The 60,948-nt window shown below is 44.7% G+C and overlaps 2 protein-coding genes across 2 annotated transcripts; both read left to right on the top strand.

Moving 5' to 3' along the window:
* Positions 1-3,212: 3,212 nt before the first annotated feature.
* CDSN (corneodesmosin) lies at positions 3,213-7,427 on the top strand. The gene is made up of 2 exons (XM_045826112.1): positions 3,213-3,343; positions 5,200-7,427. The coding sequence occupies exons 1-2, from the start codon at positions 3,247-3,249 to the stop codon at positions 6,720-6,722; spliced, it is 1,620 nt and encodes a 539-aa protein (XP_045682068.1). The 5' UTR covers positions 3,213-3,246; the 3' UTR covers positions 6,723-7,427.
* Positions 7,428-10,171: 2,744 nt separating this feature from the next.
* Positions 10,172-12,772, top strand: CUNH6orf15 (chromosome unknown C6orf15 homolog). The gene is given in 5 exon segments (XM_045825912.1): positions 10,172-10,235; positions 10,462-10,929; positions 10,932-11,138; positions 11,205-11,402; positions 12,759-12,772. Coding segments are annotated over 5 exon segments (951 nt in total).
* The last annotated feature ends 48,176 nt before the right edge of the window (positions 12,773-60,948 follow it).

Raw genomic sequence — 60,948 nt, 5'->3', positions numbered from 1 at the left:
GACATCTGGCCCACAGTTGAAATCAGGACATGGTGGTTCTCTCCTTCCACCTCTCTCTGACCATGCCGCCCCTGCTCAGAGAGCCTCAGCTCCCCTGCAGCCTGGTGTCACAGACCACCTACAGTGCTGGGCACAGCCTTTCCACCCTCCACCCACTGCTCCTCTGCACAAGCTTCCCACGTCAACCCAAACCAGCGCTCCTTCCAGGTATGCCTTCAGCACCGTCAGATCAAGTCTCAGCTGCCTGCTCCCCACCCTTCTCTTCACTCCTCAATGCCCCAGGAAAGTCCTGCCCCCTCTGAAGCCAGGTACCTGTCTCCTCTCTCCATGCCGAGTTGAGAGGGGCTAATGGTGAGCACTAGGGACACAGCAGAGTGCAGCACCCAGGGCAGGTGGCTGATGGGGTGGAAAGAGGTGGGCAGAGTACACGGAAGGACAGCGTGGGAGGAGGAATGTGGCTGCACACCAGGTTGTGTGGGTGACTGGAGATCTGGCGAGAGGCCCACAGAGACTGCCTCCTCCAGCACTGGCTGTCCTGGCCAAGGTCTGACCATGCTGGGAGGAATGGGAGAAGAAAACAAGGCAAACGCCGACACCTGTTTGTGCTAGAAAGGAACACCTTGTAGGCCCCACTGTTCCTACCTGTCTCCCCATCCACAAGGCTTCTTCCCTGTCTCTTCTCTTGGGTACTCCCCTCCCTACTCCCATGCCCCACCCTTCTCTGCCTGGAGACACCCAATGGGGCCTGACACCCATATGTGGCCAGGAGGGACACAGTGCAGCTGACTAGAAGGAGCAATGTCATTTTCAACAGCACCCAGTGTGCAGTGTAGGGAACAGAGGAGACTGGGCTGGCTCAGCTGGACAGAGACTGTGGACAGAGCCTAGGGCTGAGGGGTGAGCTTCCCCACAGTGAAGGATGCAGATTGGATACAGCGACTCCATTGCTGAATGTCTGCGCCCCTTGTTCCATTTAATCTTTCTGACACTTTTCCTTTTGATATTCACAAAACCCTGAAAGGCAGGAATGATCTAAAATATTTTCATTTGACGGATTAGGACATTGACAGTTAGAAAAGTTTGGTGAGTTGCCCATAGCTGAGACTCCTTTTTTCAAAAATTATTTCATTGTTATTCAAGTACAGTTGTCTGCATTTTCCCCTCACCACTCCCCCCGCCCCAGCCAATCCCACTTCTCTCCCTTGCTTCCACCCTCCCCCTTGGTTTTGTCCATGTGTCCTTTATAGTTGTGCCTGAAAACCCTTCCTTGAATTGTACCCTCCCTCCTCCCCTCTAGTTACTGTTAGATTGTTCTTAATTTCAATGTCTCTGGCTATATTTTGTTTGCTTTTTTCTTTTGTTGATTATGCTCCAGTTAAAGGTGAGATCATATGGTATTTGTCCCTCGCTGCCTGGCTTATTTCACTTAGCATAATGCTCTCCAGTTCCATCCATGCTGTCACAAAGGGCAGGAGCTCCTTTTTTCTTTCTGCTGCATAGAATTCCATTGTGTAAATGTACCATAGTTTTGTGATCCACTCATTTACTGATGGGCACTTAGGTTGCTTCCAGCACTTGGCTATTGTAGAAAATGCTGCTATGAACATCCATAGCTGAGACCTGAGCCAGGTCATTTGATTATAAAGCCAGTGCCCCCCACCCCAAGTCAATCCTCTTTAGAGGAGGCTGTCCTATCACCCCTCTGGTGTAGTCCCCTTGGGGCTTCCCTCCCACTCCCATTTCCCGGTACTAGCCGAAAATCAGGGACTAGACTAGATGGAAGCCGCTAGCTGCATGTGTCTCTTTACAGTCTAATTAATGTAAATTAGGTAAAATTAAAAGTTCAGTTCCTTTGGTTGGTTATACTAAGTCCATTCCAAGTGCTCAGTAGCCACAGGAGGCTAGTGGCTTCTAGCCAGACAGAGCATTTCCATCATCGCAGAAGGTCCTATGGACAGCGTGGGACTGTAGGGAGAGTCAGGCAGGAGACCGAGGATGGGAGACCAGGAGGGCTCCAGGGAGCCTTGTAAGGAGACTGGGGAGTATGGAACCAGGGTCTGGGTGAGGGCAGCAGGGAGAGGTCCGGTGGGCGTGGGGGAGCAGCAGAGAGCTGCTGCACCTGAATCTCAGGTACCTCCCTTCGATACTGATACTCTTGCAATACCAGTGAGCAATTAAGTAGCTGGGGTGTGGCCAAGGCCAAAGCAGGAGGGAGGGGATGCTGTGGGGGAGGAACCACCCCTTTCAGCAGATCCCTGGAGGTACGTCAGTCCTGCCTTTCTACTCTAGATTCACAGGCCTCTGTCAGCTGTCCATCACCCTCTGAAGACTCAAGCTGGCAGCTTCCTGTTTGCTCACCCAGGCCCAGGAGCCAGCTAATGGGAGTCAGCACCACCACCTTCCCAATTAGCCTTATTAGGCTCTGGCTCACCCACTGGCAGTCATGGTCACCAGCTGTGGGGGAGGGGCTGTGAGTGGTTTGTGAGTGATTGAGGCCCAGCTATGACAGGGGTACCCAGCCTCAGCCTCTCCCCAGGATGAGGCCCTGATACCCAACATCCCTCATGCTGTCCCTGGAGGCCCCAGAAGGAAGAGGTCAAGGAGATGGGGTTTGGAAGGCAGATTCCTAGTTTCTAAGAGGGAAAGGCTCACTCACTGATGGAACACTTGATAAGTGTGTGGCAGGCAGATTCCCTGGGCAGTAAGGACAGGTAGCACAGGGGTGGGGTTCAGACCCTTACACTTGGAGGAGAGTAGTGGATTCCCAGGGGCTGTGGATGGGAACCTGGTTAACCAGGCAGTTGTGGAGGGTGGAGTGGGTGCAGAACAGAGACCCAGTGAGGAGGGGAAGTTGAAATACTGGTCTGGAGGATGTGGAGTTGGATAGGCCAACATAGGGAAGGCAGGCAGCAGACTGAGGGAGCCAGGTGACTGGACCCGTGTTGAGAGCAGCCTCCCCAGAGTGGGCAGCCACTGTCGGGGCAGAGCGCCAGGTTCTGGGTTAGGCAATGAGGATCCAAGGCAGACCTATCAAGGCCGTGGCCACCAGTACCTCACACTGCAGCCACTTCTGCTGCTGAGTAGGCAGATACCCCAACTGATTACTTCAGCTCCTCCTGCCACACCAACTTCCCCTGGGCACTGCCCTCCTGTCTCCTCCCCTCCTCACAGTGACTCCTGCCCAGAGAATGTCCAGCCTTCCCATAAAGGCCCAGGTGTCCACCAGCTGCTGGCAGTCTGAAGGCCATGAAGTCCAGGATGGGCTCCTCGCAGGCACCCTGGACAGGGTGTGTGGGAGGGCAAGGGGTGATGGCCCTGCTGCTGGTTGGCCTCCTCCTGCCAGGTAGGAAGCAGGGAGGGTGGCCTGGGATTGAGGATGGATGGGAAGGAGGGTGTGGACCCCAGGTGAGGGAAGGCTGGGGGGATTGCGCTGGGGAAGACCTGGGGCACACCATACCTAGGGGGAGGGTGTGCTGCACGGTCTGACACTGGGACCTGGGGGCTGCTTCTAACTGCCCTGCCACCCAGGAAAGTGACTTAAAGTCTCTGAGCTTCAGTTTCTGAAACTCTACGATGCAGTTAATGATAACACCTAGCTTCAGTCTCTCTGTGAGTCTCAAATAAGGTATGTGACAGTGCTTTGGAAATTCTAGAGGGTTATATAAAAATTTTGTTGCTGAGTTCTAGAAGGTGAAGACTGGATATTGAATAGTCATAATAACTACCATTTGTAGGTATGAGCCCTTTTATTTGCCAGATACTGTTTTCTAGCACTTTCAACCTTTAGAGGAACCAAATGAGATTTGTTATTCCCAGTTTGCATGTGAAGACACTGAGGCTTGAGCACAAATACTAAGTAAAGCCATATGCAAACCCCAGGCAGGGGTGTTAGCTGGACACTTGTGGTGACCTTGTATGGCTCCTGGATGGGAACAGGCTACATAGCATTGTGGGGAGCAGAGGAGGACAGCCAACTATGGCCACTGGAAGAGCTGGGGTTTGGTGTGGAGGGGTGTGGAGAACTTCTTATTGAAGAGGGAATAAAGTCATCACAGATTGTGAGACCTGGCTGTTGGTAGCAGGCTTGAATATCAATGGCAGTAACACATCACAATGTGTCATGCTTTATGTTTTCAAGCCCCTTCCACATCTGTGGTCACATTTGGTGCTCACAGTGACGTCATGAGGGAGGGCAGACCTGGCTTCTCCAAATGTACAAACAGAACCTCAGTGAGGGCTGGTGATTTGCAGTGTGTGGCTCTGTGCATACCACTTGGGACTAGAAGGGGTTGAGGGGCAGTGGAGGAGGGTGGAAGTAGGTGCATCAGAAAGAGTTGGTTCTGCATCAGGAGGGAGCCAAGACAGGAGCAGCCTGAGTGGAGGTAGTTGCTCCTGTGATGGCTGGGTAGTGGGGGGTGGGGGCTGGTGGATGGGGAGCAGGTCTGGGAGAGAGAAGCTGATGCCAGTCAGGATTCTCCCAGGAGGTTCCATCCAGTGTCCCTGTGCTGGACCAGGAGAGCAGGGTTGCTCAGGGTGAGGTGTTCCATTGGGCTGTACCAACAGGTTCTGAACAGTGGGTGCCCCCACATCCTGACCCCCATGCAGCTTTTCTGCAGGGTAGCACTGGCTTGGAGCAGAATTTCCATCCTTCATCTAAGCCTGGCCTCTCACAAAGAAGCTGCTGACCATAGTCCTAAGTGCCCTGCCCTCTACTTAAGCCCCTCGACGACTGGCCTTCCCTTTTCTCAGTGTCTCTTTTGCTGTTTGTTCTTCCTCTCTTGGCCCTCTATTGTTTTGCCTGTGTCTTCCTGGCCCATCTGGTCCCAGCATCTTGCATGGGGTTCCTTCCTGGGGATCTATGCCCACCTTGGGTCTCAGTCTCCCCACCCTGCTGTCTCTGGGGCTGGTCCTGTAGGCTATTAGTCTTACTGTACCCTCCCTTTGTGCTTCCCCCTTTGCAGTCTCCTTTTCTTTTCTGTCAGCTATTTGGAATAGCTGCCCCCTCCTAGAATAATGGAAATGTCCTTATTCTATCTCCTCACTTTCATTTAGAGACAACAGCCTCTCCCTCCCTTTTCTGGGGCAGAAAAAGAGAAATCTAAGGACAAATCAAAGTGGCAGGTGACAGAGATGGGTTTGAAATGTGAGGGAGAAAGCCAAGTCTCCCAGGCCCTTACTAACCATGACTTTCCTCACCAGGGACCTTGGCTAAGAGCATCGGGACCTTCTCAGACCCCTGTAAGGACCCCATGCGTATCACCTCCCCCAATGACCCCTGTCTTGTTGGGAAGGGTGGCTCCAGCAACTTTGTTTCCAGTTCTGGTGGCTCCAGTGGCTCCAGTGGCTCCAGTGGCTCCAGTGGTGGTTTCAGTGGTAGCTCCAGCGGCTCCAGCAGTGGCTCCAGTGGTGGCTCCAGTGGTTCCAGTGTCTCCAGTGGCTCAAGTGGCTTCAGCAGTGACTCCAGCAGTGGCTCCAGTGGATCCAGTGTTGCCCAGAGTGGTCCTTCAGGATCTGCGTTATTTAAGCCAGGGACAGGGTATTCCCAGGGCAGCTATGCCTCTGGATCTGGCTCTAGTCTACACAGTGCCTCCAGCTCCTTCCAGTCAGGCAGCAGCTTCCAGTCGGGGACTGGACCAGCTCTACCAACCAATGGTGGTACTTCTCACTTCGTGATAAACTCTTCCCAGTCTAGAGGAGGCTCAGGCTCCTCTGTTTCTCAAACTTCCTGGATATCCAACAGTGGTGGCCAAAGGGTCAACTCTAATTTACGCCCATGTAGTTCAGATGTCCCCGACTCTCCCTGCAGTGGGGGGCCTATCGTCTCACACACCAACTCCTACATCTCCAGCTCTCACTCTGTGTCAGGGGGTCAAAGGCCGGTGGTGGTGGTGGTGGAGCAGCATGGCTCTGGTGGCCCTGGAGTGGTTCAGGGTGTCCCCTGTAGCAATGGTGGCCTTTCAGGCAAGCCCTGTCCCCCCATCACCTCTGTAGGTGATTCCTATGGCAGCTATGAAGTGGTGGGTGGCTCCTCTAATAGTTATCTGGCCCCAGGCATGACTTACAGTGGGGGCAAAATCTACCCGGTGGGATACTTCACCAAAGATAACCCTGTCAGAGGCTCCCCAGGAGTGCCCTCCTTTGCAGCTGGGTCCCCCATCTCTGAGGGCAAATACTTCTCTAGCAACCCCATCATCCCCAGTCATAGCTCCTCCAGTGCCAACATTGCTTCCTCAGCCATCGTGTTCCAGCCAGTGGGCTCGGGTGGGGTCCAGCCCTGTGCAGTTGGTTCCTCAGGCTCAAGGGGGCCCTGTTCCCTCTCCAGTTCTGTAGTCCACAGCAGCCCCAGCGTCTCTGGCAGTTCTGGGTCACGTTCCCATCCCTGTGGCAGTGTTTCCCAGGGATCCTGTTCCCCACCTGGCACAGGCTCGCTCAGCCACAGCTCCACCTCCCAATCCAGCAGCAAAATCATTCTTCAGCCCTGTGGCAGCAAGTCCAGCTCTGCTGGTCACCCTTGCATTTCTGTCTCCTCCTCGGCATTGAGTGGGGGTCAAAATAGCTCTCCCCAATCTGATCCCTCAGTTGTTACCCAGCCCTGCGGCAGCTCTGGGAAGATGCCTTGCCGTTCCATCCGGGACATCCTGGCCCGGGTGAATCCCCTGGGACCCCAGCTAGCTGACCCTAAAGTCTTCCTGCCCCAAGGACAGTTACCTGGCAGTTCGTAAGTCACTTTTGCAGCATGCATGTGTGGCACACACACACGCACATACCCAGGGAGATGCTCCCCAGAGAGCTGCTCTGCTTCCTCTACTGCCCAGTGTGGCACATTCCCCCTTATCTCATCTTCTTTCTTCACCTCCCCAGACTGTGGGTGCCAAATCCCTTCCCTTGTCCTCTCCAACTGTGTAGAATCACAGCTTCCTTCAACACCCTCCCTGTCCCATATCCACTCCCTAAAATTTTCTGACATTTTTTTGACATGTGACAGTTCATTGGCTAATCCTGCCCATTCAGATTGTTGACTGGGAAACCCTGAAATGTCCCAGAGTAAATCCAATGCCCGAGCAAGTCATCTTCTCTCCCTTTGATGGATAAAGCACCATCCAAACCATCTGAAAATAATTACTGCTTTTCACTGCCCTCTCTTTGCCATCTGGTCAACCAATGAGATCTGCTCTGGGTTCTCACCCCCACCCCCATTCCACTCCTGACCTCCATTTTCAAGCTCCCCACACCCTCTGTGAATTCCAACACTCCCCCTTGCCTCTCAAGGTCTCCATCCCTGGGAGTCTCAATCCCTGTCCTGGCTACCACTTCCCTCATTTTCAGATGTTGTTTGGTGTCAGGGAGGTGCTAAGGGTCTATGAGGAGACTCAAGCAGATGCCTTGCTCTCTAGGTCCTGGACAGATGTCTCAATAAACTGTGTGAACTAGAAGTTGACTTTTTGCTTTCTTGGAGTCCTGGGTTCTCTTAGGACCTGGGTGGTGCTCTCCTATGCCTCTAGACGTCCCATGTGCCCCATTTTCATTCATAAGTTGTCCCACTATTTCTCTTATACCTCTTATAGGTCCTTTCACAAAGAAGGACAATAATGAATATTTGTTGTACTGAAAGCAGAGGTTGCCTGGTCTCCCAGATCCTCTTCCCACATCTCTCTTCTGTCATTGCTCCAGGAAGTCCATTCTCTCCTCATTCCCCACTCACCTGGTTCCTCCCATTCCCCTTCCCACCCAAGCTCCTTCTCCTCTGCCATTAGTTTACCTTCCCTTCTAGATACCATCCCCTCTAGGAGCCCCAACCAAGGATTTCCTGGGTTTCTGGGACAGCTGCAACCTTGGGAAGGTTAGGACATAAAGACAGACCAGATTCCTGGTGACTAAGTAGGAGACTAAGCAGGTGTTGTTCTGGGAGTTGGGGGTGAGGGAATAAAATACAGCAAGGATGACAGCATGACAGGTGCAGCCAAGCATGGTGACTCACTGGCCTGCAGGACAGTGTCCCAGCCAGTGGGAAAGCACAGCCAACAGTGTCCCTCACCTCTACATTCTTGCTGCCTCTGCTGTGTGGTTCTAGAGTGAGAGCTGTGGGAGGGGAGAGAACAGAGCACTGTAGTGGAGGAGGGAGGTTGCCTCCCTGGAAGGGGAGAGAAAGTGGACAGGGTGGTTGGGGTCATGTGACCATGTCCTGGAGACAGGCCAGGAAATAAGGAAGTCCAGGAAGCTCTTATATCACAAGGAAGGGAGAGGGAGCATGCTTGTGGGCATAGGAACAGCCTCACCTCAAGGCACACACTACCTCTTACAATCTCTGCTTGGTTGCAAAGGAATTTACCCTACCCTAAAATATAACCATTCCATCCTATTGGAATGGTGTCAGCTGGTCCCAAATTTAGGACTATTGTTGAAATTCCCAGTCCCAAACCAGCAGAAATATGTTGCATTGATCAGAAATGATCTGGGGCACCCGAGCCCACCTGTGGGGTTGAGTGAACATGGGGGAGACTCCAGAACAGTACTGTTTCTGTTGTCACTGTTGACTTGCCCTTGGCATCTGGTCCCTGGACTGCAGTCAGTGACAGGAATTGAGGCCCTCCAAGGCTGTGGATGGCAATTTCAGGAGGGATACAGACTCTGATGCAGGGATTCCTCTAGTCTCTGATTTGGTCCAGGTCAAAAGCATTTGCAAAACTGGTGGATATCACCCTGAAAGGCTGCTGCCCCTCCACCCACTGGCCAATTCTAGAGAGAAGTTCTTTACTCTTTTGGTAACTGGCCAGCAGGAGCTGAGATGAGGACAGAATGATAAAATTTAGCAGTAAAATTTAGACTTCATGCAACCAGGAAAGTCTACTCTAGGTGTGTCATGGCAGCCACAGAAAAAATAAAGGCATTTAAATTTTTTGTTGTAAAAATTTCAAATGTATTTAAGAATAGGCAAAATAGTTAAACAATCCCTATGCTCCCATCACCCAGCCTTAACAATGGCCAAATTGTGGTCATTTGAAATAACATTATATCACCCTCCTCTACTGTTAGTTGAAAATAACTGCTCTCTCTCTCAGTGTCTCTCATATTCTGTGGACACATTTGACCATATCTGTGGCAGGCAGAAGGATGCCCCTCACCCCCAACATTGTCCACATCCTAATCCCTGGAACCTGTGAATATATTAGATATCATAGCAAAGGAAATTAAGATTGAAGATGGATTTAAAGTTTTTAGTTCAGCTAACCTTCAAATAGACAGATTACCCTGGATGATTTGGATGGGCCCAATGTCATCATAGGGTCATCGAATGTGGAAAAGGGAAGAGGAAGAAGAGATGAGAGTGATGCAATATGAGAAGATCCTGCTGCTTCTGTCACTGAACATGGAGGAAGGGACTGTGAGCCCAAGATTGCAGGTGGCTTTTATTGATAGAAGCTGGAGAATACATCAAATAGATTCTCTCCTGTAGTCTCCAGAAAGGAACTGGCCCTGTCAACACCTTGGTTTTAACCCCATGAGACCTGTGTCAAACTTCTGATCTTCAAAATTGTAAGATACTAAATTTGGGTTGTTGTAAGTCATTATATTTGTTGTTATTTGTTATAGCAGCAATAGGAAATTATTACACCATTATTTCTTAAGGATGGGAATGATACTTGTTTCCTTAGACACAGGGTCTCATCTAGGACAGCCCCTCAAATGGGGCCACTTCTGAACCTCAGAACCTCCTGCAGTCTGGGATTAAGGCAAAGGAGCTATGTTATGTGGATGCATAAGAAAGGGGTGCTGGGAGAGAATGATCCTAAAGAGAAAGAGAAGGGAACCAAGTGCCTCTATTGTGAGATGGCAATGAAGAGGCTGAGACCCCAAGAGGAAGGTCCTGGTGTGCTTGGTGCATGCAGCCAGGGAAGAGTAGAGCTGGCAACCAGTGATGAGCTGTGAGTCAGGACAACTGGGTCAGAAAGGGGCAGGGATCTGGAGAAAAGGAACCAGGTGGGAACACCCAGCTTCCCTGGGACATTCAAGTGGTACCTGTTGACACAGACCACATTAGGAATGAGGATGGGGTGTGGATATTTATTTTCTCCACAACCAGAGGCCCAGCCTGTTTCTGCTGCCCCTGCCCCACTACTAAGATAAAGGGCTGGCTGTTTTGGGGCCTAAGCAGATGCTACAGTGGAGCACGATGCAGGCTTGTGGTGGGTACCGGGCTCTGCTGGGCCTGCTCCTGATCTACTTTCACCTTTCAGGTATGTAGGCTGGGCCCAGCACTCAAGGAGGAGGGCATTGGGTGCCTGGGTGCCTAGAATTAAGGGCATGGTCAGGGCAACACGGTGGACACTTGGGTGACTTGGGTCCCTGTGGGAGAGTAAGGGTTGGCTTTGGTGAATTGAACACATTCAAAGTCAAGGGAACCAAGGAGTCAGTGGAGGAGGGCTTTGGGTCACCATCTGTCTCCTCTTCCTTTTCCCCAAGGTCCTTCTGCCCAGAGCATCGATGTAGTGGGGGAGAAATTTCCCTAAGACTTGGGGACCAACTTGCCTCTGCTTGGACAACATTCCTTGACCAGGCCCTCCAACCCCAAACATCATCAGACCAAACCAGATCCTGGGGCTAATGATCTAGCAAGGGTTCTTCTGAAGCCCAATACTACTCCATCAGATGACTCCCAACCAGGAGGTCCTGGGGTTCAGAGGTGGCCCCCATCTGGGTGGCTGCCCGGCATGGGTTCCTGACCCTTCGAGGATCCTTATCAGATCATGGCTGCTGCCGAGGACCAGCTGGGGAAAGTGCTGCCCAAAGAACCCTCTTTCCCTTCCAGTGCAGCTGCCCTCCCTCTGGGGGACAGTCCTTTGCCTGTGGGGTCCTTGGCATGCTCTGCAGGACCCTCACCTGTGGCTTCAGTCCTCCACCAGGACTCTGATTCTAGATGGCCACCCCGTTCTAAGTGCTGGGAGCCCAGGGAGAAATCCTTACCCAACACCCACCCTGGTCTCTCATCAACAGGATTCAACAGCCACTTCTGTCAGGTCACCCCTGGGGGATGCTGACTCCCACCATTTCCTGGGGAGGTGCAGGTCCTAGAACTGGATGGGGAACCAAGCCCATGCCACTCCCTGTGGGAATCTGGGGTCTCAGTAATCAATACCCAAGTACCAACTGGGGAAATACTGATTGGTATCCAGGTACTAGCTGGGGGGATATTAATCAGTATCTAGGTACCAGCTGGGGGAATAGTAATCGGTATCCTGGCACCAGCTGGGGGAATATTCATCTACACCCAGACATTAATAATCAGTTTTCTCCTGGAGTTCACCATCCTTCTGGCTCTTTTGGGAAAATCAAGGCTGGCTTCCCCAATTCTCAAAACCTTGGGTTGCTGTCGGGTGAGGAGAATGGCAGCGGCAAGCCCCAAGGTGGAAGTCAGAGAAGGGGCCCTGCTCCCTCACCTTTGTAGTGTGGTCTGAGTCAACATTCAGTCAGTGAGTGTCCACAGCTCCTCCACTTTTCTCTGCCCCTGCACCCCCATGTGGGTCACCAACAAAACACAAGTAGCTGTTGAATCTGCTCCTTAGCAGTGTCTTTGCTTCTGGGTGCAAACTGAAGTGAGTTTTGTCCATCCCCATTTTCCAGCCATCACCAAGTCTCTCTAGGGACTTCCAGATGCTCTGTTGCTATTCCCATCCTTTGCAAAGGATCAAAGCCCAGGTATTTGGGGGTCGACCCTCATGGTCTCACCTGGCCAGGTGAGAGCTGGTTCCAGAATTGTCCTGGAATCTGACAAGGGGAGGAGGGGCAGCAGGAGTGATTGACATGGCACTTGTGGCAGGAGGGAAGGTGAGGTCCAGGAAGTTGGTACCAGGGCCAAGTGAGGTTGAGCACCCTTTGAAACAGAGTCAGAGTATGTCATTTTGTCTATGCTTGTTTTTTTCTTCCCCAGGAAGTCAAGCTTTTTGGGAGCCAAGGGTGCCTTGATCTCCTCCCTTACGTGCATCCCTTGGCACATTGTGCCCAGAGAACCACAGACTTCGAACACTTGCTGAATTAGCAGCAGACCTCAGTGCAGGAAGAAGGAAAGGGAGAGGAAAGCCTTTGAGCTGACAGTCCTACCTGCGGTACACGTGATGCTTTTATTCCCAAGTGATGGTACTCTCTTCTTTTTGTCACACTGCTGTCTCTGTCCTCCCTTTGGTTTTCCCAGGAGCTCATCATTATTGCACAGGTGTTGGAGTAAAGTGGGGAGGGCCACTCTGAGAAAGCTCAGAGGGAGGTTAGCAGGAGCCATTGGGGGCGACCGGTTTCCAGAATGCCATGTGTCTGGTGCCTGTCTTTCTGGTGCCGTGCATGTGCTTCACTGAAGTGGTCCAGGTGTATGCACACCTGGCAATTGCTACAGGTTCTGAGAATAGGGCAGGTCATGGGGAAGGAAGTAGAAAGAAGATAAACATTACAATTGGAGGGCGGGGAGCTGCCCGTCTGAGTATGAGGTGGGTGTTCTCAAGGAAAAATCTCCTGTCCCAGTGTCTGCCATTGGGACACCTTCCCATCAGCCACCATTCCTGCTCCACTATCACCTCAAGCTCCTCCCCCAATCCTTTCCCACCTTGGTTCATTTCTCTCTGTCTTGGTTCTGTGGTTTGTTTTCAGCACCTGTCTCTTCCATAAGCCCAAGTTCATTGTCTGGGGTTTGTGGTTCCATTTTTTTCTGTCTGTCTTTCTGGTTGTTTCTCCCTACTCCGTGCCCCCCCCTCCCCGCACCCCCCCTCCCCCAGTACCACAAGGATAGTTGACTGGCTTTGTTCACTGCTGCACCCGCAGCACCACAGATGATATCTGGACCAACATCTGATCTCTCTCTCTTTCTATCTCCCTCTCTCTCCCCTACTCTTCCTCCATCCCTCATTCCCTCCCTCTTTTTCTGTGCCTCCTTTGCACTCTCTCTTCTTCCCCCTCCTCTTCTCTCTCTTATTTCTGAGCCACAGGGCTGCACGCAGACTCTGCACTTCTGTGTGGCCCTCCCACACCTTCACTGACATTTCTTTACACATAGGCTGAAGCCCTTCTCAGCTCATCAAATGCTGTGTGCAGTCCAACATTGAACCCCCATTACTATTTGTGAGGAAGGTGTTATAAGGTGAAGAAATGGAGCCCCAAATGAATGAAGCAACTTACACAAAGTTACATGCCAACAAGTGAAGTCAGTGACTCAAACCTAATTTTTCTCATTATCTGTCCAGAGAATGTTACAGTACAACATGCAATAAAAAAAAACCCATGTAATGTCTACTGCATACTAACAATGAGCCAGACCCCAGACAAGGTGCTGCCACACACATCCTCCCAGCTAACCTCCACAACAATCCCATTAGGTAGACACTGCTGGGCCCATTGCACATGTGGAGACACTGAGGCCCACAGAGGAAAGCCAAGGCTTACAGAGAGGTGACCCTGAGCTGAGGGAGTCTGGCACTCAGTGCTCATGGAGGGCCCTGGAGTAGCTGTGGTCAGCCCATCATAGTGGTGTTTGCTTTAAGATTGATTGTTACAAAAAAAAAAAAAAGATTTCTGATGGGACAGTAATCTGTGATGTAACAGAGGTCCTGAGATTTGTGGTGGGAGTACTGCTGGTGCTCTGAGTTTTCTGTACTGTTAGTGGTCAACTGGTGGACTACTTCACAGGGGTCATGGCCCCTCGCCTCGAGGGACAAGAGACAGTGCTGAGCAGAGGGAGAACTTGTCTGGAGCCAGAGGACACAGATTCCCCTTCTGTGGGCTTATGCAGCCTTCTCTGCCCAGTCTATTTAGCTGAGTTGTTTTCTCCTATGGACTTTAGCTTCCTAATCTGTCAATGGAATGAAGGCAGAGGTCCAATCTCTCTCATAGGGTGCTTAGGAAGTTTGATTAAGGTAATGATAAAGTGCATCAGAGACTGGAAAACTCTGAGCAATTGTAGTGATTAATTATAATGCAGTGCGTTGTCCCAGTAAGGCTGTGCTGGTTGGGACCACACAGGAGGAGGGTTATCAGTCCCAGTGGTGGGAGTTGATGGTTCTGGTCGAGGTCAGCGTGATGCTCCCCACTGGGAATCACACTTCAGAGAATTATTGCAGATCAAGAAGGGACAGTTGGCTTCTCATTGAAGTATTTCCTTCCTCAAAAAAACTGTGTTCACTCAGATGCTTTTTACTTACACACACATACACTTGGGTGCAAACAATAGCTTCCTTTATCATATATTTACTGTAAAAGAAATGTGTTATAGGGTTATTTAAATTCTCATAACAATTCTAGGATGTACTTACTCTTAGTATTTCCATTTTATAGGCAAAGAAACTGAGGCTGAGTAAGCTTAGGTAACTTGCTCAAAGCCACAAGCCAGTGAGAGGTGGAACTTGGCTCTGGCACCATTTAAAAACTGCAGGCCTTGGGTGCAATCTGAGCAGGGCAGAGGAAGGAGAGATTCTCCAGCTCCGACCTCTTAATGGCTGCATGGAGTTCCTCCCCCAACACATCCATTTGCACCCACCTTATCCTGTCTCCTGAAGACCACAGTCAGGGTTTGGTTTTGTCTTTCTCTCCAGACCAAACACCTACCTCTTGTGTTCCTCTTATTATTCAGTTGGAAAGATGTCCTCTGTTGTCTTCTTCCTTTCTGTTTCTAGGTCAGCATTCTTTTGTCACTGTCAGGAAGCTGGTAAGACACCTGGGATACAGTCACCTTTTATAACCCACCTTGTCAAATATGAACATGAGCACATGAGACCTCAGGAACAGCAGTCACATACCAGGGTTTCCAGTTCTGTCCGCTTATGTGATGTCCTGGTCCTGGATAGTCCAGAGTGGAGGCAATGGGAGGAGACTCGATCATGGCCTGGCTAGAGACAGCTGTTTTCAGTGTCAGTAGCAGTGGTGTTCTGGGGGCCGCTGTGGGATCCAGAGGTCACTGGGTGGATGTGGTTTACCCATGCTGGTGGCAACGCTGGTGTGGTAGCTGTTGTTTGTCCTAAACTAGTGGCCAGGCTGATGTGAAATGACTTTTTGTGTCAGGTGGTCTTCAGCTAGGCAAGCCCACAGTGGAAAGGTGGTAGAAACAAGTTATGAAATAGTTTTGAGACCATTCAGTCCTTCTTGGCCTCAGGCAGTCATGGCAGTCATGACTGACAGAGTGGAAGCTGTTTTCTTTAGCACCTTCCTTTCTGTCCCTTGGTCTCCTTTCTCTACATCTATTTTCTGTGTTCCAACTGCTCCCTGGCTACCCAGGATCACCCATCTATGTTCCCTCTAGCTGCATTTCACCTCCCTCTCACGTGCTGGACTTTTCCTCTGGCCTCACTCCACCAAAACCTGCCTCTCCTGCACCTCATTGCTTGGGGCTCTCTGTTCACTGTGCCATTGTAATGGGATGGTTTTAGAAGAACTAACTATTAGGAATGAACAGGGGCAAGGATGATGAGCCTAGAAAGTTAACACCAATCCACTCTGTTAGTGGACCTGCAACTATCTGCTTCAGCCTGCAAAGTTCGGTTCTCTTTTCCTGGGACACATTACCATGTCTTTAAGAACTTTAAGACATGCCTGTTTAGTGTGTAACTTGACACTGAGATGAATTTATAAAACAATTAACATTTAAGCATTAGACTTCGAACCAAGATGGAGGCATAGCTAGATAAACTTTGCCTCCTTGCACAACCAAAAGAAGGACAACAACTAATTTAAAAACAAAAAATAACCAGAATTGCCACAAAATTGAACCGTATGGAAGTCTGACAACCAAGAAGTTAAAGAAGAAATGTTTATCCAGATTGGGAGAAAGAGCAGAGATGGGCATTGGGGTGGAGAGGATGCATGGCAAGGGGGCAGCTGGTGGACCAGGTGGTCCCACATTTGTGTGTGGGTAAACCAGGAGGAACAACTAGAGAGCAACTGCACAACCCAGGGTTCCAGCATGGCAAAATAAAGCCTCAAAACCTTTGGCTATAAAAACCTGTGGGGGTTGCAGCAGCAGGAGAAACTCCCAGACTCACAGGAGTGTTCATTGGAGAGGTCCACAAGGTCCTAGAATGTATACAAACCCACCCACCCAGGAATCAGCCCCAGAAGGGCCCAATTTGCTTGTGGGTAGTGGGGGAAGTTACTGAAAGCTGGGTGAGAGCCAAGCAAGTGGCATTGTTCACTCTTGGACCACTCTCCCACATACAGCACCACATTGCAGTGATGTGAATTGCCCTGCCCTGGTGAATGCCTCAGGATCCACCCCTTTACAACATAATAGGTGCACAGAGACAAAGAAATATGGCTCAAATAAAAGAACAGATCAAAACTCTTGAAATAGAACTAAGCAATCAGGAGATAGCCAACCTATCAGATGCAGAGTTCAAAACACTGGTAAGCAGGATGCTCACAGAAGTGGTTGAGTATGGTCACAAATTAGAGGAAAAAGTGAAGGCTATGAAAAGTGAAATAAAGGAAAATGTATAGAGAATCAACAGTGAAGGGAAGGAAACCAGGACTCAAATCAATGGTTTGGAGCAGAAGGAAGAAAGCTGTTCTGGTTGAAACATTCAGCCAGAGCAGAACAAAGACACAAGAATTCAGAAAAATGAAGAGAGGCTTAGGAACCTCTGGGACAACTTTAAATGTTCCAACATCTGAGTCATAGGGGGTGTCAGAAGGAGAAGAGAAAGAGCAAGAAATGGAAAACTTATTTGAAAACATAATGAAGGAGAACTTGCCTAATCTGGCAAAGGAAATAGACTTTCAGGAAGCTCAGAGAGTCCCAAAGAGGTTGGACCCAAGGAAGCACACACCAAGGCACATCATAATTACATTACCCAAGATTGAAGATAAAGAGAGAATTTTAAAAGCAGCAAGAGAAAAGGAGACAGTTACCCACAAAGGAGTTCCCATAAGACTGTCAGCTGATTTCTCAAAAGAAATCTTACAGGCAAGAAGGGGCTGGAAAGAAGAATTTGGAGTCATGAAAGGCAAAGACCTACATCCAAGATTACTCTATCCAGCAAAGTTATCATGTAGAATGTAAGGACAAATAAAGTGTTTCTCAGATAAGGTCAAGTTAAAGGAATTAATCATCACCAAGCCCTTATTATATGAAATGTTAAAGGGACTTATCTAAGAAAAAGAGGATGATCAAAACTACGAACAGCAAAATGACAACAAACTCACAGCTATCAAAACTAAACCTAAAAAACAAAAACAAAAACAAACTAAGCAAACAACTAGAACAGGAACAGAGTCACAGAAATGGAGATCACATGGAGGGTTATCAGCAGGGAGTGGGTGGGAGGAGGATGGGGGAAAAGGTACAGAGAATAAGTAGCATAGATGGTAGGTACGAAATAGACAGGGGGAGGTTAAGAATAATATAGGAAATGGAGAAGTCAAAGAACTTATATGTATGACCCATGGACATGAACTAAGTGGGAAGAATGTTGGTGGGAGAGGGTCTGCAGGGTAGAGGGGAATAAAAGGGAGAAAATGGGACAAATAGCATAATCAATAAAATATATTTTAAAAATTTAAGCATTAAACAACATACCCAGCTACTGCATGAGAATTTATGGATTTAATAAACTAAATTTGTTCAAAGATTAAATATTGTTTCACACTGAAACAAATTTAAACATTTAACTAAAATCTCAAATCTGATATGTAAGATTCTCTTAAATGACTTAAACCTCTAAGAAGCAAACAAATGAAAGAGGTATTATAATTATTAAAAAACTGATCACTTTACCACCATTAAAAATCAGTTACAAAAGGCTAATACCATGGATTTAAACTTATTGCTTCATTGTCCTTTTCTTTCCTCTTCTATTCTTGGGTTACCTTTCCAGGATGTCAGTATTTTTTATTTTTATTCTATACTAAGGTTTCAGTAATCTTAGGAACTGCATTTTGACCACTTCAGTCTTGATTGGAAATGAGCCCAGTTGCACAATTCATGATTCACATCTGTGCTGCTATCACCAACATGAACTGCTCCTCCTCTCCTCCCATTCCTCCCCTTTCCTCTCCTCTGCTTTCCCCTCCTTTCTCCTTCCCCTTCTCTCCTCCCTCTCCTCTCCCTCTTTCTCCTCCCCTTCTCCCTCTTTGGCCTCCCCCTTTCCCCTTGACCAGTATTGCATAGTACATTTTTCCTGTCATTATTGTATACTGACTTGATCCATTAGCACCATTAAATCTTATGCTTGTTTGTACTTTATTATAATTAGTAGGGCAATCTAGATAGTCTTCTAGGAAATGAGGAATTGGTTGACTTTGTTAGCTCTCCTTCTTGATGTTTTGGTTAATGTATTACCTTGGTACCTACTATTAAAACCACCTTTTTTCTCATTATTGCCCCTGACATCACCCCTTGCCAGACATTCTCATTCCTGCTGAAGTTCATATTTACAGTGGGGCTACTTGGCTTTCTCCCAATGTTTTCCTTTTCTGCTACCATAGATGAAAGTATGCAGATAAAAGGAACCCATCTCTGCTTTATAAGCAGAGACATAATTGATAGAAGAAACCATAGGGAACATGTCCGCGTGGCAATAGCGAATGTAGCTCAGCCCTGGTTTGGAAAACTGACAGGTGCAAGGTGGAACACAGGGGCCAGGCCCACAGATCAGCTTTCCCATGGGAAACCAGGCCTACATTATACCTAGGCTGCTTTGAGGCTTGCTTTTACTAAGACTCCCTCACCCTGAGTTAAGGCAGCAAATGTTTAATGTATATCTTTGAAGTAACTTCCTAAAGTCTGTGCTAAACTGTCCCAAGGACAGAGTGTAACCAGATTAATCACTTTTATCATTCCCTTGCATTTGCAGCATTCTTTTTTTTTTGTTATTTGTAAGAAGTAATTGGCAACATCCTTTTCTTTGTTGTCTGTAAAAAGCAATCACCTAAAGCAAACCTGTGCATAGTAAATGAGGACCTTCCTTGATGTAATGCTCCAAGAAAGCAATAAAAACCTGTCCAGGCAAGGGTCAGGGCACTCTCCCACTCAGAGAGTGGCCATGCCATCCTTTTTCTCCACAGGACTTCTGTAGTCCGTGTGAATTTATTCTTCGCATCCACAACACCATGGACACTGCTGGCCAGAGTCTGCATCAAGAAACAAAATGAACAATTCCCTTGTTATTAAAATCAATTTTTAAAATTCAATTTTTTATTACAGCCATTTTTGTGTACTTTCACTTTTAAATATGTAATGTCCTCATGGCCTCTGCAGCCTCAACTTACTCCATGAACTGTAATTATCATTCCCCCACCCTTTCTTCTCATGCTCAGTTGTCTCAGGTTGGATAATGGAACACCTTTAGGTTGGCTTCTTTATCCTTTCAGGCACTTCCCTTAACATTGTAAGGCATCCTTGCTCTCTGGAAAAAACAGAACATTCAAGTCCTATCTGATTCTTTCCTGAGACCTGGAAGCAGCTACCATCTACCTTGCATAGTATGGATAGTATCTGGAACCCAACTGAGGGGCTGGGGGTCCATGTGAGAGTTGGTGGTAACAATGATACAACCTCTGTTGGCCACTTTTAAGATACATTTACATTGAGGTCACTAATTTAACAAGATATGTTCATTATATCGTACTTAAAAAAAAAAACCCTCATTTGAGGATATGTTTACTGATTTTTAGAAGTGATAGGGAGAGAGAGAGACATGGATTGGTTGCCTCCCATATGTGCCCCAACCAGGGATTGAACTCATAACACAACCTTCTGGTATATGGGACAGTGCTTCAACCAACTGAGCAACCTGGCCAGGGCCACTGTATTGTACTTTTATTAGAGTAGGTGTGTCATTAACCTTGAAGACTTTCCATATCACCAAGACACTGAAGGAGGGGAACAAACCCAGACCAGGCTGTATGTGAGAATGAAGTGAAGGCACATGTAGAGGCTACTGGAGGTGGTGAAGTTTGGAGTTAAGTAACATTCAGGTAAGGAGAGGATAGGCTTGGGACCAGTTTACTCTAGAGATTTTGAAGTCATCGGATTGGGATAAGATGAAGTGCTCAGTGATATTTCTACCTGTCACACTCACCTGGCTAGGGCCTGTTTGAGCTACAGTCATTCAGGATATCACCATATTCAACCCTGTTATGAGATGAATTTTGTCCCCCATTAGGGTGGTCCCTAACCCAATAGGACTGGTGTCCTTATAAAGAGGGGAAATTTGGACATAGACATATACAGAGGGAAGATGATGTAAAGACACAAGGACAACCTCATCTACAAGCCAAGGAGCACCTGGGACCAGCAGAAGGGAGGGGCGAGAGGCATGGGGACAGGTCCTCACTCATGGGCCTCAGATGGAACCAACTCCACCTACACCTTGAGTTCATACATCTAGTTTCAGAATGGTGAGACAACACATTCCTGTTGTTTAAGCACCCAGTTTGTGGTACTTTTTTATGGCAGCCAGAGCAAACTCATACAAATGCTTCACATATACCCGCTTAATCTGCCACCTCTCCAGCTTTCTCTCCAGGATCACCTGACTTGTTACTTTTCACCTGTGACTAAGTGCAATAGACTGTAAGATTCTTTCTTGAGGGCAGGTTGCATTATTTACTCAGTTAGCTGTTAAGACTCCCATACTTACTATGTGGCTGCAGTAGGGAACATGGCTCACACTGTCCCCTCCTCCTGCCTCCTGGAACACACAGGCTAATTCCAGAGAGAGACACAATCACAAGTTTATGCAAAGAATACTGAATTTAAAACGTGATGTGCTAGGGAGGAGGGCAGCCCTGTGTGAATGTGTGTGTGAGGAGCTGGGGGTGGTGGGCAGGCACCTTCCAGGCAGAAGGAGCAGCCCTGTGTGTGAAACCCTGAGGGGTTGAGACTGAGGGCCACAGACAGGGACTTAGGAAGCTAATTTGGTGGGACTGTAACAGGGTGCAGCCAAGAAGGGGGCCCCAAATAGGAATTTGTAATGGGGTCAAGAACTCAAGGTGTCCAGGAAATATTAGAAAAATATATATATAGTATGTCCTTACCCCGCCCCACCCAAGTCTGAGCGGGGGGATGGGACACATGGAGCAGGGCCATTGGGAACTGTGTTGTATAGCAACAGTTTTGCAGCTAACCTCTGGCATGGTCATTTAACATATCTGTAACCTTTAACTGGTTTCATAGATATGTTAAACAGCTGTGGCCATGCTTTGAGCCAGGGGGAGGGAAGTGACTTCCACCCAAGATGAACTGGGAGGCAACTCCCCTGGACACATAGCCTGCGTGAGACCTTGGAGATGATTGGCTCCATGCCATAGGACCATGCCTGCCCAGACTTATGATGGCAGCCCAGAAAAGCTGGAAGAATACAGGAATGCTGGCAGGTGTAACTGATTGTAGGAGGAGTCAGAAATGGGGCTGCAGAGGAAGACTAACTTGGGGATTTAAACCCAGGTGTGGCAGCCATACCTGGGAGAACTATGTGGCTTTGGCAGAGTGGGGACCCCGTGGCTTTGGTGTGCTCCCTTTTGCCACGCGGCCTAGGAAGCAGGAGAGACTTTTCCTGGAAGAAAAGGGGTGAAAGGACTCTTGCTGGTGGGCCATGAGAGGGTGTCACATGGTTTTGGATTAACTGGAGATTATAGCGGTGACACAGCTGATGGTACTGGGAGCCTGAATCACAGACTTCTACTTCTCTTCCTGAGATACGGGACCCCAGATTAGGGCAGAGGGAGAAGGAAGGACTGTGTGCATCTGTGGGTATCCTAAAGGATTTTAATATTTTAATGAAGACATTAGGTCACTACTCTAAGTCTGTATAGCTTTTAAATAAATAATTCCTTTCCTTTTCACCAATCTCTGGCATTGAGAGACGTCTTTCTTCTGGCGGCAGGCATAGTGAACCTAGTGGGGGGGACCCCCAGAGGAAAAGGGGGAGTCCTTTTGATAATAATATATTGTACACCCCCCTTGGGTCTGTTCTGTAACAGGACCTTGTAGGCTTTCTTAAGATTGTGGGTTTTATCCAAATGGGAAGAACCATGAGAATTCTGAGTTTGAGAGAGGGGAGTAAAATCCCTTCTGGATGGAGAAGGGATTGAAGGGCAGTGAGTATGGATGAGCTAAGGGGTAGAATTTGATTATCTGAAAGCTTTAAAAACTTGAGAATTGGGTTCAGAAATGGGCTAAGTGCATGAACAGCCAGTGAAGTGCTTGGCGTCTGTGGGGGGCTGGCCCCAGATCAGGGGGAAGAGGAAACCACTCCTCAGAGGGTCCCTTGAGATGTGGCCCAGTGCACCTTTCATGCACAGGGAGGCACTTTTGTTTACATTTGCTTCCTGTTTATGCCCTTCTTTCTCACGTGGGGATCCTCCTGGCTTCCTGCCTCTGTGGTTTCAGCAATCTCTTAATTGGCCCTATACCCACAGGCTCTGTCTCCTCCAGCCCATCCTAAAGCCAGGTTGAGCTGGGCCGGGGACAGGGGAGGTACAGAATTTCAGACTTACAAGGTGAAAAGAAGGCTGGTGACAGATGGTGGGGGCTACACAACAGTGTGAATGGATTAATGTTATTAAACTGTATACTTAAAAATGGTTAAGATGGTAAATTTTGTTATGGGAATGGTAACACAAATAAAAAAATAGGCAGCTGCAATCAGACCATTCGCCTGCTTACATGTTGGCGAGTTGCAGAGCCTGGAGCTTGCACCAAAGGTCTTTCACATGTGGCCAAGCGTGCCGCCCCGCCCTGCGCCCCTCCCCCCCGCCCCAGCTGATTTTGGTTTGTTCTGTTCCTTACCCTCACCCCTGGGTGCTGTTTGGTGCAACTCAGAGAATGTCTGCAGAACTAGTGAATGAGTGTAGGCACGTACTAGGCCTTTCACCCGGTCCAGCCACCCTGTGCCCAGCCCTTGAACATTGGGCCATGCTGCAGCCTTTCCTGTCATCCACCCACCTCCCCTCTTCCTGCCTGTTAAATGGTCCATTCCACTACTGGAGATTGCAGTTCCAGAAGGCTTTAACAAAACCTGAGGAATCCTGGGAGGTAGGGGAAATAGGAGGAGGAAAAAGTGGAAGTATGTTTGGTTTAGGGAAAAGAATAAAGATACTGAATAATCTTTGATGTTAAATAAGAATATAACTTTAAATAGCTTTGTTAAAAATTTAAGGGTAATCACAAATTCCACTAGAACTTGAAAGTCCATGTTTAAATTATTGGAAGGGCTGAAACAACACAGAAAACAATCTTTTCAGTGAAAATCAGGAAAAAAGAACTGAAGATACCTACAAAGGATAAAATAATATAGACACAGCTTGATCTGTATATTCATGGAGAAAGTTACATAAGGATGTTGCTCAGTGGTTACATCCTTGGGGTGGATGCTTTTCAACTTTTTACCTTGTAACTGTGGGCACTGTTTGAACTTATTTAAGGAGCATATGTATGCACAGTATTGGTTTACAATGAAAAAAGAAACACAATGAACAAACAAGCCTATCTATCTGCAAATGACTCCTTGTTCCAGAAGTCTTTCCTGACCTCTCACTGAACTCCCATGCTAGTGCCTTTTTCATGACATTGAATGATTACAGTTGTAACTACTATAACTAATGGGCTAGGCACTAAGCCCTCTAAGTCCCAGTTTCCCCATCTGTAAAATTGGGACAGTCAGTATTGTGATAGAGTTGTTGAGATGACACAATCAGATAATTACATGTTAAATGCTCGGTATAGTGTCTAGCACAATGAGAACTCAATGAATGTTTACTGCTGTTGTTATTACTATGATTTATTCTAAACAACACTCCAAAGTAGGCATTATTGTAACAAAAAACACAAGTTTGGCTGCCTGTTCTATGAAAGCCCAACAGTGAGACGTGTGCTGGTGGAAAAGGAAAGAGGTGTATAGGTGTCAATCTGGGAGAGTGGTGGACTCTTGTATCAAAGACCATCCCCCCTTCCTGCTCAAGCCCCTTGTTCTTATAGGGATAGGGAAGAGAGGGCTTTAAAAAAATTAATGCAATTATTTTTCTAGCTTTTGGTGTGCCTGGGCCCTGTCCATTCATCTTTCTAACTTTTGGCACCTCAGTGTAAGAACCTTCTCCTGTGCTATCTTGGCCAATGGGGGAGACTCCTCACGTTTCCTGACCATCTAAGGTATGAGGGTCAGTGGTTTGCGGGGGTGGGGGAGGGCTGCAGGATCCTCTTTCCTGAAGTCTGAAGATGCCACAGCGCTCAGCTGGCCTCTGAATGCTGGACATGGTGCTGGGCCACAGTGTATCCACACCCCAAGGAAGCTGGTTGGAGCCAGTGGGACAACCCTGGATTCCAGGTTGCCCATCATCTGCACACCCCGCACAGACCACCCCTCTGAAGTGGCCAGCTGGGCTTGCTCAGCCTACTACAGGCTGCTGGTGCTCTGACTGTCAATGGTAACATTATCAACATTGTAAATAATGAAAATAAAGGTCAGAGAGATTTAGCAACTTGCCTAAAGTCACACAACTAGTAAAGGGATTTCTGGGAATTTAGATGGAAGTTAATCACCTATGAATGCAAGTTGTGGTAAATTTGCACACAGTGAATGAGAAGGAAGGAAATTGAAGATGTTACTAAAAAATATTTGGGAATAATCAAGTCTAATCATAGGGTAACCTTGGAAGCATGCCTGGACACTATAATTAAGGAAGAAAATATCGAATCCATGGTACTGAAGCCTGTCTGAAGAGAGAATATGGCTGCAGAAGGGGGTGGCTTTCATGGGATCTAGGAAAGGAGGACCCAGAGGATAAAAATTGTGAGCTGTTTAGTCACAGCGCCCTGTGGGGAGACTGGCCTGTTCTGGCCATACATATTCTTCCTTATAACCTGCTTTTAAACAGGTTTAATATTGAACTCACAGTCATGTTCTACATATCAAAAGATGCGTAGAGAGAGGAATTTATGTCAGTTTGATGGAAGAATATGATTTTGATGATTACACTGGAATCTGTCCCTGGATTAAGTCAGACCAGCAGTATGGGCACATGGATTGCATTGCTCTGGATGATTCTCCTGAACACAGTGCCACCAGCTGTCTCAGGGACACTGGGCAAAATGAATGAATCCTATGAAACTCATATTTATGTCCAGGATATGGTTGACATATTTTTCACTTTATCATACCACTTCTAATCCATGGGGACCAAAGAATTGCCCTGTGGTCTCAGGAAAGGGAGGAGTTGTACTTCTCCTGAACACTGTATTTCTTTCTTTGAACTGGCTGCTAGAGAACTCAGTCCCAAAGTTGTGGACCTTCTCCTGGCATGGTGATTATATTAACCTCACTCTTGGTTTTATTTGATTTTTCTAATTCTTTATTTTCCCCTCATAACTTTTTATTGTGTTTAAGTTATTTTAGATTACATCTAAAACAAGACTGGTATAAATGAATACATTCTATCACAGGGTTAGGTTTTACTGTGACCTGCATGAAATGTTCCCAAAATACCCACCTCTCCTGACTTTGATTCCTTGGTCATCAAGCGATGTTCCGATAGGCAGCTAGCCTTCCCTTTCAGGAATCTTGCTGCTAGCAGGTGGGCACCCTGGATAATGGACAAGAGTACTCCACCTCAAGAGCTAAATTGTCCCTGAAATAGATCCAGCAATATCTTGTCTGTCCCAGTTTCCTTCCTGGGGATTGTTCTAGAGCTCAGAAGGGAGCTTCCCGAGTGGGACAGTGCACCCTACTCCTTTGCCTCTTTTTATGCAAGGTAAAGTGATTTGTAATGTTTTCCAAGGGGAAATAATAGGAAAGAAATATCACTAAGGAGAGACTGAGATGACTAGGTCATTTATCATATGAACACATTTAATGTGGCAGTAGTAGATGTTGGAGGGGGTGGGGGGAGCAGGTTGAAGAAGCTAAAGCTTAGTTTCTTTATTTGCAAGTGGAAATAATAATATTGCCTCCTGCTTGCATGGATTTAATTAGATGATTCATATAAACCATTTATCATAGCTACTACAACTGTCACCACTTCTATTACTGTCAAGACTATAACCATTAACTATCTTCAATTCTAGGAGGTGGGTAGGATGACACATTTTAAAGAGAGGAAGTGGGGGAAACCTGCTCCTGCCACACTGTAGTCCTCCACTAGGCGGCAGGCTGAGGCAGGACTTGCCAGAAACCCAGCCCTTTCAGGAGCTTTGAGAACAGGAAAAGGAGGCAATAGTGATTGAATATGTGAGTGTCAGAACCTTAACAGCACCAGTTGGGGATCCATCTTCTCTTCTCCTCTCTCTGCTCCTGAAGTTGAAATCAGAAAAGTTGGCGTTTGTGCTGCCTGTCACTGCTAGAACCAACAAGTAGAGACAAGGATTGAATTTTTATGGACACTTTATTTACATACTAGTGATCTGAGAAGACTGCATGTTATGTACCCTAAAAGCTCTCTTAACATCTCATCTCAAGCTGACCAAATTTTAATAAGAGGAAATTGGTAGGCATGGGGTTTGGAATTCAGAAAAAAAGTAGGTAAGGGGTTTGGAAGTTGGGAAAAAAGGTTAATCAGATAAAAGTCACTGTCTGGCAATTTTCCTAGCATCGCCTCATCTGCTGACCAATGATTCTTCATCTGAGTTTTGATTGGTGGCCAATATTCTTTCTCTGGAGCACAATGGCTCAGGTACCATCTTGACTGCTTGCAGTCCTCCTGAGGCACAAAGGTCAAAATGTGTGCAGGTCTCCTGGAGTCAGGGTAGGTCCAGTCATGTATTCCAGTTTCTGGAACAACAGCTTTCTATATGCATTAATCACTAAGCCTAGTAACTATAACTAAAGCTAAACATCTTTAACTCTTGAGTTCCCCCATCAAAGTTATTGTCCAGATCCAGGTCTCTTGTGGTCTTAGCTTCCTACCCTATTCAGCTCATAGTGACTTGGAAATCTTCCCCCTAGCACCCTTCTCCTGGTGCTCAGGGACTTAGAACTGGCTCTCCTTCACCTTCAGTTTCCTTCTCCTGGGGTGAAAAAACAAGAGGCAACCAAATGAGACTCCTGGCAGCTGAGATCCCTCCTGACATTGACCTTCATGATGCTGACTCTGGCAATGACCCCTGCATGCACCACCATCCCACCCCCAGCAGATGCTCATTTCCATGGAGGTAACGATGATGGGACCTATGCAGCAGGGCAGGGGCATGAGAAGGCTCAAACCCAACACACTGATTCCAGTAATAAATTAGCATAGGGAACACGGTTGAGCCTACTAGCACCAAGCAGTGTGGCCTCCCTGTCTCCCCTGTTCAGACCCCCTGTGTCCCACCTGCCTCCCAGACTTCTTCCCAAAGTGACCCCTTCTCCAAAGCCCAAGTTAGAAAGGCAGCAGTGCTTCTATGGGGGTGGGGGATGGATGGATACAGGGACTCTCTGCCTCCCCCAGTGAGTGAAGGACCTTGGCCCTGAAACTGCCCTAGGAGAGGTCCAGGGGCAGCACTCTGGTTGCACAGATGTTGCTCCTTTCCTTTTGACTTGTCAGGTATCTTTCCCACTTGGCCTCCTTGCTACTGTGCCCCTGGCCATTCTGTAGCCACTTTCCTCTCTTTCCTCCCTGCTGCTTTCCCCCCTTTCTTTCTTCCACTTTCATCCTCAACACTGGGGTGTTTTAGTTGTGCTGGTCCAGGGGCTGGGGGCTTTTCTTCTGTGGTAGCTTCTGCAGGTGAGGCTATGGTATGGATGGCAGGGCTTACTCTCAGTGGGCTGCCTGGGGCCTTCCACACACAGGCCCACACAGCAGAGCCCACCTGGGGAGAAGTTCATGAGTTTCAACACATACAGTTGAGTTCCAGTGCTCTGTGCCTATGACTTCTTAAAAGAGAACACTGTATGCGTCTTTTGACAAGGTACTTCATCCATGAAGAATAAGTTGGTTACTTTAAGGGCCTAGAAAATACTGATGTTTCCTCTATTTTAATAATATCCCTACCACTTAAATATGATTGCATCAGGAGAGCCATTTAACTGAGAAACACCTCATTAGAAACAATCCATTTAACTTCTCCAGTAACCACCCGCGCTGGCCTTTCAGGCCCTCCTTGCTGAGGGTGCCTGTCCCTGTACTACCCTTTAATATCTACCAGTTCACTCTCTGCAGTGAGTCTGGAGGGACCTTTTGTCACTCTTTGCTTCTCCAATGATTCTTAGCACTTCACAATTAAACTAGATAAGAAAATTGCAGACTTTTGCACCACAAAAATTGGCTGAGATTGGATTCAAAGCACTTCCTCTTTGAAGTCAGCCCTTTGAAAACTATGAACTTATTTCGTTAGTCATGTTAGATGGAAAGAGGTTTCTGGGTTCTCAAGTACCAAATCTACCTCCTACAGCTCATTTCACTTAGAAAAAAATGCACTGTTTTTTTGTTTTGTTTTGTTTTTGGTTTTTGGTAACGGGCTATGGAGTGGTCCCCAACCTTTTGGGCACCAGAGACTGGTTTCATGGAAGACATTTTTTTTTTCCATGGACTGAGGTGGGAGGGGATGGTTTCAGGATGATTCAAGTGCATTAAATTCAAGCTCGCCTCCTGCTGTGCAACCCGGTTCCTAACAGGCCCAACTGACACTCGTCTGTAGCCTGGAGGTTGGGACTACAGTCACTACAGTCCATAAGATGATGCCATTGGGGTAAGCTTGGTGAACGGTGCAGGTGAGATCTCTGTGCTGATTTTGCAATTTTTTGGTAAGTCTATAATTACTTCAAAACAAAAAGAGGATGGGGGAGATGAGAGGAAGAGAAAAAGAAATGGGAGGGACATTAGAAATGTGTCTTGGGAAATAAATTTAATAAATAATAGAAAATACGCCCTAATAAAAAATTGAAGACATTCCAGGAAAAGTGATCCTGTTTCTGAAGTCTGGCCCAATGTTATAGTGGCTTCCTTCCTCAGTGAACTGGATTAGCAAACATGTGTGATCACAATGACCCTTTTTCTAGACAAGAGGCAGGCATGTGTAAGTAGCATGCCTCAGCCTGCCCTGTCACATGTCCCATGAGCCCTTCACTTTGGGCAAAATATCTTTCACCAGCAGGAGGAGTCTCTGAGTAATTCTCATGGCACCAGCCTTAAAGAGGGACTTTGTCTGGAGTGTCTGCCACACTTCTCCCTCAGGACCCCAGCAGGGCCACTGCAGCTGGTAGGTGGCTGAAGGAGAATCTTAGGGCTTAGGATCTTAGTTATGTCATCTTTGAAGACTTACCAATATCTGGCAAGGTCTGGAAGATGAAACAGAGGCAGGGATATGCTCAGAGCCTTGGGAAGTGGAGAGCTGAGTCACTGGAGAGGCTGAAACCTCACGAGCAGCTGCCTTCTCTTGGACATGAGCCAAGACTGAGGGAGATTGAAAATATACTAGGTTTCCTTTGTCCCCAGGAGCATAGGCTTATTTGTGATTACAGCAGCCTCCTTGGCATGAGACTAAGGAAGCCTTGGGTTTCTGCAGGGGTGTGCAGAGGGGAGACCAGCACACAGAACGGTGGGTAATGTAGAGTCCTGAAATGTGCCTGAGTGTCCAGTGGAATATGAGGTTCCACGTTTACGAAAAGTCAGTACCCCAATCTCAGGATGCCAGAATAAAGAGCATCTCCAAACACTGAGAGGCTTATAAAATTATGATAGGTGTCTCTGTTATACATCTGTAAATTTTCCAGGATGTAGGAATGTTTCAGATGCCATTTTTAAAGAAACAGTCTGCATAGAGGTTGGTGCTTTAAAAAAGAACAGTATATGTCTTAGTACTTCATTGTATTTTATCTCCTTAATGAGTTTTTGCTTATTTGACCATTTGAAATTTTTCAAACTTATACATGGCTGTAATTTTAAGAGGCAAAAAATTGTACAAGACTTACAACAAAAAGCTGGGGTCTCTTGTACCATCTCTCCCAATCCAAATTCTCTCTTCCTATGTGCAAACATTTCAGTGGTCACTTGGTTTTTATCTTCTTATTTTTTAAAAAATATGTTATTTAATTATTTTTAGAGATAGAGAAAAGGAGGAAGAAAGAGATGGAAAGGAAACATTGATGTGAGAGAGAAACATCAACCAGTTGCATCTTGTACGTGACTCAACCTGGGACTGAACCGGCAACCCAGGTATGTGCCCTGACTGGGAATCAAAGCACTGACTTTTCACTTTGCGGAATGATGCCCAACCAACTGAACCACTCTGGTCTGGGCTATCTTCCTTTTTTTCAATAACAAGTATTTTAAAGTATATTTTATTGATTATGCTATTACAGTTGTCCTTTTTTTTTTCCTGCCCTTTGCACCCCTTTGCCTCACACCCCTCCCCCTCCAGTATCCCTCTCCCCCTTAGTTCCTGCCCATGGGTTGTACTTACATGTTCTTTGACTTCTCCATTCCTTGTACTATTCTTAACCTCCCCCTCTTTATTTTCTACCTACCAATTATGCTTCTTAATCCCTGTAACTTACCCCCTTCTCTCCCTTTCCCCCCTCCACTGAAAACCCTCCATGTGATGTCTATTTCTCTGATTCTGTTCCTGTTCTAGTTGTTTGCCTAGTTCTTGTTTTCATTGTTTTTCTTTTTATTAGGTTCATTTGTTGATAGTTGTGAGTTTGTTGTCATTTTACTGTTCATATTTTATCTTCTTTTTCTTAGATAAGTCCCTTTAACATTTCATACCATAAGGGCTTGGTGACTATGAACTCCTTTAACTTGACCTTATCTGGGAAGCACATTATCTGCCTTCCATTCTAAATGGAAGCTTTGCTGGATAGAGTAATCTTGGATGTAGGTCCTTGACTTTCGTGACTTCAAATATTTCTTTCCAGCCCCTTCTTGCCTGCAAAGTTTCTTTTGAGAAATCAGCTGATAGTCTTATGGGAACTCTTTTGTAGACAACTTTCTCCTTTTCTCTTGCTGCTTTTAAGATTCTCTCATGTCTCTGTGGTCAATTAATGTTCAACAAAGAGGGAAGAAGCATAGAACGGATTAAAAATAGCCTCTTCAACAAATGGTGTTGGGAGATCGGAACAGCTACATGCAAAAAGAAAGAAACTCAACCACCAACTTACACCACATACAAAAATAAATTCAAGGTGGATAAAAGATTTAAATATAAGTTGTGACACCATAAAAGTCCTGAAGGAGAACATAGGCAGGAAAATCTCAGATATACCACATAGCAATATTTTCACTGATATATCCCCTAGAGCAAGAGTCATAAAGGAAAGAATAAAAAAATGGGACCTCATCAAAATAAAAAGCTTCTGCACTGCTAAAGAACACAGTAAAATGAAAAGGGAACAAACTGTATGGGAAAATATATTTGCCAATGGAACCTCAGACAAGGGTTCGATCTTCAAGATATGTAAAGAACTCACACGACTCCACTCCAGGAAGACAAACAACCCCAACAAAGTAATGGGCAAAGGACCTGAACAGACACTTCTCCAAGGAGGACATACAGAGAGCCCAGAAACATATGAAGGGATGCTTATCATCACCAGCCATCAGAGAGATGCAAGTTAAAACCACAATGAGATACCACTTCACACTGGGCAGAATTGCTAACATAAATAAATCAACAAGCAACAAGTGCTGGAGAGTTTGTGGAGAAAAGGGCACCCTAGTGCACTGTTGGTGGGAATGCAGGCTGGTGCAGCCACTGTGGAAAACAGTATGGAATTTCCTCAGAAAACTAAAAATGGAACTGCCTTTTGACCCAGCAATTCCACTGATGGGATTATATCCTAAGAACCCTAAAACGACAATCCATAAGAACCTATGTGCCCCAATGTTCATAGCAGCACAATTTACAATAGCCATGTGCTGGAAGCAACCTAAGTGCCCCTCAGTAAATGAGTGGGCAAAAAACTATGGTACATTTGCACAATGGAAATGCAGCAGAGAGAAAGAAGGAGCTCCTACCCTTTGTAACAGCATGGATGGAACTGGAAAGCATTATGCTAATTGAAATAAGCTAGGCAATGAAAGACAAATACCCATATGATGTCATCTATAAGTGGAACCTAATCAACAAAACAAACAAGCAAGCAAAATACAACCAGAGACATTGAAGTCTCTGACAAACTGACAGTAACCAGAAGGGAGGGGGAAAAGGGTTAATGGGGGAAAATAGAGGAAGGGCCATCAAGGAACATGTATAAAGGACACATGGACAAAGCCAAATGGGGTAGTATGGAGGGTGGAAGGTGGAAATGGGTGGGATGGGGCACAGTGCAGGGAAAATGGAGACAACTGTGCTTGAACAACAATAAAAAATTATTTAAAAAATATTATATATTTAATATTGGGTAACTTAATTATGGTGTGTCTTCATGTGTTCCTCCTTGAGTCCAGTTTCTTTGGGACTCTCTGGGTTTCCTGGAAGTCTATTTCCTTTGCCAGATTGGGAAAGTTCTCTTTCATTATTTGTTCAAATAAGTTTTCAATTTCTTGTTCTTCCTCTTCTCCTTCTGGCACCACTATGATTTGGATGTCGGAACGTTTAAAGTTGTCCCGGAGGTTCCTAAGCCTCTCCTCATTTTTTTTGAATTCTTGTTTCTTCATTCTGTTCCAGTTGGATGCTTATTTCCTTTTGTTCCAATCATTGAGTTGAGTCCTGGTTTCCTTCCCTGCACTGTTTGTTTCCTGTATATTTTCCTTTATTTCACTTTTCATAGCTTTCACTGTTTCCTGTATTTTGTGACCATATTCAACCAAAGGGCTGGGATTACCATTGTTTTGAACTGTGCATCTGATAGGTTGGCTATCTCCTGGTCACTTAGTGCTTTTCCTGGAGTTTTGATCTGTTCTTTCATTTGGGCCACATCTCTTTGTCTTGGCCCACTTGTTACATTATAAAGGGCAGAGCCTTAGGCATTTGCCAGGGCGGGGCAACCCAGGTCCCAGTGTTGTGGTGCTGTATGTCGGGGAGGGTTCAGAGTCGGACAGTGTTACTTGTGTGGCTCTGGGCAGGCTTTCAGTCACTTCCCCTGCTACCCACAAGGAAATTGGCCCCTTCTGGTGCTGATTCCCAGGTGGGTAGGTTTGTATATATTCAAGGACCTTGTGGGTCTCCCCAGTGAACTCTCCTGTGAGGCTGGGAGTTTCTCCCACCATTGCAACTCCCACAGGTGTTTATAGCCAGAAGTTTTGAGGCTTTTCCCCCTGCACTGGAGCCTGGGTTGCATGGTCTCTCTTGCTCCCCAGTTGTTTCTCCCAGCTTATCCACATGGGAATGTGGGACCACCTGGTCCGCCAGCCACCACCTCACCTTCCTGGTCAGCCACCTTGCCTCACATCCTCTCTGCCCCAGCTGCCTGTCTCTGGTCTTTCTCTCAGTCTGGATGAGTTTTTTCTTTAACTCCTCTTTTGTTGGGCTTCCATACAGCTCAATCTTCTGGCAGTTCTGTTTTTTTGTTGTTGTTGTTGTTGTTGTTTTAATTTTTTTATTTGTTGTTGTCCTTCTTTTGCTTGTGCAAGGAAGAAACACTTATCTACTTGCTTCCATCTTAGCCAGAAGTCTCGAGAAGTCCTATTTTTTAAATAACAAGTCGTATCAGTCAGCGTTAGGTTCAGGAAACAGATTACTCTAAGCATATTAAACAGGAGGGGTTTTACAAAGGGTTTTAGGAGTTTCTGAATTCTTTAGAAGGGTGAGAAGAACAGGGGCTCAGCAGAGCTTTAGGGAATGAGAGCCAGAACAATGTACCTCTGCTAGATTTTCTTTTGCTGGCTTGTCTGTAAATTTACCACTAATTTGTCACCAAATTCTTCCTCTTCATTCAAATGCATAATAACTGCTCCAGCAAGTATGGCTTGGTTGGGCCTTGTCCTGCAATGTGAAAGTTGGCTGGTTTGATTTCCAGTCAGAGCACATGCCTGGGTTGTGTGTTCTTTTACTATACATTTTTTAAAATCTTCTTTTCTTAGATAAGTCCCTTTAACATTTCATAAAATAAGGGCTTGGTGATGATGAACTCCTTTAACTTGACCTTCTCTGAGAAGCACTTTATCTGTCCTTGCATTCTAAATGAAAGCTTTGCTGGATAGAGTAGTCTGGATATAGATCCTTGTCTTTCATGACTTGGAATACTTCTTTCCAGCTCCTTCTTACCTGCAAGGTCTCTTTTGAGAAATCAGCTGACAGTCTGATGGGAACTCCTTTGTAGGTAACAGTCCCCTTATCTCTTGCTGCTTCTAGGATCCTCTCCTTCATTTTTACCTTGGGTAATGTAATTATGATGTGCCTTGGTGTGTTCCCTCTTGGGTTCAACTTCTTTGGGACTCTCTGAGCTTCCTGGACTTCCTGGAAGTCTGTTTCTTTTGCCAGAATGGGGAAGTTCTCCTTTATTATTTGTTCAAATACGTTTTCAATCAGTTGCTCTACCTCTTCCGTTTCGGGTACTCCTATAATTTGGATGTTGGAATGTTTAAAGATGTCCTGGAGGTTCCTAAGCTTCTCTTCATTTTTTTTTGAATTCTTATTTCTCCATTCTTTCCTGTTTGGTTGTTTCTTTCTTCCTTCTGGTCCACTCTATTGATTTGAATCCCAGTTTCCTTCCCATCACTATTGGTTCCCTGTGAATTTTCCTTCATTTCTTTTATGGCAACCTGCATTTTTTCATCTAATTTGTGACCAAAATCAACCAGTTCTGTGAGCTTCCTGATCACCAGTGTTTTGAACTGTGCATCTGATAGGTTAGCTATCTCTTGGTCGCTCAAAAGGATGAGTTCTGGGGCACTCATTTGTTCTTCTGTTTGAGCCATCTCCCCCCCAACCCCCCCTTCTCTCTTTTTTTTTGGGTCTGGTTGCTCCTGTTATGGTGAGGGGCGGAGCCTTAGGTGTTCACAAGGGCTGGGCACACCAGTCGCTAGATTGTGACGTTGTATGTGAGGGCAGGGTTGAGAGGGAACTATGGCAGTAGCTCCATTCCCCGTGGGACCTCAGTCCCTTTCCTGGGATCCTTGATTGTGCTCTCTGCCCTGCTCCACAATCACCACCTCACTGGGTCTGCCAGCTGCCGCTTGTGTACTCAGGGTCCACCCGCTGCAATCTTGCGTGCCCCAGATGCCTTACGTGCTCCTGGTTGCCTTATGTGCCCAATTCTCCCTGTTCTCCGTGTTGCACCCCGTGCCTGGCTGCTTGTCTCTGCCCCTCCTACCAGTCTGGATGAATGGGTCTATTTCAACTTCTTGGCTGTCGAGCTTCCATTCAGATAAATTTTCTGTCAGTTCTGGGTGTTATTCTACCTCTAAATTGTTGATGTTCCAATCTTGGTTGTGCATGGAGGTACGGTGAGTCCACCTATGCCTCTATCTTGCCAGAAGTCCCTGGGTTGTGGGTTCTGTCTGGCCCCTGGTAGGAACACCTGCAAAAAGCAATCGATTGATGTTTCTCTCTCACACTGATGTTACTCTCCCCTTCTCTTTCTCCCTGTGTTCCATTCTCTCTGGAAATAAAATAAAATAAAATAGTCAAATGCATAAGTAAGTTCATCTTTTTCTTGGACATATCCTTCTCTATACAAGTAAAGACACTGTCCCTGAGGTTTGGGCCTCAAACTCCTGTTTCAGTCTGGATCTGTTGATCCCTCTGTCTCCTGCAAATCTGCCTTCTGGGATGTCCCACATTATCCTCAGGTTTCCATTCACCTCACTTGTTGGTGGGTTTCATGTCTTGGTCTTTCTTTATCTGACCCCTTACAAATTCCAGGAACTCCATGAGGAAAGGGGCAATGGAGAGAAATTGTTAAGATTTTGTTAAAAATGTCTTTATTTTACTGTTATATCTGGTTAATAGTTTTGTTGTAGATAGAATTCTAAGTGGCTAAATTTACATCTAAAATTTGAAAACATTGCTTCATTTTCTTCTAACTTTCAGTGTCACTGTTGAGACTCCTACACCATCTGAATCTTGATCTTTTTTATGGGATCTAATTTTTATCTTTAAACAATTTTAGATTTTTTCTTCTTTGTCCCTAATATTTTTAAAATTCATGATGACATACTTCAGACTTCATTTTGCTGAATACTCGATGGTCCCTCTTAATTTGGCATCTTCTGTCTCCTAGTTCTGGGAAAATGTCTTGAGTTATTTCTTAGATGACTTTCTCCCTTCCCTCTTATTTTCTGCATCTTTTTCTAAGAGTCCTTTAACTTTAAATTCTAACACATATTGATATTTTTGCTTTAAATATATTTTAAATTAAAATGTCTCTATAGTTTCTAAATGTTCACTTTTATAGTCTCTTGCTCTTTTTCATGGAGACAGTATGTTTTATTTATTTTTATTTTTTTAAAGATTTTATTTATTTATTTTTAGAGAGAGAAGGGAGGGAGAAAGAGAGAGAGAGAAACATCAATGTGCGGTTGCTGGGGCCTGTGGCCTGCAACCCAGGCCTGTGCCCCAACTGGGAATCGAACCTGCGACACTTTGGTCTGCAGCCCGCACTCAATCCACTGAGCTACACCAGCCAGGGCTAGTATGTTTTATTTTTATACAAATATTAGCTGCAGTGGGTTTTGGTATTTGATTCTTTGCACTATCTCAGTCTCTTTGAAGGTTTTAATTCTTGCATTTTCACTCACAGTCTTCCATATCAGTGCAGTGATTTTCAACCTTTTTCATCTCATGGCACACATAAACTGATTACTGATATCATACAGCACACTAAATATATTTTTTGTAGATCTGACAAAAATATGTATAATTTTGGTTCACTTACACTTGATGGCTATTGTGTTGGCTGTTGTCAATTTTTTAAAATTTGATAATCTAAGGGAAAAAACTAAATAGTCAAGTATTGCATGTTTTAAAAATTCTTGCGGCACACCTGTTGAAAGTCACTGTGCTAGTGGCTTTCATCAAATGGTGACTGCTGGTTATCAGCATTATTGACTCTCAACTGAAAGTCCACTCTCTTACTTGATCTGTGATAGCAGAGCTGGAAGCAGGTTCCCTTTGAAGTCTGTACCAATTTAGGTCAGTAGAGGGCGCTGGCGGGACATCGCAGAAGAAAAGGGACTTTTTCTGGTTAGAATAACCTGCAGTTTTTCTTGTGGGGGAGGGGACAGCCACAAGCCACGTGCTGAGAGTATGAAATCCTTCAGCAAGCTGGTCCCAGCTGGACCATGCGTGCTCCACACCTGGCATGCCTGAGTGGGCTCCGGTGCCAAATTCCCTCCTTTCAATCCAGAGGAGTTTTTGCTGCCTGCCCAGGAGTGTGGACAATAAGTGCCCTGGGTGGGGTTCAGCTGCATCCTTGAGTGTGAAGTCTGAGCCCAGCCCCAGTGTGGCAGTGTGGCTCCCTCACACCTTGGACACACCTTGGAGCTAGGCTATCTTCATGGATTAGCTTACTCCCCCACTCTTAGGCTGGCACTTGGCTTCTGGCTACAGGTTGGGCCCTGACTGCTACAGCAGCCCTTGGCTTGTTACACCACAGGCTGAGTAGAACCCACTGTGGCTTCTCCAGTGGGCTCCAGTGTGCAATTGGCTAGAGTGTTTCTGCAGAAGACCCCTGTGCAGTGTCCAGTCAGGTGAAAGAAAAAACTCCACATGTTTAAACAGATCATTTATACAAAGAATTGTTAACCATGTCTTGAGATCTAAAAAGGCAAAGGGGGACACTGAAGTACCACAGCACAGAAAGTACAGACACCAGCTACCCATCAAGGCTGGGGAACAAGGAAGAGGTTGAGGTCATTGAAAGGTGGTGTCTTGGAGAAAGGACCACAGAACTGGAAATAGGAGTTTGAGGCCCAAACCTCAGGAATAGTGTCTTTACTTGGATAGAGAAGGATATGTCCAAGAAAAAGATGAACTTACTTATGCATTTGACTGCTTTATTTTATTTTATTTTATTTTATTATTTTATTTTCAGAGAGAATGGAACACAGGGAGAAAGAGAAGGGGAGAGTAACATCAGTATAAGAGAGAAACATCAAAGGGCTGATGGTGTGTTGTGAGGCAGTGGCAGGGCTGGTGGCAGGGCTAGTGGCAGGGCTAGTGCTAGCAAAGTTAGGACCAATGACTGCTGCAGGGATTGGCTGTTACTTTGTAGGATGCTGCTGGGATTGGTTTGCACACATGAAGGAACAGGTCCCTTCTTCCTCCTCCAGCCCTGAAGTCCCCTCCAGGGCCATGAGGAAGGAGGCTGGCAGGGAGAGTGACAGTAGCTATCTGATCAGCACAAACCCCCAGCTGCTGGTGTTTGAGGCTTTTCCTTGATCTGATCATCTCTTCAGAGGAGAATCTGCTACCATTCTAAGGAGGGCAAGTCACATTGCCAGTCACACACAGAACTGACTGGGTGAAGAAGACCAGGAGGCCTTGCCATTTTGTCTGTAGACTTACTTAATTTTCTGGTTTTCCTAGTAGTTTCCCAGGCTTCCCTGGCATGGTTCCAATCCCCAGCAAATAAACCACTCCTTAGGGTACAATATAGGAGCCACTCTGCCAAATACTCTGCCTTTCTCTTTGCTCTAGCAAACAAACACAAGAAGTCAATTAGTGAATTTGCTACAGACTTTTAGCTTTAGATTACCCAGTATCCCTTACTAAAGACATCATTTGAGAATTTAAAATTTACTGCCAGGAAAAGTTCTTTTGCTTATATGGACTATAGGTTGCCTGTGTTTCTCTTTTTGCTCCAGCTGCCAAAAAGCTCAAAACACAACTTGCTTAAATTCCTCATGTTATCATTCCTAAACTGTGGGATATTTTTATTTTCTATTCCCTTGGTTTGTACTTTTAAAAATTTTCCATGTATACTTATTTTACTATATATGGTTTTGTTATAAGCCATTCCAAATACTTTGTGGAAAGAGAGGAAATGTAAATAAATGCACATTCAAAGCTGCCCTTTCAACAGCTTCTCAGGGGAGTCAGACAGGTACACATACTGGCCATGCTAATCACAATGCCCCTTCCACATACAGCCCTGCACTCTCTGGTCACCGCTGAGCAGTCCAGAGATGGACACCTAATTCACAGTCAGCTGGATGGCAGCTGGACGGTGACAGCATTGGGGCACCACACTGGAAGCTGAGATCCTTGCTCTCAGTAGTTCGCACTGAGAAGCAGAAATATGAACCAGCAGCTGAGAGTAGAAAGAGAATGATAATAGCAGTGTAGTGTGGTGGATGTGTTTGGCTTTAGGATCAAACAAGCTTAGGTTGAAATCTTGGTTTTGTAACTTATTAAGTGTGTAACTATGAACAAATTATTTGACCATCCTGTACCTCACTTTCTCAAAGGGGAATCATAGCACTTTCTTGAGAGAATTATAAAGATTGCATGTATTTTTCACTATCAGTGACACTGCATGGGAGTAATGGTGATGATAATGGTGGTGCTGGTGATGATGGTAATTGATATGCAATGGTGATGATGGTAGTAAATAGGCAGTGGTGATGACAGTGATGGTGATGATTATGTGTGAGGCTGGAAGGGAAGCAAAGTCCAGAAGTTAGGAAGTACAGAAAGAATTATGTAGTAAGTCACAGAAAGTAGTGGACATAGAGGACAATAGCCAGGTGACTCTGATGGCTGACATACAATGGCAAAAACAGGATTAATAGAAGAGTGAGGGGAGAGAAAAAAATACAGATCGTTGGGGAATGGTGAATTCAGTCATTCTTTAGATAAGCTTAGATTGGCTGATTGAGCAAAACTAGCTCATCACAAAAAATCATTTCAGTTACTTACAGATTCCTCTAGAAACATTCAGAGTTCAGCTGTATAGCATTGATGAAGGCTGCCTCTCTGCTAGTTTGGCCAATGACCTCCCATCACATCAACACTTTAGGCCACATTTGCATCATTTGTCTCATCAGTAATTCTCTCTCACACCGCAAAACCTTCCTAGACCCAGTTTATCATTTCCTGATGTCCAGATTCCTTTTTCCTTTCCCAGATTCTGAATTTCTTTCTTTTTTGAGCAACCAGACATCCAGGTTCTTAGGAATTTTATTTCCTCACCCTCAGGTTTCACTTGTCATTAGAGCTCTTCATGCAGGGGCTGGAAAACCATGATACAGAATGAAACAGAAAAAATTCTTGCCTTTAATGGGAGTTTGGAGTAAGTAGTCTTTAAAGTTCCTGAGAATCCCAAGCATCTGAGACACCACAGAAGAGAAGCTCATTAAGAAAAACATAGAACCAAGTTATTTTTTTAAGACTATTTATTTATTCTTTAGAGAGAAGGCAAGACAGGGAGAAAAAGAGGGACAGAAACATCAATGACATGTGAAAGAAACATGGATGGTTGCCTTTTGCATGTCCCCAACTGAGGACCTGACCCACAACCCAGGTATGTGCCCTGACTGAGAATCAAACTGGTGACTTTTCAGTTTGCAGGCCGGCGCTCAATCCACTGAGCCAGACCCACCGGGGCAGAACCAAGTTTTAAGGTCCAGACAACACTTGGGGCATCTTTATTTTCTACCCTGGGTATTGTTCCTAAAATCAGTTTTGTAATGTTTGGCAGCATTTATCACAACACAGTATCACAGTTAATGTTATCCTATACTGTTTCTTCAAATATTGATATATCAAGCAGTTGACATCATTCTAAAGTAAAATTTTAATTATGTCTTGAGAGCATCATTTTTCACATTTGGAAAATTATTTCCAAACTTATATTGAAAATCAAAGCAAGATGGGATCAGTTCATAGAAATCCCATGTATTTATGTGAACTTATCAGAAATAAACAGAGCAGATATACTGACATCTCATTTAGCAAGAGGGATGATGATAGAACATAAACAACAATACACTAAATTCAAAGGAATTGCAGAAAACATTAGAGAAATCAAATAAAGCACTGATAATAGTTTTTAGACAATTTCAACAGTGGTAGGAAAATCTTATCAAGTTGATTTTTACAAAGTGGAACAAGAGCTCCCTCAGCTACTCCTCTGAGGAGAATACTCCTTAGGAATCAACTTATCACCTGGGGCTGAAAATAATGCTATGGGGCAGGTTCCTGCTGGTCCCTTCTGTCTTTTCCTAAAATCCCAGTTCCTACAATTCCTTTGAAGATTTTCTCCTACAGGAGATAACGTTTGAAGTTCTTAATTAAGAAAAGAGTTTCCTGGGGGCATGGTGGGGTGAAAATGTAGATTGTTCAAAGTACATTGTTCAAATGTACTTAAACAACAACAACCAACAAGAAAGAAAGAAAGAAAGAAAGAAAGAAAGAAAGAAAGAAAGAAAGAAAGAAAGAAAGAGAAAGAAAGAAGGAAAGAAAGAAAGAAAGAAAGAAAGAAAGAAAGAAAGAAAGAAAGAAAGAAAGAAAGAAAGAAAGAAAGAAAGAAAGAAAGAAAGAAAGAAAGAAAAAAGTTTCCCATGCTTGAGGAGGAGTCAAAAAGAAGTAAGACCTGGTTGCTGACATTTAGCAAAGGAAGCCCCATTTTGGGCTAGAAGACAAGGATAGAAATCTGATGAGAGAAGAGTGTGGGAGCTGGGCAAAGGGGCATTGGAGCCTTGGGAGAAGCACCCAGTGCCCATGACTCTGGGTCTCTCCTAGGAAGCCAAATTTTCAAATGTGTTTACAGGCTTTTTTTCCATGATAACAGTAAATTGTTTTATTTTATTTTAAAATTATTATTATTTTAAAATTATTATTTTAAATAATTTTAAAATTATTTAAATTTTATTTTTTAATTTTTTTGAAAACATTTTTTTTATTTTAATCTTTGCTCAAGTAGTTTTCTTCCTTTTACTCCCATTCCAGCCCACCCACCCCACCCTCCCCACTTTCCTCCCATTACCACCTTCCCCCTAGTTTTTGTCCATGTGTCCTTTAAGTTTGTTCCTGTAAACCCTACCTATTCTCCCCTGGAATTCCCTCTTCTCTCCCCTCTGGTCACTGTCAGTCTGTCCTCTATTTCAGTGTCTTTGGTTATATTTTACTTATTTCTTTGTTTTGTTGTTTAGGTTCCTGTTAAAGGTGAGATTATATGATATTTGTCTTTCACTGCCTGGCTTATTTCGCTTAGCATAATGCTTTCCAGCTCCATCCAAGCTGTTGCAAAGGGCAGGAGCTCCTTCTTTCTTTCTGCCTCATAGAATTCCATTGTGTAAATGTACCATAGTTTTTTGATCCACTCATTTACTGATGGGCATCTAGGTTGCTTCCAGCACCTAGCTATTGTAAATTGTGCTGCTATGAACATTGGGGTGCAAAGGTTCTTTTGTATTTGTGTTTTAGTGTTCTTAGGATATAGTCCCAGCAATGGAATTGCTGGGTCAAAAGGCAGATCCATTTTTAGTTTTCTGAGGAAGTTCCATACTGCTTTCCATAGTGGTTGTACCATTCTGCAGTCCCACCAACAGTACACTAGGGTCCCCTTTTCTCCACAACCTCTCCAACACTTGTTTGTTGCTTTGTTTATGATGGCCATTCTGACTGGTGTGAAGTGGTATCTCATTGTGGTTATAATTTGCATCTCTCTGATAGCTAGCGATATTGAACATCGTTTCATGTGTCTTTGGATCTTCTGTATGTCCTCCTTGGAGAAGTGTCTGTTCAAGTCCTTTGTCCATTTTTTAATTGGGTTGCTTGTCTATTTTTTAAGTATATTTTATTGATTATGCTATTACAGATGTCCCAATTTTTCCTCCTTTCAGTTCCCTCCATCCCTCCTGTGATTCTGCCCACACTTAGTTCATGTCCATGGGTTGTGCATGTAGGTTCTTTGGCTTCTTCTTTGTCTATACTGTTCTTAACATCCCTCTGTCTATTCTGTTCCTACTCAATTATCTTTTTAAATCCCTATACTTTTCCCCCATTATCCTCCTTCCCCCTCCCAGCTGATAACCCTCCACATGATCTTCATATCTATGATCCTATTCCTGTTCTAGTTGTTTGCTTAGTTTGTTTTTGTTTTTTAGATTCTGTTGTTGATAGTTGTGAGTTTGTTGTCACTTTACTGTTCATAGTTTTGATTTTCTTCTTTTTCCTAGATAAGCCCCTTTAACATTTCATATACTAAGGGCTTGGTAATGATGAACTCCTTTGACTTGACCTTAAGCACTTTATCTGCCCTTCCATTCTAATTGATAGCTTTGCTGGATAGAGTAATCTTGGTTGTAGATCCTAGCTTTTCATCACTATGAATATTTCTTGCCAATCCCTTCTAATCTACAAAGTTTCTTTTGAGAAATCAGCTGTTAGTCTTTGGGAACTCCTTTGTAAGTAACTCTTGGCCTTTCTCTTGTTGCTTTTAAGATTCTCTCCTTATCCCTAGACTTTGGCATTTTAATTATCATGTGTCTTGGTGTGTTCCTCTTTAGGTCCAACTTCTTCTGAACTCTCTGTGCTTCCTGAACTCATATGTCTATTTCCTTCCCCAAGTTAGGGAAGTTTCATTGTTTTCTCAAATAAGTTTTCAATTTCTTGCTCTTCCTCTTCTCCTTCTGGCATCCCTATGATTTGGATGTTGGCACATTTGGAGATGTCCCAGAGTCTTCTTAAACTCTCCTCACTTTTTTTGAATTCTTATTTCTTCATTTTGTTCTGGTTGAATGTTTATTTCTTTCTTATGTTCCAAATCATTGATTTGAATCCTGGCTTCCTTCCCTTCACTGTTGGTTTCCTGTGGATTTTTTCTTTATTTCCCTTAGCCTTCATTTCTTCTCTTAAGCTTTTGCCATATTCAGTGAGATCTTTGAGCATTCTGACCACCAGTGTTTTGAACTCTGCATCTGATAGGTTAGCTATCTCTGCATCACTTAGTTCTTTTTCTGGGGTTCTGTTCTGTTCCTTCATTTGGGCCATATTTCATTGTCTCCTGATTTTGGCCACCTCCCTGTGTCTATGTAATAGGTAGAGCTGCTTTTATTCTGTTTTAGCACACCCATCATATGGGGCGGAGCCTTGGGTATTTGCCAGGATGGGGCAACCTGGTGTGTGTGGGAGGATTGAAGAGGAGACAGTGCCACTGCTAACTGACTTCTGGGGGCTCAACTGGGTGTTGCCTCTTTTCCAGTCACTTCACCCACATCCCTTATGTGACTGGTGCTCCTCCAGCTGTTGTTCTGGTTGTGGTTCCCAGAGTGGGTGGGTTTGCATACGTTCCTGGCTCTCCTGAGAAACTGGCAGTTTCTTCTGCTGCTCTAACCCCCACTGGGTTCACAGCTAGAAGTTATGAGGCTTTCTTTTCCCAGTGCTGGAGCCCTGGGCTGCACGATCTGGTCTGGGGCTGGGCTTACTCTCTCACAAAGTGTCTCCCAGATTTTTATCCATCACACGTGAATGTGGGGCTACTGGTTCCACTGGCTGCTGCCACCTGGCTGCCATGCCACCTCTCTGCCCCTAGCTTGCAGCTGCCACATTGAGTCCTCTCTGCCCTGACTCCCCATCTCTGCCCCTCCTACCCATCTGGATGAATATAGCTTCTTTGAATCCTTGGTTGTCAGACTTCTATGCAGTTCTGGGTGATTTTCATTTTTTTAAAAATATATTTTATAGATTATGCTATTACAGTTGCCCCATTTCCCCCCTTCTCTCCCCTCCACCCTGTACCCCCTCTCCCACCCACATTCCTTCCCTTTAGTTCATGTCCATGTGTCATACTTATGAGTTCTTTAGCTTCTACATTTTCCGTACTATTCTTGCTCTCCCCCTATCTATTTTCAACCTACATTATATGCTACTTATTCTCTATACCTTTTCCCCCTCTCTCCTCCTCCCACCCCCCTGCTGCTGGCCCTCCATGTGCCCTCCATTTCTGTGGTTCTGTTCCTGTTCTAGTTGTTTACTTAGTTTCTTTTGGTTTTGCTTCAGGTGTGGTTGTTAATAATTGTGAGTTTGCTGTCCTTTTACTATATATGTCTTTTTTTAATCTTCTTTTCTTAGATAAGTGCCTTTAGCATTTCATAAAATAAGGGCTTGGTGATGATGAACTCCTTTAACTTGACCTTATCTGAAAAGCACTTTATCTGCCCTTCCATTCTAAATGAGAGCTTTGCTGGATAGAGCAATCTGGGATGTAGGTCCTTGTCTTTCATGACTTGGAATATTTCTTTCCAGCCCCTTCTTGCCTGTAAGGTCTCTTTGGAGAAATCAGCTGACAGTCTGATGGGAACTCCTTTGTAGGTTACTGTCCCCTTATCTCTTGCTGCTTCTAGGATTCTCTCCTTCGTTTTTACCTTGGCTAATGTAGTTATGATGTGCCTTGGTGTGTTTCTTCTTGGGTCCAACTTCTTTGGGGCTCTCTAAGCTTCTTGGATTTTTGGAAGACTGTTCCCTTTGCCAGATTGGGGAAGTTCTCCTTTATTATTTGTTCAAATACATGCTCAATTTGTTGCTTTCCCCCTTCCCATTCTGGTACTCCTATAATTCGGATGTTGGAACGTTTAAAGGTGTCCTGGATGCTCTTAAGCTTTTCCTGGATTTTTTGAATTCTTGTTTCATCATGCTTTCCTGCTTGGTTGATTCTATCTTCCTTCTGGTTCACTGTATTGTTTTGAGACTCAGATTCCTTCCTTTCACTATTGGCTCTCCTCCTCGTATCTTCTTTCATCTCTTTTATGGTAACCTGCATCCTTTCATCTAAATTGCGCCCAAAATCAACCAATTCTGTGAGCTTTCTGATCACCAGTGTTTTGAACTGTGCATCTGATAGATTGGCTATTTCTTGGTCACTCAAAAGGATGAGTCCTGGGGGACTGATCTGTTCTGTTGGAAACATGTCTTATGTCTTTCCCTGTCTCTCCTTTTTTTTTTTTTCGGTCTGGTCGCTCTTGTTACGGTGGGGGGCGGAGCCTTAGGTGTTCACCGGGGCTGGGCACCCCAGTCGCTAGATTGTGACGTTATATGTGGGGGCGGGGGCGCGAGTGGGAGCAGGGACGGGAGGGAACAATGGCTGTAGTTCTGTTCTCCTGGGCTCAGACTCTTCTCAGGGATCCTGGGCTGCGAGCTCTGCCCTGGTCCACAATCGCTGCCTCACTGGGTCTGCCAGCCGCAGCTTGCGTACTCAGGGATCACCGCTGCGTTCTTGCGCCCCGGATGGCTGTCGCACCGATTTCGGGCCAAATTTTCCCCTACCTCCGCACGCCGCCACCGACCTGCGCCAGCCCCACGCCTGCCCGGATCGTCATCTTCTACCAGTCTGGATGTACTGGTCTACTTCAACTTCTTGGCTGTCCAACTTCCATTCAGATAAATCCTCTATCAGTTCTGAGTGTTATTCTATCTGTAAATTATTGTTTTTCTAATCTTTGTTGTGCGAGGAGGTATGGTGCATCCACCTATTCCTCCATCTTGCTGGAAGTGTCGTGATTTTCGTTTTAAACTTAGTTGTGTTACTTCTTATGGTTGTGCAGTGAGGTGAGGTATGTTTACCTATGCTTCCATCTTGACCGGAAGCAAATTGTTTTTATTATATATATTTTCAAAGACACAAGAAAGTATATAAAAAGTAAGTTAGAGAGTGTTAAACTCTAGGTCATTATGATTTGGCTAGACCATGGTACTCAAATATTTGGAAAACATTATTCTAGATGTTTCTGTGAAGGTATTTTAAAGATGAGGTTAATACTTACATCAGTGGACCTCACCCAATCAGTTGAAGGCTCTAATAGAAAAAGACTAACCTTCCCAGAAGAAGAGGGAATTCTGCCTTCAGATACTTTCAGACTTGAGCTACAACATCAGCTCTTCCCTGGGCCTCCAGCCTGCTGCCCTGTTTTGCAAGTTTTGGACTTGCTAGCCTCCATAATTGCATGAGCCAATTCTTTAAAAATCAGCCTCTCTCTTTATACATATCTATATCTGTAACTATATATATATCTACATCTATATCTAGATATACATATATCTAGATATAGGTGTATATAGATGATTCTTGTTGAGTGTTTCCATGGATTCTTTGTTTTGTATATGTAAATATCTAATCTGAATAACATCAAATTTCTTTTTTATTGTCCACTATAGAGCTCCTTGCTCCCTAATGGACAGTCTGAAGGTATATATATCTATCTCTGATTGGTTCTGTTCATCTGAAGAACCCTGACTAATATAATCATGATTCCATCTTAGGATTTTGGAATTTTTGGGGGGGTGGTTGTTGTATGTTATTATTACCAATTGCATGTTTAATTATGTATTCCTTTATTTCTTTAAAAAACATTATGATGCTATCATCTTCCTTATTAATACAAAGTTTCTTTTTTAAAAGTATATTTTATTGGTTATGCTATTACAGTTGTCCCAATTATTTTCTCCCCTTTAACCTCCTCCTCCCTGCCCTGCCCCCCTCACTCTCCAACACCCCCATCCCCTGCACAGTTCATGTCCATGGCTTGTACATATAAGTTCTTTGGTTTCTCTATTTCCTCTATTATTCTTCACCTCCCCCTGTTTATTTTGTGCCTACCTATTCTGCTTCTGTTCCTTGTACCTTTTCCCCCCATTCTCCCCCTCATGCTCCCCACTGATATTGTAACCTTCCATGTGATCTCCACTTTTACGATTCTGTTCCTGTTCTAGTTGTTTGCTTAGTTGTTCTTTTTTTTTAGGTTCAGTTGTTGATAGTTGTGAGTTTTTGTCATTTTACTGTTCATAGTTTTGATCTTTTTCTTAGATAAGTCTTTTTAACATTTCACATAATAAGGGCTTGGTGACAATGAACTCCTTTAACTTGACATTATCTGGGAAACACTTTATATGTCCTTCCATTCTACCTGATACCTTTGCTGGGTAAAGTAATTTTGGGTACAGGTCCTTGCCTTTCATGATTTTGAATACTTCTTGTCAGCCCCTTCTTACCTGCAAGGTTTCTTTTGAGAAATCAGCCTATAACCTTATGGGAACTCCTTTGCAGTAACTCTCTTTTTTCCTCTTGCTTCTTTTAAGATTCTGCCCTTATCTTTAATCTTGGGTAACTTAATTATGATGCATCTTGGTGTGCTCCTCCTTGGGTCCAATTTTGTTGGGACTCTCTGAGCTTCCTGGACTTCCTGGAAGTTTATTTCCTTTGCCAGATTGGGGGTGTTTTCCTTCATTATTTGTTCATATTTCTTGCTCTTCCTCTTCTCCTTCTGGCACTCCCATGATTCAGATGTTGGAAAGCTTAAAGTTGTCCCAGAGGTTCCTAATCCTCTTCTCAGTTTTTTGATTTCCTTTTTCTTCATTATTGTTCCAGTTGGATGCTTATTCCTTCCTTTTGTTCCAAATTGTTATTTGAGTCCTGGTTTTCTTCACTCTTGTTTCCCTGTATATTTTCCTTTATTTCATTTTGTGTAGCCTTTATTTCTTCCTTCATTTTGCGACCAAACTCAATCAATTCTGTGAGCCTCCTGATTCCCATTGTTTTGAACTCTGTATCAGACAGGTTGTCCATCTTCTGGTTGCTTAATTCTTTTTCTGGAGTTTTGATCTCTTCTTTCATTTGGGCCATATTTCTTTGTCTCAGTACACCTGTTGCATGGTAAGGGGTGAAGCCAAAGGGGAAACCCTCTTTGCTGCATTGTGGCACTGTCTTTGAGGGAAGGGTCAGAGAAGGAACAATGCCACTTGCTCTGCTCTCATCCCACTTTCCATCACTTCCCTCACTTCCCACAAGTGGATTGTGCCCTTTCAGGTGCTGATTGGCAGGTGGGTGCATTTGTGTACACTTTAGAATCCTGTGGGTCTCTCCAACGAACTCTCCTGTGAGGCTGGGAGTTTCTCCCACTGCCACAACTCCCACAAATCTTTTTACAGCGTGGGGTTTTGAGTCTTTAGTTTCCTGCACTGAAACCCTGGGTTGCATGGTCTGTCTCACTCCCTCCTTGTTCTCTCATCCCCTCGGTCTTGCCTATATGGGAATGTGAGATCACCTATGTGGTCAGCCAACCACTGCCTTGCCCACCCAGTCCTCCAGCTGCCTCCTTGCTGTGCATCCTCTCTGCCCTGCTGCTCCTTCTACTGTCTGGATGAATGTTTCTTTAACTCCTTGGTTGTTGGAGTTCCATGTGAATATTTTGTGTTTTTTTTTTTCTGGCAGTTCTGGTTGTTCTTTGTTTTAAAATTGGTTGTTATCCTTTTTTTTTAGTTATATGAGGAAGTGAAGGTTTCTGCCTATGCCTCCATCTTGGCTGGAACTACCTTAAAAAATTCCAAAGTTTCAGTAAGTATCATTTAAGTGGCTCCACAGTAGTGTATGAAGTGTGTAGTGTATAATTTATAGTTTTTCCTGTTGAGTGTTTATGCTCCTTCCAATATTGTGTTGAGATAATAAGTTGTAGTTAACATTTTTTAATTTATAAAACTGTTACCATAGTTGAGAATTGGATCAATTGGCAGAAGTGAGATCACTGCACTGAGGGAGACAGGCAGCAGCAGGGCCCAGGCTGGGGGGTGGGTTGTCCAGCTGGAGGGCTGAGAATGGACACAAGCCCCTCAGCTCCTTCGCTGCCCCAATTCATGCTTAATAAGACTTTCCTAAAGAGTTAGGGATGGAGGAAGAGAGTTATAGAAATGCTTAGATTCCCCAAGCCCAATGCCTCCCTGCAGAAGGGGCCAGAAATTTCTCTTCTAGCTGCTTCTCAGCCCCCAGCTTCAGGGACCAGTTTACCTCCCACACCTGGGGTACCCTTGAGAGTGCTTTTCCAACCCGAAGAGGGGAAGGTTTTCTTCCTCAACCCAGATTCAAGCCACCTCCTGGGATCTGCCTTCTTTAGGAGGACTCACAGTGGGGCTGGGCCACTTGCAGGAAGAAAATCACACCAGCCCCAGATGACCTGTGACCTCAGTGCCTTATGCCCATGGCAGTGCTGACTAATAGAAATATAATGTGAGTTACATATAATTTAGTAGTCACACTAAAAAGATAAGTACAACAGGTAAGTCTAATTTTAGCAATGTATTTATTTAACCCAGTATATCCAAAATAATATAATTTTAAAGTATAACACATGTAAAAATTATTAATGAGATTTTTTTGTACTAAGTCTCTGAACTCTGGTGTGTACTGTAACAAAGAACCTATCTGAATTTGGCTTAGCACCTTAGTGCTTGTTGCTACATGTGGCCAGTGGTTACTGTCATGGTCACCAGAGGACTATGAACTTCAGTGAGGAAACTAGCAATGTGCTTGTGTTGGATCATACATTTCTAGAGAGTAAGTTATTTGGTTTTGAGTGACATACTTTGCTGCAAATCCATAGACTTGTCTATGACGAACTGCATCGGACCAGGTCAGGTGACAGCCTGAAGGGAGAGTCAGGCCTGCACTTGTCCCCAGTCATGTTTAGGGTCTCAAATTCCAAGCTCCCACGTACACCCACACACACACAACTGAACTGGTGTGTGGAACAGCATGACTTGAAGGATGAGATCACACAGCAACTTGGTTTCATTCTCTGCTGTCTTCAGCTGTACAGTGGGACCAGTCTTCCCTGTTCCAAGATGAAAACATGGGCAACATTAAAGCTTTTCTGATCTTTCCTAGGTGATTAAAGTCCATTACCAAATACAATGATTTCTCTCAGAAATCTGATGAGTGTTTCCAAAGTTAAACCTGCAGTTACCATTTTCCTAGGGTGGCAAGATGGGGAATGAGGACACAGTTCCTCTTTTCTTTACTTCCTGTGTCTGTCCCCCTCTCCCTGTCCTGCAGTGATGGTTTCAGTAGAATTGGGAATGGTTAGAGACGATGAAAAGCAAGAGTTGTTTCTTTCCTGGCACGATGGTAAGAAGGTTCGCACCCACTGGGACTGGAAGGTTCTTAAAGCTGATTCGTTCTGTTTCCATGGGTTTTTTGGAGACCCCTTATCCCCATACAGCCATTGCTGGAGACTTCTCATCTACAGTTCCCTGTTGCAAAGGAGGACTTCTTTTTATCATTCATTTCTTTTCAGAGCTTCTGAAAACCCTGGGGGTGCAGCAATGACTTCTGCTAATACACATAGGTGTCTGTATAAGACAGTGTTAACTCAGTGGACACTGGCTTGCTTTCTAGCATAGCTCACATCTAGTCTACTAGAAACTCTGACATAGTCTTTACCCTAAAAACTCGGGTATCAGATCCCCAGCCCACCCTTCTCTCCTACACCCCAACCCCCAGGCGATAACCAGCTGGTTTCCTACGGCTGTGTTTGCTAGGCAAGGGTCAGATGCCAGCCCCCTGTAGACTGTACAGTGGGAGCAAGAAGCTTTACACTGGACAACAGAAAAAAAAATGTGATGCCCTGATTGGTGTAGCTCAGTGGGTTGAGCATAATCCTGCAAACCAAAAGGTCTCCAGTTTGATTCCCTGTCAGAGCACATGGGCCAGGTCCCTGATTGGGTACATGAGAGAAGCAACCAATTATGTTTCTCTCCCTCTCTTTCTCCCTTTCCCTCTCTCTAGGAAGAAAGAAAGAAAGAAAGAAAGAAAGAAAGAAAGAAAGAAAGAAAGAAAGAAAGAAAATCTTTTTTTTAAAAGAAGGATTTTATGTTATTTGATATACACAAAATGATACTGTTTAGCACCTGAAGGTGACAAGAAAAATTCTGGAACTTTCTTGATTCAGGGGTGGAAAAAAAAGATAAGACCATTAGTTGCCACAGACACTGTTTGCACAGCTGCTTAGCCTTTTGGCTGTCATTGCATAGAGTTTGAAAGACTCTGTCAAGAGAAAAACAGCTATGTCTTGATTTACCAGTGACTTAACAGGACAGACAATATCACCCACTTAATAAATGGATAAACTAAGACCAAGAGAGATTACTGTCTGTATTAAAGGGAAGAACAGCTTAGAACCCAGGTTTCTGACTTCCCTTCTGGTATCTGTTTATTTTTCTGGTGTCTTTTCACTCTGTAACTCATCCACAGTCATGAAATTACTGACTCACAGGATGTGAATGTGGCAAAGATCATCAGAAATCCTACAGTTACTAGACAAAAGTCCCTCAAAGGCAGGGAACCTGTTAATCATGCCTGTCCTAGCATTGGCACTTAATAAATGTGTATATAATGAATAAATGTGGATGAATGAATCGTGTAGCTGTCTGTGTGAGGAAACAAAGCACCAGAAATGACTCACCAAAGTCACTTACCATCTTTTATAGGCTACAAGACATATAGCAATTTTTACATTTAATATCTCTCAAATGGGGATATCACTTTCAGTTCATGCCATGCCATAGTATGATTGTGTTCTTTTATTCTTAGTGGTCTATGAAATAATGCTACATTTTCCAGGAAATGGAGTCTAGGATTCAATGAAAAATGGCAGCTGGTGCCCTGACTGGTGTGGGTCAGTGGATTGAGGGGTGGGTGACCTCTACCCAAAAGCTCACTGGTTTGATTCCCCATCAAGGCACATCTTGTGTGAGAGGCAACCAGTCAATGTTTCTCTCCCCCTTTCTTCCTCCCTCCCCCTCTCTCTAAAGAATAAAATCTTTTTTAAAAATAAAAGAAAAATAGTAATTGTGGACATACACTGTGCCTTAGTGCCCAGCAAATACAAGATGAGGAGGAAGTTGGGACTTGACACTATGAGATATAATGCAAGCCAACTTTCAATAGGGCCCTGAAAAGTAGGTGACCAATTCCCACCATAGATTCTGGTCTCTCACAGGTCCACTGCCCAGACATTGCCACCAGAGGGCACATCAAGACATTGCATCAGGAAGATACTGTCCTGTCCAGCAGCCCCTCTCTTGTCCAGGCCATTTGTTGCTATGGATACTGTTCCCATTGTTGCCTTGACATTTTTTTGACTGTCATTAAATCCCCGCCCCATTATGTCTTTTCACATACTGAATATGCATTCTAATTAATCTTTATTCATGTCAATTTAACAATTTTAACATAATCTAGTTTTTTGGCTAGTTTTCATCTACTGTGACATGTATGGTATTTATTTGACTTTACTAGTGAGTTCTGCTTTTAAAATTATTTGCAGGCTCTGTGATCTAGTATCCGACACTGCATTAGACCTCAGACCTATTCACGAATAGTACAGCAAGCAGTGTATACAGCAGTGACGAGAAGTACAGGTCAGCATGAGAGAAAATGCCTGTGCTCGGGTGCAGCTGGTGCTCACTCTGCTTGCTGCCTGCATGGTTACATTGCTGGTGGTAAATGTCACTGTTGAAAGCTCCATGAAATTTTTAAGGTTGCCAAGGATGGTGCGCAACACTGAGCTATTTAACACTTTTTGTACCTACATGAGAGCAATGCCCATTAGCTTCCACCAGGCACCAACAGCAGAATTTGTTTATGTGGCTATCCACTGCTGTCCTCAGAGCCACTACACAGTAGTACTTGGCATGTGTCCAAAGGAAAGACCTGATGGGTGGTTATGGGAGTCATCACATGCCACCTTTCCCACACGTAGTGCACAGAACCTGATAAACTCTCCAGGGTAGAGAAAATCACAAATACCTTGAAGCCACCTTGGTTCAGTGGTGGGATCCTAAGCTAATGGTGGAGTGACTCTGCCTCTGTCCAGTCCTCAGATTCTTTCCAGGGTGTGGCCTGAGATGCTGCAAAGCAGAACACACCTGCCAAGGGAAATATATGTCATAAATGTAAAAACTGGCAACACATTTCATACTGTCTGCCGTACCCACAGAGGTGGTTTGATTTGTGTCTGTGTATCTGCAACTTGTTTCCAGACTGGGAGCTCCCTAGGAATGGGGACTATGATCTCTCTTGTTTGGCCTAAAACCCAAAACAGATTAAAGGCAAGATCCAAGGTCATCATGAGCTTAGAGAAAAGTAGACTAAAGGGTAGGTTTTCCACCTCTGAGGGATTGCAGTGAGGAAGGCACTTAGCAGTCATTCCCCACTTGAGATCCAGCCCTAATAAGGTAAAGGGTGGGTGATTCTGGAGCCAGAAGGCCTGAGTGTATTGCCACCTCCTTCCACCCAACTCTGCCACTTACCAGTCATGGGATTTGGGGTAACTGATTCAACTTCTTTGAGCTTCAGTCTTTGCATTTCTAAGATGAGGTGGTTTTCTTACCTTGCAGAGCTCATGGGAGGATTCAAGGAGATGATGTGTGCGCAAGGAGCATGGAGCGCTCATAAATATGTTTGAAATCCCGGGTCAATCACCTCTACCTCAGGAAGCTTTCCTGGGTCTGCATGACTGGGAGGGCTCTTCTTCAGTTTCACCTCCAGCACTTAGCTCCATTAGAGCACTTAGCACTCACAGTCAAGGGCAAGGACAATGCCATTCACTTCTGTTAATCTGCCATTCCTTTTTCTTAAAAGAATTCCCAGTACCTGCTAGACACTAATTAAAGGAATTTTCATGTCTTTGTATTTCCAAACAAGACCAAAACTGAAATAGCACCAAAAGAAAGCATAAATTCATTCATTTATTCCCAAATCTGTACTTCATCAAAGCTAAGATGACACTGAATTCAAGATGCACCACTGCTTATGTCCACTGACAAGAAAACATGCAGCCAACTGAACAATGACACACCAATGGCACCAGTGGTCACACACGTCTCCACTCTAGACTCCATTTGAACTACAATGTGATGGGGAGAGCGCACATCTTCGGATCAGTGAAGCACAGTGATTCCTGAATGCCCATCTGTTTCCTGTGTTGCCCTTAAGACCCCTCCTCTCAAGGAACTGACATTCTAACAGTGCACAAATAAATTAAAACTAAAATAAAGGTAAGTTCAGCTGTGATCAGCTCCATACAGGAGATTAATATGGTGATATACAGAGACTAAGGAGAGGATTTTGGATATGTCCCATGAAGAAGGGTCAAGACTAGATCTGAAAACTATATGTTGACTAAGTTATCGGGCTGCACCTCTGCAGGGAGAGCATTGAGTCACTGTCACTGTAGAACATCACCAAACATTCTCGTTTGTAAAGAAGGGGACTGAGCCAGCATAGGCCTTCTTGAACATGTTTGTGAGGGGTGACACGCCCAAACAGGCATAATTCCTGTTCAGGCACAGTTCTGCAAGGGGTGTGCTCTCCTACTCTCCTCGCTCTGGGCAGCATAGTCTTAGCATGCACCAATCAGGTGCACCTGGATTTCATTCTGCTCTTTAACAATACCCGCAGAAGTCCTTGAAACACTGGACTTTACACAGAAAAGAAGGAGGATTAGCTGAATGGGGCTGGACTCACATGATGGAGTGAGCTGTGCACAGTCACTGAAGAGATGGCATGTGTAGGTAGTTTAACAAATTACAAGTGTCATAATGAGTAAGAAGATAATATGGGCTGAAAGTCAACTCCCAGATCTTGTAGTTCAAGGTCCCAGGAGTGGTTAAAGAGGTATTTCCCTTATTGTTTAAGGCTTCATTATTTTTTTTCTGGATGTTTTGACAGTATCTTCACCTTGTCCTTTTCTACCCTCAATATTGTCCAGAGGCCAGGTGGCTGTGCATCTCTCTGAGGGTCCTCAAATGCAGGAACCTTGTCTTCCTTCCCAGAAGTACCCTGTAGAGATGGCACATTCTGGAGAAGGAGGCTTCATGGAGAGATAAGAGGCTGACTCAGCAAAGCCCCCAAGCTTTTGGCAGAACTGCTGACCCAAAAGCACATGGGTATGTTGGGGTAATCAGTGTGGGCCACTTGACTTTCAGAGTGTCCCTTATGCCTCTGGCCTATGTACAACCCCAGGACCTTTGAAGAGCATCAAAACAAGGACTGAGATTTCAATTTCCCTCTTGTTTGTCAGCAGCAGCAATTATTGTAATCAAAAGGTTTGATATTTCTTCTGAGAACCATGTGAGCTATGCTGCTTACAGTGGTTCCACGGTCTCTGTGCTTGCTCGAGGTTCTCCCTAAGCAAAGAGCCTGAAGCACACTGACTTCCCCAGCTGGCAGCACCTGTCTCTATTGTACAAACCTGCCTGTGCTAGACCATACCCTGTACTGTCTGCTCACTGCCTGCAAGGCCAGGGCACTTTGGGGACCCTGTCTCGTGCCAAAGCCCTTTAGTGAACACCCACACCCAAGCTGCAGGGGAGTTTTATACAGACTAATCTGACTTTTTTTTTGGCTGTACATTAACTAAGAGATTCTTTATTTTTTTAAAAAATTAATTATTTATTTTTAGAGAGAGGGGAAGGGAGGGAGAAAGAGAGGGATAGAAACACCATTGTGTGGTTGACTCTCACACACCCCCTACTGGGGGCCTGGCCCACAACCCAGGCATGTGCCCTGACTAGGTATTGAACCTGTGACCCAGGTTCGCAGGCCAGCGCTCAATCCACTGAGCCACACCAGCCAGGGGAAGAGATTCTTTTCTGTTATTCCTCTTTCCTGCAATAAAGTGATATTCTTGCTCATATAGTATCTGGAATCTCTTCCTTTGTGTCAGTTGTCTCTGTGGGAGGTCGATATGTTATTTGCTCTTCCCCTCCCCACTGTGCTAGATCACATGCTCGTAAAATCTACAGTGATTTTATGAATGGGGTCTACAGGTGTACTCTCAGTAGTATATCATTCCCTCATGATATTTCAAAAACATTATGATCCTATTTGGCTGGACTTACAGAAGGTTGCCTCACGGAGCTGCAGCACACTGCTTGTTCCTGTATAAAAGGTCATGGAGTGCAGCTAGGGCACAGCAATGCCACTGGGGACCCAGGTGATTTCTTTCCTCTACTCTACTCAGCGTGGTGGCTGTCACCTTCCTGCTCCTCATAGTCTTAGCCTGGCTTGCTGCATTGCTAGGTCTCATACCCTATTCCTACAGGAAGAAGAGCAGAGGATGAAGGGGTAAGTGAGGGCTTTCTCCTGGGGGGCCTCTGCCTTTTCATTTCAGAAGGGACGCCATCTCAGAGGCTTCTGCCTCCAACTCACCAGCCAGAACTAGACCTCATCACCTACCTGGCTGCAAGGCAGACTGGGGAATTGAGGATTTTCAGCTGGGTATATTGCCACCCCACATAAAACTTGGATTCTCCAAGTATGAAGGAAGGGGAGAATGGATTTTGGGGTCCAACTAGCTTTTTTTTGCCATATGTGTTTTCTTTAGATGATAATCTTTAAAATCCTCGTAATATAAGCATTTTCTGGATTTGACTAAAGCTAATACAAATGGTGAGTACAATTGTCACAGGCTGATAAGAGTGGAACAAGCCTATCTTAAAACTTGAATGTTTTTTAAAAAAATATTTTATTGTTGTTTAAGTACAGTTGTCTGCATTTACCCCCTCCATACCTCCCCACCCCAGCCATCCCTACCTTTCTCCCCTACTTCCACAACCCCTTGGTTTTGTCCATGTGTCCTTTATAGATGTTCCTGAAAACCCATCCCCTCTTTTGCCCCACTATACCCTCCACCTCCCCTCTGATTAAAACTTGAATGTTATCTCTCCCTTAAGTGGCTGCTGGATAATCTCACAGCCACTGAGAGACAGAGATCTCGGGATAGTTGTATCAACAGAACCCTTGAAAAAATGGAGACATCACATGGCAATGGAGAATTGCTTAATGATGCTTTAGGGATTAGTGCTGTATCCATGCTGGGTGTGAAGAATTCTTTTTTGGGTGAGTTTGTGTGTGTTACCGTAAAACCTTATCTATAGACAGTATCTCTCCCAGTAGGTCTCAACACTCTTTATCTTTGGAATACAGCTGGTATTTAATTTCAGGTATTCTCATCATTCCCTCACTGATGTAGACCCCGGCTCATGGGGTCCGAGACATTGTGGATGTGTAACAGGGTGTGGCCAAAAGGGGGACCCCAAATAAGGATTTGGAATGAGGTCCAGAACTCAAGGTGTTCAGGAGATATTAGGATGTCTTCACTGCCCGCCCCCCCAGGTGTGGGTTGGGGGAAGGGACAGGTGGAGCAGGGCCTTTGAGAGCTGTTTTACACAGCAACAGCTTTACAGCTAACCTCTGGCGTGGTCATTTAACATATCTATAACCTTTAACTGGTTACATAGATATGTTAAATAGCTGTAGCCATGCTCTGAGCCAGGGGAATGGAAGTAGCTTCCCCACCAAGACGTAACTGGGGTGCAGGTCCTTCGAGTTACAGCGCCTGCATGGGAGCTTGGAGAAGATTGGCTCCATGACATGGGGCCACACCTGCCCATACCCACGATGGCAGCCCAGCAAAGCTGGAAGGATATGAGAATGCTGGCAAGTGTAGCTGAGTGTGGGAGGAGTCAGAAATGGGGCTGCAGAGGGAGGCTGGCACGGGGATTTAAACCCAGACGTGGCAGCCATTGAGGGAGAACCACATGGCTTTGGCAGAGTGGAGACTCCACAGTCATTGTGCAGAGAGAGAACCATGCGGCTTTGCCAGAGTGGGGACCCCCACAGCTTTAGAAGGGGGAACCACCACCCAGCTTTAGCAGAGATCCTGGCTACACAGCTGATGGTGCCAGGAACTGAGGGAGGCCTACCAGCCAAGCATGGATTATTGAGAAGAACTGGGGGCTGCCTGAGACAAGGACTTCTATTTCTTTTCCTGAGATATAGTACCCAGCACTGGGCAAAGGGGAAAGAAAGGACTGTGTGTGGTTGTGGGTGTTTTAAGGGACTTTAGGATTTTTGATGAAGACATTAGGTCACTACTTTAAGTTTGTATAGCATTAAATAAACATCTCCTTTCCTTTACACGAATCTCTAATGTTAAGAGACGTCTTTCCTCTGGTGGCAGACATAACGAACCTGGGGGGTTCCTTTCGAGGAATAGTATATTGCCTTTGGCCCCCTGTTGTTCTGTAACAGATGGGGGAGAGACATTCACACGGACTACCGAGTGCTGTGTAGGAAAAGGGTGAGCGGCTTTCCTCTCAAGGGGAGCCAAAAGCCGCCGCCTCCACCATGACAGGCCTTTATTTCTTTTTCTGGGCACATTACATGATGGTTCTTATTTACTATGCACAGGTTTGCTTTAGGTGGTTACCTTTTACAGAAAACAAAGGAGCTAGTGCCACTAATCACATCACAGAAGAGGGATAATTACAAATGAAAAGGGAAAAGTAGTTGAACCCTTTACACTGGTCCTTGGAAGGTTTAGCATAGATTTTAGGAAGTTACAGTAAGCACTTGCTGTCTCAAAGCAGCCTAGGCACATTGCAGGCCTGATTCCCCATGGGAGAACCTATCCGTGGGCATGGATCCTATGCATCTCGGATTGGGAGCTGGGCCCACACCATGCAGAATGGTCTCCTACATCTCACTAATTAAAAGATATACTTATTCTCAAATTTGATACTGTCTTTCTTATTTCAGAAAGAAAGTATTAGTCAAGGTAATTTTATAGACTTTTTATGCATTTATCACACTAAGAATCTGGGCCTAACTGTATCCCTGCCACATAATCTTTTTTTTCTCTTTTAAAATTCATTTTATTTGATTTTTAAAGATTTTAAAAAATATTGTGGTGACATTGGTTAATAAAATTATATAGGTTTCAGTTCTATAATATATAATCTGTATGTCTCATTGTGTGTTCACCGCAAAGCAAAGGATTCTTCACGTATAAGTGAAGAATGCATCACGTAAAAGTACTGCTGTTGTTTCTAACTTTATTGGAACAGTAGAGCTACAAGCATAAGGAGTTTATACTTCATTTTCTGGTTTACACATATTCATGTAATACAGTAATAATATAAGCCAACACTGGGAGTTCTGAAATCTTTTTTTCCTTTAAAGGAGTTTATCACTTAATTTTGAGAAATGCTGATATTTCTCAAAAATAAGGAATAAACAATTATTTATTAAATAAATATTAATGGAATTAATAATAATACTTATATAATCTCATTCTTTCATCTTAAAGATTAGAAAAGAGGGTCTGAGAAGTTAAGGGACTTGAGAAGTTAAGTGTACACAGCTAGCTGGTGGTGGTCTTCTCATCTTCCGGGTTCCCAAGTGCATTGATGGGCCAAACAAATCACAGGTCATATTAAAAAACTTAGTGTACATATCTGTCCTGAGCACTATCTCTAAGCAATTTAAATCTTTTTTTAAAATATAGAAAATACCAAAAGTAGCAGTGCTCTAAAACAAACAAAGTAAGAATAGTCTTTTCATTCCCATTCCTGCCCCCCTTTGGTAACCATTATCTTGCTCTCTATCTGTGGGAGCAATTTGAGTCTTATTCAACTTGTAATCACAATATTTGGATGACAATAGGTTCTATGTAAACTTTGGAAACACAGACTTAAACTGGATTCTAATATTTTAATTTATTATTCTGTATTTCTGATTCTATAATACTTTAATATTATAGTACTACTCTACTATAATACTATAGTATACTATAATTCTGTTATCAAGTGATGGTGGTGATGCTAGTAATTGTGGTTGGGAGGGCAACTGATAATCAACTCCCTTCAAATAGCTTTGCTCTTTGCTTTCTTCCTGAATTGCTCATGGTGCTGTTATACTTGCTATGCAGGCCTGTCTGTGGTTTTAGCCATCTTAAGCATCATTTCCAGTCCTTTCTGTGAAAGAAATTCTTCCTTCCATGACTGACAGTGGCAGAGATGTTCTAGCAGGAGGTCAGATCAGGATTTGAGGTCCCTTATATCACTCATGATTGAGGTGAGACTCAGTTATTTACTCTGGTGGCCTGTCTTCACAGTAGGTGCTCAACAGATACTTGCTGAATGACCAGTTAGTATGTCTGTAGACAGGATCCTGTGGCCTGGCTGTTGGGAGGACTTGGGTGTGGCACTCTTGAGACCAGAAAGCTAAATATTTCAGGTAGACAGACTGAGATGGACAGACAGAAAGGAATAGAGTGTCTAGTCCATGTTAGACAATTAATAATTAGTTTACTAAAAGAAATGGACTTAGATGTGTGACTTAGGCAGAAACATACAAACATTTGCTTTATTTCTATGACCAGACTTAATGAATACCTCTCATTTCAAATAGTTTTCATGACTAAACCTGGTAGATAGATAAAAGCAATTTTTCTGAGGAAGTAACCATGGCCAGATAGAATGAGAAGATGCCCAGAGCAGACAGGTATCCTTCTTGAGTGTCCCTGACACACTTACTCCCAGGGCCTTCCTCATTGGGTGGTTCCAGAGCTCCA

This window comes from Phyllostomus hastatus, unplaced genomic scaffold (assembly GCF_019186645.2).
Source record: "Phyllostomus hastatus isolate PE091 unplaced genomic scaffold, TTU_PhHast_1.1 phas_scaffold_60, whole genome shotgun sequence".
Taxonomy (NCBI): Eukaryota; Metazoa; Chordata; class Mammalia; order Chiroptera; family Phyllostomidae; genus Phyllostomus; species Phyllostomus hastatus.
Note: the sequence above shows the minus strand (reverse complement) of the source record. Positions and strands in the feature narration are given on the sequence as shown.

Bases quoted from the DNA above. Each gene is read 5' to 3' on its own strand.
- CDSN (XM_045826112.1), top strand. From the start codon at position 3,247: ATGAAGTCCAGGATGGGCTCCTCGCAGGCACCCTGGACAGGGTGTGTG. The intron at 3,344-5,199 runs GTAGGAAGCAGG...TTTCCTCACCAG, and splicing joins GGTTGGCCTCCTCCTGCCAG to GGACCTTGGCTAAGAGCATC.